The 72089-nt window shown below is 39.2% G+C and overlaps 1 protein-coding gene across 2 annotated transcripts; it reads left to right on the forward strand.

Annotated features, from left to right (window-relative positions):
- Positions 1-1167: 1167 nt before the first annotated feature.
- Positions 1168-43087, forward strand: st3gal5 (ST3 beta-galactoside alpha-2,3-sialyltransferase 5). Of its 2 annotated transcripts, none has more exons than XM_066649444.1 (7): positions 1168-1285; positions 11348-11421; positions 24651-24768; positions 28455-28792; positions 30274-30460; positions 38037-38195; positions 40032-43087. In XM_066649444.1, the coding sequence occupies exons 1-7, from the start codon at positions 1202-1204 to the stop codon at positions 40287-40289; spliced, it is 1218 nt and encodes a 405-aa protein (XP_066505541.1). In that variant the 5' UTR covers positions 1168-1201; the 3' UTR covers positions 40290-43087. The 2 variants fall into 2 exon arrangements, with proteins under 2 accessions (XP_066505541.1, XP_066505542.1); XM_066649445.1 differs by lacking the exon at positions 40032-43087 and adding an exon at positions 39822-39895.
- Positions 43088-72089: the final 29002 nt, after the last annotated feature.

Here is a 72089-nt window from a genome sequence, read left to right on the forward strand (position 1 = left end):
AGACAAAACCATAGTCAGAAAATGTGAATTAAATTGTTTTTGTCTTGTCCATGCATACTACTGTATATATGACACAAAAATATATTAAATTATAATATTTTATAATATTCTAATGAAAAATCTGAAACTTGGGTAAGTTATTTCTTCATTTTTCCTAAATTAAGATTGTAAATATTAGAAATCAGGAAATCGTAACAATGAATGAAATCGTATTTTTGTTATAAAAATAAAAATAGGAACAATGAAATAATACAATTTTACACATTTTTCAAACAGTCTGAAAAATGTACAGATAAACATAAAAAAAAAAATAAATAAATAAAATAAAATATGGATATAAGGGCGGCACGGTGGTGCAGCAGGTCAGTGTCGCAGTCACACAGCTCCAGGGACCTGGAGGTTGTGGGTTCGATTCCTGCTCCGGGTGACTGTCTGTGAAGAGTTGGTGTGTTCTCCCTGTGTCTGTGTGGGTTTCCTCCGGCTGCTCTGGTTTCCTCCCACAGTCCAAAAACACATGCTGGTAGGTGGATTGGCAACTCAAAAGTGTCCATAGGTGTGTGTGAGTGAATGTGTGTGTCTGTGTTGCCCTGTGAAGGACTGGCGCCCCCTCCAGGGTGTATTCCCGCCTTGCGCTTAATGATTCCAGGTAGGCTCTGGACCCACCGCGACCCTGAATTGGATAAGGGTTACAGACAATGAATGAATGAATATGGATATATCCACTACCTCTCTCTCACTCTCTCTATTTTTTATTATTTTTATTTATTTATTGCATACAAGGCACAAACACAGAAAAGCATATAATAATGAGGTCAGGGTTGTACAAATCTGAGGAACAAAATAACAACAAAGATAAATGTCCTTTTTTCCTGTGAATCCACTAATGAATAATACAGCATTACCAGTACCAACATTTTGAGTACTGATTTTTGAAAGCAAGAAATAAACAATTGTTCCCACTTAATTTCATTTATTGATGTGGTATTTAGCAAGTAAGAATATAAGATTTATTAGAAAACATCCCCCTTGTTTCTCCACACTCTACAGGCTCGATCTAACAGATGGCGTTATTCGCCTCCGCTTCAGTAGGTGACGGTAGTGGACCTTATTCTGTTTGGCAAACGCCTACGAAAGAAAGCAGACGACAACTACCACTATCAGACAGAAGCGACTTACACTGACTCAAATAACACCGTTCTGTATGAACGCTGGCCACAGCAGCTCTGGACAGCAGGGTAAAGCAAGAAAAAGAAGACATGGTCATTCTAGGGATAAAAACCTAAAGGTAAAAAAAACCCTTTCAGTCTAAGAATACGCCTCTGCATAATCGTCGAAATTAATACAATAGGTGTTTTATTTCACATTCCCAACTAACTGAAATAATAAATTACATGAGGCAGGTTTGTTACACGAGTATAGGACATGGTAGATGGGTCTCTAGTTATTCAGGGGCTTCTCTAACGAGGGACACGGTCAAATAAACAAAATAAACAGTGATTAAGTAAAGGAAGAAAGGAACGGTTTCGTACATGTATTTGCTTTTTTATGTGTTGTGAGGGTAAACAGTGTGTTACTTTCTGTATTTAGTGCTATTCATTTGTCCATGAAGCGTACAGAGCATGAATAATGTGCACATCGAATAGTCCCTTTTGTTCACCGAGGGTCACTGCGAATAATCTGCATCTGCGAATAAGGAGCTAATTTCAGTCTGCGGTTATTCAGAGAAAAAAGAGGTCCATTGATTCTTTACATGCCTTCTACCCTGTGGGGGTATATTTTGTGCAAAACACATGAGCACATGTGACAGGGAAGTCTAGTTTTGTAGCAGAAAATAGTCACATATTACTGTCAATAAATTTGAAGAAATTTGAAAACCTCTTTAGGTGTTGCAAACATGCAGATTTTTTTTCCTCTCCCACAAATACAACTTAACAGTTGTACACACACAAGTGCACAAACATCATACACTCACAGTTTTGCTACATATTGTGCATTTGGGAATATGGTGCAAAACACATTCACACACTCGTATAAAACATGCACAAATGTTGCACATTCGCAAACCAATATGTGTATTTTTGTTTTTTTGTTTTTTTTGAAGGAGATATGTCTTGCACAAACGAAAGTCAACGTCTTCTCCGCTCACACATGACAACTTCTGCATAATCTCACTTTTGCTCCAAATATCTCAGTCAGTGTAGTGCAAAGCTAATTTCTGCATCTGTAGAACCAGGGGCAGGCATTGTTCAGAGAGCAGCGAACCCTTCTGACCAATCAGAGGACTCGTTAGGCCTGTGTCGAATGCTATTGGCTGAGGTCTCCTGGTTCTGTGACTGAGCGCCTCCTATAAAAAGCATTCTCCAGAAAACAAACATGGAGGACCAAAGGTTCATGTAGAAAATGGAATGGAAAGTACTCATCAGATTTCTGATGAAGAAAGTGGCATTGTGATAAATCCGAGAGAATCTATTACGATGTAGTATGATTACGGGGAAGAAAAAGTGTTTTAGGAGTTTGAGGATATTATGGTTTGGATTTTTTTTTAATAAGAACACTTTCTTCCTCATATTACTGTGACATGGAGCAGATATGTGAAATATTCAATATCCAGAGTATGGGTCCAAACCCTCTTGACAAATAACATCTAAATGTATTTACTAATGAGGAATAAGCCCAAACACATAAAACTTTACATGGACGACGAACTAGACACAATTGGACCAATGGCTCATCGCTAGTCATTGCGCTGTGACCTAGTAAACATCCAGTTACTGTTTACAGCATAAATACACCTTCAATTGCAGTGTCTCTCTCCCTCAGCAACCCCCCCCCCCCCATCTTATGGTTTTTGTATTGTCTTGTATTATCGTGTTGTACTGTATGTATATTGTTTTGTATTTTTCTTAGCCATGTCTTTTGCCCTTTAATGTGTGTGCACTGTTTTATGTTTGCACAAGCTTTGCACTAGTTGCACTTTAATGTTGTGTATTGGTTTATGTAGCACCTTGGTCCTGGAGGAATGCTATTTAGTTTCACTGTGTACTGTAAACACTGTATACTGCTGAAATGACAATAAACTTCTTGAACTTGACCTAGTGAAACCACGGCTCAGTGGCTCTTGTGTCTGAACCGTATTGTTATTACCGACACAGTGGAGACAGATATATTTCATAAAAACAAGATACGTACCTCATAATTACAAAATATTATCTCATAATTTCGAGATAATTATCACATAATTATGAGATATTAAGTCGTTTTAACGTTTCCATAAAGTATGCTTAGCCACAGCTAATACACTGTTATAAACAATTTATGAATTATGTATTTGGAAAGAGAGACTGGCCCTTAAGAATATGATCCAGATCGGTCCCCTTTGAAAAATATTTGGACACCGCTGCTGTAGACCGTGAACAAGGACAGTGATTTTCAATACAATGAAATCCAGATCTATGAAGGTCTTTGATAAAAAGAGTTCCATTTGTGAAACCATTCACAATCTTTGAAGAATTTATATGTTATACATATCTCTTTTTTTAAAATGTAATACTTCAAAACGTAAAGGCACATGTAGAACATTCATATAGCTCTGATGACTGATCATGTATGAACATAAAATCAGACAAACAATTCTTTAATTCACAAAACATTTAGGCCAGGGGTGTCAAACTCATTTTCACAGAGGGCCACATCAGCATAATGGTTGCCCTCAAAGGGCCAGATTTAACTATAAGACCATATAAATGTAACTAAATGTAACCAAATTTAATGTAGAATAAATGTAAGTACTCATTAATGTTAAATAACTCTGAATTTATTACTTATTCAACTTATAAATATTTGCATAGATATAAAAATGTTTGCTTGTTGCTCTGTTAACAACATAAATCCTGTTTGTTTGTCAGATTTAGAAACTCATATTACTCCATCAATCAATGATCAAACTATCCAAGTGAATAAAGAAAAATATCATTAAACACAAGTTATGACCTTCAGTATACACTGCTTCAAAAAATGCACCCTCTGAAAAAGACACGCGAGCGATTTCTTCAGCTACAATAAAGCTAGCTTTCACAGGTGCCTCATTTTGGGCCGTAGCTCTTGTGAACATATTCTGCTGCAATCGCAGTTTGCCTCTTAATTCTTGTACATGTATTTGTTGCTTTTCTTGAAGGCTAACTTTGGCATACTTTGCTCTGTGTTTGGTATCCAAGTGCAGATGTAAATTGTACTCTGTGACAACTGCCACCGTCTCATAACACAAAAGACATACCGGTTTTTCTTCTTGAAGCAAAAACATGTATCGCCTTTCCATCTCTCATGAAACTGTCTTCCATTGCCATTAATTTTTCTTTTCCTGGACATTTTGGGATCAATATTTGTAGCTATTTTTTAATTCCACTTGTTGAAAAAATCACATTGAAGAGGATACACTGAAATCTAGGTGTTGGAATGCCGTCACTTGGCGGGCAACATAATCGGCATGCATTGTGGGAAATGTAGTTTAAGGTCAATGCACGCTTTAGAATTAGTGGCAGAATAATTAATAATTAAGTCTAAAAGCGTGCATTGACCATAAACTCCATTTTCCACAATTCATGCCGATTATGTTACCCGTGAAGCGACGGCATTAAGCCACTAGATTGTAGTCAATCAGATCTTTTAAGCTCTTGCGGGCCACATCAAATGACACGGCGGGCCATATTTGTCCTGCGGTCCTTGAGTTTGACACATGTGATTTAGGCCTATCTTCCCTTTAGTAATATTTTTGGCACTAAAAGGTGAATTGAAATTTCCCTTATTTTAGGCATTGTTTTATTTGTGAAAATATCAACTTTTTTTTACAATCATATAATTGTATTCACCTGTTCATTTGTAATAATACAGTAGTTAAAGTTTTGCAGCAAACTACATTATTTCGTATACCTCTGATAACTGACCACGTATAGAAATAAAAGCAAAAACAAAACAAAATTTCCTGATTTTTGAAATATTGCACAAATATATTTTTGTCTAACTGCCCTTTATTAATTATTAATAACAGAATTGAAATTTCACTTGTTTTAGGCATCTGATTTTTGAAAACATTCACAAAATATATTTAGTTTACTGTTTGTTTTCTTGTTATTGTTACTGTTTGTGTTCCATTGTGTTTTGTATTCTTTGTTCTTCTTTTATGTTGTATGAATTTTGTGTGGCACTTTGGTTGATACTGATATATGAAATGTGCTCTATATATATAATAATATAGAAGATAGTTAGATATAGAAAATCATTATCCAAAAATGTATATTCCGAATCAGAATATTTTTTTGCACAGGCATGGTATGTCAAGTTAAATGTTTGGTCTGAGAGGAGAGCAGTACTGGTCATTTTTGAGGAGAGATTTATCTTATTTTTGTTAAGGAGCAATCTGTAAGATATTTACTGTACTTAGTCCAATGTCCAGGGTGTGTGATCATAGATTAAGGAAACTGTCAAAGCTAAAATCCTGCTGCCTCTCATCTCATTTCTGAAACAGTATATTCTCTTTGAGAAGTGCCCAGTGATCCCGTCCTCTGTCCAGTTATTTTACAGTCCAAACCTACTGCTGCCAGTTCTAAAAACCTTGTGTCTTGCAGCCATAAAATGACCAAGTGAACAGATCATTGGATCATCAATTTTTTAATTAAAATTAAAATTTAACTTTTCAGTTAATATATTTTACTGGACCCAATAAGCCCCATTGCCCTTCTAAAAATCTCCATGACCAGAGTTGGAGTAAAATGAGAGAAAATAAGGGGCCTTGTGTTTGAAAGGTGGATGCAGTTTAGAAGCAGCAACACTACATAACAGAGCCAGAACTGGTTAATTTCCCCCTAAACAGGTAACAGCAAATCATTTCTGAAAAATATATAGAAGCACAGGCGTCTATGTATAGATTAAAAGGAGTAAACACCATAGGTTGTGTTTTTCATATAAAGAATGTGAGGCATAGCTATTTGAAAAGTGTCAGGACTGTGGTTTGGTGTTTTATATGAAGAAGGTGAATAGCAACATGATTAAAAGGTGGAAATACCTTTGTTTGTTTGTTTTAAAGAAATTGAGGCAGATTTATGTCTTTCTCCTTGGTGTGTTGTGTTTCAAAGCAAATTAAGGAGTGAGAATAGTGTTTGAAAAGCCTCGCATATTCACCTATTTAAGGTGGAACTGAGAAATCAAGCTTGTAGTACACATTTCACTAGTAGGTAGATGTGAAAATGAGAAATAAGTGTTTCAAAATGAGTTTTGTTGATAAAATTTGCAAAGCTGTTTAATGTGGAAATGAGTATTCAATAAGCTGGAGAATAACGCAAATAAGACTCAAACGGACCAATTTAAGGTGGAACTAAATACTTGAATACATAAATTATGAATAAGCAGCAAGGATCTGTCTTCTAAAATGACATTAATGGTTGAAGGGAAGATGACACCAGCCTTGTCTAGTGTAAAGACTTTTAAGATGGTTTAGACAGTAAATTCTTGTAAATGCAGGGAAAATGGCAGGGGCTCTTTGTCTTTTTGCCTTTCACTTAGGTAAATGTTTAGTGACATTACATACCGTTAACCGGAGAAAAGACGAATATTTGAAAGAACAAAGAAACGTCCCTTTATTCCTCTCCTTTCTCCCACCACAACAAAAAAAAAAAACCTCCACAATAAAAGTCCTCGTTTTGTACTACAGTTTAAGTGTTGAAAGTTCAGAAGTACCTTCTTGGACTTAAGTTTGCATACTATTCTGTTGGCTTCATGGAGTGTTTGGACAGTTGCTATTTTGAAGCTTGCATCAAACATAACATCTGGTCTGCTCTGTCTTGCAATCCAGAGAATCTGGCCTATCTTCGATCTAAGCAGGTCTTTTTCCTCCTCAAAGAGTGGTGAATCATTTTGCACAGCTCGTGAGGGGTTTATATGTATGGGTTGCATGTGTTGAATGTAGTTTTCCTGGTGTACTTGTACCTTTTCGTCAACAGTAACAAGGTCTATACCTACATAACAAAAGTTATCATGGGCTTCGAAAATAGATCTGAAATGTGGAATCACAGTTGGAGCGAAACTTTGTACTTCCCCAAATAAAGTCATCCACATTACAGGCAAGTACCCCAGTTACGGTGTAGTCGTGAACTAGAAATATATATCAATAGAAAACAGCTGGATCAACCTTAGACAATTTTCCTCCTGTTCCCAGCACTATGTCCTTAACTCTGTTGTACCAGTACAATGAGGCATCTGCCAGACCATACACACACTTTTTGAGCTTCCATATTCTTTCACAATCAACTTCAGGGGGAGGCTTGATATAAATGTCACGTGACAGCACTGTTCCCTGTAGAAATGCAGCTTTTATATCCATAGAATTAGGTGTACACCTTTTTTGACAAATAACTGCCAAAAGTAGCCAAAGTGACTCTGACGCACATGTGGGTGAATCCTTTTGCAGCTCTGACACTTCTAACTCCTCAAAACCTCTGGCTACTAATCGTGCTTTTGGAACTAATCCATTTTGTGTCTCTCTGAGGGTACACACCCATCATGTAGAGATGCACTTTTGCCCTTCATCCCCAATCTCCTCAAACACATTATCTCTCCAGTTCTTTATTTCTGCAATTTTCTGCAAAATCATGCTACATTCTGCATCTTTATAGCCTGATCTAATTAGAAGCCTCTGCAGTCTGTCAGCAGAAGCATGACCAAACTGTCTATGAAGCTTCACCAGGACTTTGTGTTTTTCTGCTGAGTTCATTTTTTCTAAGATTGTCAATATTTCTTCATTGCACTTACTTTCTAGTTCATTCTTTTGTTCCTTTGAAGGGATATTTTCAGCCGTTATCAGTACATGGTCTTCACTCTGAATATATTTTTCTTCATTGTCCATAAGTTTCACACAGTAATGGCCAGAGCTTGTAGAGTCATGCTTTACAGGTTGATTCAACATTATTGCATTGTCATTTTCCATATCCAGCACTGTGCCAGCCTTTTTCATGGACGTTTTACTCAAAAGTAGTAGAATCTTTACTGGGACAACTTCAGTTTCTATATGACACTTTGTCTGTCCAATTCTTGCAGGAAGTTTTAACATTCTGTTGGAGTACACCACTTTTCCATCCCCAAATCTAAAGGGTCTATGACTGAGTGTTTCGGTCTTCCTCAGATTCCTTCATTTTGGCTTAGTTCAGTGATGTAGCTATCTAGCCATTCCTGTCCACAAATAGTTCTTGTGCATGCCGTGTCTATTATTGCAAAACTAAAGCATTCTGTCATAAATATTTCTGCTTCTGTGGGCATCAGTTTTGTATATAGAGCAATGTTGCACTCCTCTACATCATTACTTTTGTAATCTTCAGTCAGTTTGCCTTGCTCACCTCACCTTGTGTGTACAGTTCTTAGCCCAATGGAATGTGCTTTGACAAATGGCACATTTTGATCTGCGACCATACCTTTCCAGGGGATTAGTGCCAGGCAATGGTGTCTTCTGCTGATCATTTTGGGAACATGGTTTACTTCTCTGTCGCCTTTGTTCTGTTACACATGCAGATTCCTGCTTAATTCCCATTGTTGAAGCTGAAGATTTTCCTCCAAATATCCTCTTGAGATTTCATTGATGCTTAAGTCAAATCTGAACATGCTGTCAAAGCTGTCGGTCGTTCATATACAAGCCGACTGTGTCTAGCAGCTTGAATGCTATTACTGCACTCGAATAAGCTTTGTATATTCTGTCTTTTTCTTCTTTGAGAAATCAATCACCAAGCTTTGCTCTTCCTGACAGTGCAAAAGCCACGGCAAGCGCTTGTTTATTTTTTGTCAAGTTCCATAACTCTGGTCCAAATAGCAACTTCATTTTTCCAACTTTCATACGGTTTTCCTTCTTCAAATGATGGCGGAACTCTGTAGTTGCTAATCATCCTCTGCTATCAATGTTAACACGAGAAAAGACGAACTTTTGAAAGACTAAAAAAACTTCCCTTTATCCCTTTCCTTTCTCCCGCCACAACAAAAAATCCCCTCCACAATAAATGTCCTCCTTTTGTACTGCAGTTTAAGTATATACACAGTATTAACTAATTATATAACTAAACACATATGAACATTATCACATACAATTGGTTTGTGTGATTTATACTGATAAACTAGAAGAACTAGAACAGTTGCTTCAAAATTTGACTATGAACTTTGACTATGAAAATTGTGAATAAGAAACAAAGATCTGCCTCCTAAATGACATTTATCGATAAGTAACATTAGCTTTGTCTAGTCTAAATATTTGAAGTATGTTTGTACAGTAAAGGCTTATAAATACAGGGGAATGGCGGCTGCTTGTTCACATTTTTGTCTTTTTCTTTCATAGGTAGGTGTTTTAGTGAAATTATGTTTAATTCTGTATAAATATGTTGATTATGGCACATTCACATAGCTATTATGGTCCATAGTTCTTAAACTTGTCTCTTGCTTGTTCGTTCAATTTTCCTCAAACTGGCATCCTGCTCGAGCTTCTCTGGGGAGGAGGCAGACAACTCGGATTTTAAACACTTGGTGTCAATATTACAGATAGCTCCTTTAAGCTTATAATCATGATAGCAAATATTGAAACTCCTGCCTTCACCCACTGGAATCACTGTTGCTGTTCTGAAGTTCAATATGAAAGGCCTTCAGTAATCATTTGTTCATCTTCTCTGCCTTTTACTCAGTATTATGTCATAAAAATCTAGTTAAAAACCCAGGTTTTAATGTATTTTTCCCCCACTCTTTTTTGAATATGAATATTAAATAAGAAATCAAAAATCACTTACTTCTAGTGTAAAATTACCTGTTAGTGTCATATCAGATGCACTTTAGTCCTTTTTTATTGTACAGAAGTGTTTTTTTAATAACAAAATATTCAGAGATTTTTGGATTTTAATATCAGGTGCTGTTTTAAACAGCTGTGTTAAAGGTATTGTGCATTTTAAACATATAAAAGCAAATCTCACACCTCATATAAATGCATTGTCCAATTTTAAATTCTTTAGAGGTTTTTGCATGGTATATTTTCTAGAACATTTCTACAGAAAAATGTTTATAATTTGTTCTTTTTTAAAAATTACAATTAACTTGTATTTAAAAGAGGGTGGCATGGTGCCGCAGCAGATAGTGTTGCAGTCACAGCTCCAGGTGTCAGGACTGAGTGGACTGACGGAGGCGGATGCACTCGCTATAACACAGTGACTTTATTTACACCAAAAGATACTAAACAAAGACAGAATACTTAGACCAAGAAAGACCTAGACTGAGAGACTTGGACAGATCGGCTTAGACAGAGAGAGGGAACTGGATTGACAAACCTAGACAGATAGAACTAAACATAGATCTAAACAGAGAGAGCTTACACAGACTAAACCTAGACAGAGGGAACTAAACAGACAGAGACCTAAACAGAGAAATATTAGACAGAGCTAAATAGACACATGGACAGGGAGAACTAAACAGACAAATAAGGCTAAACAGACTAAACTTGAACATGGACAGCTAAAAAGACTGAACTAAAACACAAAGCTAAACAGACTAAACTTGGACACAGACAGACATGAGACAAGAGATAGAAAGACTGACTTGGAGGGCATGAGAGACAGACGCGAGACAGACAAGAGAGCACCAAACGAAGGTGTAATGTCCAACAAAGAAGGAGTCACACAAAGGAACTTAAATATACAACACATACAAGGTACACCTCAAACAGATAATGAGGGGGCAGGATTACAAATGAGACACGGACGAGGAGGCGGAACAAAGGCAGGACATGGGCGGAGACATGGACAATAACAAACAGAGCCATGTGCTAAGTGAGCACATGGTGGGGAAAACAGACACAACAGGACACCTGGGACCTTTAGGTTGTGGGTTCAAGTCCTGCTCCAGGTGACTGTCTGTGAGGAGTCCTTGCCGTTTTCCTCCCACAGAACAAAAAAAAAAACACGTTGGTAGATGGATTGGCGACTCAAAGTGTGAGTGAATGTACGAGTGATTCTTTAAAATTGGCAAAGCTTGAAGATGGAGAAAATATGTTGTTTCTTACGTAATGTACTTCTGAAGTCATTTGTAAGCAGAATGTTCTTTTAACTGTTTCAACAATTTCATAGATTAAAGATTTATTAAACATTGCTTGTAGTATTTCATTAACATTTTTAAGCATCGCCAGTTCATACAAGTGTTCTCGTTTCCTTTCTTTCCAAACCAGAAGCTTTTACCAATCTTAAAACTTCAAAAAAAAAAAGAATTCTTAGTTAAAAATCTCTTTGTGTAATATATTTTACTATCTATAATTGACTTACCTTCATTTAATCTTTTTTCATAGGCATCGACACATGAGAAAATAGGTACTGACAGGATGAGGATGACAATCCGAATATTCCATTTACCACTAATCAGGTAAGGGATAGACATGCCTACTATTTTCAGATTCTTTTTTGCATGCAGACAGTGCAACTATCACATATTTTTGGAATCCAGTATTCTGTCAATTTTTTCATTGATTAATCGGATAAATCATACTTTTGATAACAACTATATCAATAGTGTGTTATGCAACATAGGGTAGCCTATTTGTCATTAGTTTTTTCTTAATAAAAAAAAGGAAAAATGGTGCGCCCACTGCAATATCCCATCTAAGAATAAAGAATAAATAACAAAATGTATGAAGGTACAAAATAACAAAGAGATGTAACCTGTGTGTGCGTGCCGCACGCGGGAGGGAGAGATGAGGAGGGATAAATTACATGAGTGAGATCTTGTCTGCATTGTCTGCCTTAGGCAGAGTAAAATGGTCCCACACTTTTTGGCCTTTTACTCACACTGGTATCTTCATTTTCCACCATTGCCATAGAGAACAAAATAAATTGTGCCGCATTAAATCTTTGAGCAAAGGATTTGCCTCGAACATTTTAGTAATCAAATTATTTGAGTTACTCCAATAATCATTTCAGCCCTACAGTGTAATAATGTAAGCTCACAGTGAGGCTAATATGGGACACTAAAACAACCAAAGTGTGTAATAATGCACAGTTCATAATGTTATACACAACATTTATTTTTCTTGGAATTAATTATTTTAAGTGCAGAAGTTAAAAAAAATTACCCCTGCCTCCCATTTTCTGGGCCCAGAGAAAGTCACTCACAGACAAAAAGTCAGTGTAGATCTCCATTTATTTTTTGTACGCACACAGTATACTTTGCAGTCCATCTTACATACACATTTGTGTTCATGCAAACTTTAATGGTTCACATGTTACTGGGCATATTACATTTTCAAATAAGTAATCAAAATTGTTTCAGACATGATCCAAGGTTTTCTGCCAGACAGAAAGAGGAAAAGAAACCACTGAGATACTTTTCTGGGAACTTGCCCCTTCACACACACACACACACACACACACACACACACACACACACACACACACACCTCTTTATAAAAGCATAACAGTATATTACTTCAATCATTTTAATTTATCATTGCACATCTTAGGGTTGCTTAAATTTCTGAACAAATACAGAAATCTGATTCATAAAAATAAGAATAGGATTGCTTTACAGACATGTAAATGACAGCTAAGTGACAACGTAAACAGTATTTGCATTTTTATTGGCATGCTGGTGGTTAGCAATAAATAAATATTGTTGTGTTGGCATATGTGCACAGGTACACTTAAGAAAAAAGGTGCTACAAAGGGTTCTTTGAACAATGCCACAAAATAACCATATTTGGTTACATAAAGAAACATCTTGGAATATGGAATATGTAACCCCTGGCAAAAATTATGGAATCACCAGTCTCTGAGGATGTTCCTTCAGTTATTTAATTTTGAAGAAAAAAAGTAGATCACAGACATGACAATAAACTAAAGGCATTTCAAATGGCAACTTTCTGGCTTTAAGAAACACTAAAAGAAATCAAGAAAAATAAATTTGGTAGCCAGTAACAGTTAGATTTTTAGAACAAGCACAGGGAATAAATTATGGAATCACTCAATTCTGAGGAAAAAAATATGGAATCATGACAAGCTAAATAACACTCCAACACATCACTAGTACTTTGTTGCACCACCTCTTGCTTTTATAACTGCTTGCAGTCTCTGAGGCATTGACTTAATGAGTGACAAACAGTACTCTTCATCAATCTGGCTCCAGCATTCTCTGATTGCTGTTGCCAGGTCAGCTTTGCAGGTTGGAGCCTTGTCATGGACCATTTTCTTTAACTTCCACCACAGATTTTCAATTGGATTCAGATCCAGACTGTTTGCAGGCCATGATATTGACCTTATGTGTCTGTGGCAAGATGCATTATCATCTTGAAAAATGATTTCCTCATCCCCAAACATATTCGATAGATATAAGAAAGTGTCCAAAATGTCAATGTAAACCTGTGCATTTATTGAAGATGTAATGACAGCCATCTCCCCAGTGCAGTGACATGCAGCCCCATATCATCAACGACTGTGGAAATTTGCATGTTTTCTTCAGACAGTCATCTGCATAAATCTCATTGGAACGGCACCAAACAAAAGTTCCAGCATCATCACCTTGGCCAATGCACACTCGAGATTCATCACTGAATATGACTTTCATCCAATCAACCACAGTCCACGACCTTTTCTTAGCCCATTGTAACCTTGTTTTTTCTGTTTAGTTGTTAGTGATGGCTTTCTTTTAGCTTTTCTGTAAATCCCATTTCCTTTAGGTGGTTTCTTACTGTTCGGGCACAGACGTTGACTCCAGTTTGTTTTGTTGTACATTTTCTGTGTTCAAGGCATATTGCTTTAAGTTTTCTGTTTTGACACTTTGATGTCTTCATTGGTCTACAGTATGCTTGCCTTTAACCACCTTCCCGTATTGTTTGTACTTGGTCCAGATTTTAGACACAGCTGACTGTGAACAACCAACATCTTGTGCAACACTGTGTGATGATTTACCCTCTTTATCTGACATATCTGGTGTTGGATCCATGATTCATGTCCGTCCACTTGTTGCAACAGCTCTCCAAGGAGTGATCACTCCTTTTACCTGCATGCTAATGAGCAGCTTTAATCTGATGCAGGTGTTAGTGTTTATAATGAAAATTTGCTGCTACTGCTACTGGCTACCACAATTGTTTTTCTTGATTTATTTTAGTGTTTCTTAAAGCCAGAAAGTTGCCATTTGAAATGCTTTTAGTTTTTTGTCATATCTGTGATTTACTTTTTTCTACAAAATTAAACAACTGAAGGAACATCCTCAGAGACTGGTGATTCCATAATTTTTGCCAGGGGTTGCATATTCCATATTCCAAGATGTTTTGTACATTTTTGATAGTATAATTTGTGACCTGAGAAACTCTTCAAGAATAGAAATTATTTTGGGGATGTTAATGGGTCTGTGACAAACAGTACAAGATTGCCTGCTTATAGAGACAGTCAATATTCACAACCTTTCCTTAAAAAGAGCATGAAATCAGAATATATTCTTAGGGCTATGAACAGGGGCTCCATTCGGCCTTTGTCAGTGACGTAATTTTCGCCCGCGACGTCACCAGTGCACCATTACAACAGTATAGTCACAATGAAAACTGTGAAGAACACGCATTATTTTAATTCTTGGGCAGCAGTGACGGATTAAACTAGAGACGTTTGAGCAAAGTGAGAGGATTCCACACGAAGACCAATTTAAAAAGGATACTAGGGACTGTTACTTGGACACATTTTCATCTTTATTTATTTTTATAACAATATTGCTCCATTTGACCAGATCAGTGCTGAACTTGCATTGCTGCCTCCAACCGCGTACTTGAATATTACCAACCATTTTGTTTAGGGTATAAGTCTGTTTACCTTTGAAATGTTCTCCAACTATAAATCCCCTGAATGCCACATGCCACCTGAAGGAGTTTGACCACCAAGGTAAGCAGACTGTAATTGAGAGTCATTCTCTCATTAAAATTTCTCTCGTTAAAGTAGGGGTGTCCAAACTTATATGCGAAGAGCCGGTGTGGCTGCAGGTTTTCACTACAGCAAGAGATCAGTTGTTTAATTTGCTCTCCTTGTTTGGAGTGAAAAATGCACTCACACAGTCCCTCTGCAGATAAGGTTGGACACCTCTACATTAACGCAAAACCTTATGAATACATTACAAATTTAGGCTATGGTGATGCCGATGATGAAATCATGTTATAGTGTATATTATTAGAGCTTGACATAGTCTTAACCAGAGTCACAGTTCTATCAAAATATATATAATAAAAAACAATATTGTCCAGCACATGAGTACCCAAACCACCCACTGCATCACTAGCTCTTCACAGATGTCATCAGGTAGGCACCTCCCCTCATCTGTGTTTCGCTGAATTAAGCCCACGACACCTCCAGAAGGCTCAACAATGAAGTCTGCCGTCCCAGACCCACCCCCTCCAAGCCAGCTTTACAGTCTTACCTTACCCTTTACCATCAACAACCTTAGGTTGTACCGAGCCCCACTGGCACCGTTAATACATACTCAGTGCCACCACTTCCATGTGAAGTTCCATAGTGCATTTCCCCAAGTAATCTGTGCTCTTCTTATCCACAAACAATGACTAGATCTTTCAGCTGTTTCTGATAACTCCTTCACAGATGCCCTTTGTTTCCAGCCCCTGATGAAGAACTGCACAAGCAGGGATGTGGCAGACTTGGCTACCTATCCCCTAACACCTATCCACCAGTCTTACTTGTGCCTGCCACCCGCATCCTCGCATCTCAGCCACCAAGTCTGCATACTTCAGCTTCTTCCTTTTGAATGCTTCATTTACTGAATCCTCAAATGGAACTGTTAACTCTATGAAATAAAGTATATGTTTACTTTCACCGTAGATCGCCATTTCTGGCCTCAGTGTTGTTAACACAATGCACTCTGGGACCTGCAGGTTTTTAACTGCCAGGAAATCTTCTGTTTTGCTAAATTCTCCCATCAAAGCCACTGGCCTTGTTTTGCCTAAGACACTGCTGTTGCACACTGTGCCTCGTCTTCTTGTTCACGAATAAGACTAGTCATCATTTGCTTTCTGTCTGGTGATGTGGCCTTACTAAAAGCTTTCCACAAATCACCTGACCCAAAGCCTGTATTTGTACTTTTACTTGGCCAATCACATGCCTTTGATCTAATGAGCTCATGGCTACTTGCGCGGCCATTTTTTTTATTTCACTCCCTTCCTGCTTTTGTGACTGGCGCTGCTGCTTTTACCACTGCATCCTTCGACCCTGACAAAATCATCTCGCAACTCACCTTTGCACATTTAAATTCCTGAAGTAAACTTGTGAGTGGTAACTCCAGTACCCCTCTCCCATACCATGCCACGCTACTTAAACACTGCCGCACCCCTAGCCACTTCCTTATGGCCTTTTTCATAATCTTTTCCATCCTCTCTACTTCTGTGATTGAAACATCACAAACTGGCCACCTAACGAGGCATAAGCCAAATTGCAGACACCACAACTTTAACTTCCCTGGCAAACATGATATAAACATGATATATTGCATCACAATTTTTTCCCATGCAAGTTTGCCCTTGACAGTTGACAGACTTCTAGGTTTGCTTGGTTTAACTTTCAGCCTAGCCAACCTTAGATTATCATTTAATTTCTCCAACAACCGCCCTGCGCAAGGTACAGTAGTCGTTGGTGTTGTCATGTCATCCATGTAAGTCTTAATTGGGGGGAGCTGAGTACCTTCATGCAACCTCTCCCCACCTACGACCCACTTAAGGGCCTTATTGCTATTGTAAATGCTAATGGTGGAATCATACATCCAGCCATTATACCTAATTCTAATCACACTGGGGAAATTGTTCTATACTCACAGCATCTTTCTACTTCACAAAAACTTCAGGACATCAGGTGCATACTTGTACACCCAATATGGCACACCATTAGGCCCTGGAGCAGAACTTGCCTTTGCATGATGCACCACATCTTGAACCTCACTCCATTTTGGTGGGCCAACCTCCATTTGCCACTCAATTTCACTTAGTGGTGGAATGTCCCATGGCATCTCTAGCTGCTTTGCCTTATGTTTGTCTGTATACACACCATTGAAATGCTCCTCTAATTCCCTCTTTCCAACTTTTAAAGTCCCAGATGTATCTTTACCAATTAAGGTCTTCACAAAATTAAAAAGGATTCATAAAGAAGGCTACCCTAGCATGTTCCTTCTTTTTTCTCCTTTTCCTCATGTTCTCTGCTCTTCATAATACTGCCAGCCTACCCTTAAGCTCTTTCTGTAGTACCTTAATAACATTTATTTCCTCTTCCCCTACTTAGCTCCACTGCATTCAAAGAGCCTTTAACTCCCTAATTTGCCATCTGGATTTCACTCTGTCTTGTTCATTTTGCAGTATAAGATACGAGATATGAATTGTCATATCCTGGAGAAAATGCCGGCTTTCTCAAGAACAGAGGAGATAAAGGAGGCGCTTAGTGATTAAATGTATAGTTTAAGTAAAAGCTCAGTGGCTGAACGACGCACCATGCTCATATTCACAAAATGACCTGTAGGTATGTTTTGTACACACTAGTAGCCTCCGTACGTGTTATGAATGTGTGCTGTTACCATTAAACTGTTCATAATATAGGTTATGTGTGAAGGATTAGTAAAGTTTTTTGCCGCCTTTTGGTGTGAGGGCTGATCTCAGAACAGTTGTGACAGTCTAAAAACTCCAGTAGCTCTGCTGTGTCAGCAGTGCGTGAATCAAGTAGCATCTCCCATCTCTGTTATATTCACAGTGATTTCTTATCCAGTGTGAATCCACTATAAATATTACTGATGTCTTGGGGGGGAAATTACATTACTCCAGTTCCCTATATAAAACTAATCCTGTCTGAATAAGGCTTAAAGTTTCAGAAAATGAGTTTAAGATAATAAGTAATAAAGTGTTTTTTAGCTGTGGGGCTAACATAGTTTTGGTTAGCTTTTGTTCCTTGTTGATCACCTCCTGACCTTTATATCTCTGTTGGCATTGTTTGATATGTTGTAGGCAAATAACTTCAGAAGTGAGGCTAACATGAAATGAAATGGCGGCGCATGCACATGCAGCGGCTTCTCTCTCTCCCGAGTATACAATTTACAGCGTTTAAAATGTTTGTCTTGTAAGTTGCAGTGTTTTTGTATGTCTCCGTTGTGCGTTCAGGTCCCGAAACACTCATACAGCCATGAATCCCTGCTTGATGTCGGCAGAAGCTCACGTTTGAAACTTAACCCCGAACTCTGTGAGGAGCTTCGAATCCGCGACTTGCTCAGGATACCGGCACCATAACCGACCCCCAACGCTGCGCCTCGCCCACAATGGAAGCGCCACAAGCGGAGCGAGAGGCTACAGAAGAGGGGGAAACGCGGAGGTATCAGAGTGAGGCTAGCGGCTAACCCACACAAACCAGCCATCCCCACGCTGATACTGGCCAATGTACGTTCGTGGATAATAAACTGGACTATATCCGCTTACTTCAGTCAACTCAGAAGACTGTGAGAGACTGTTTACGTGTTCACAGAAACTCAACGACAGCATCCCGGACCACGCCGTTCAGCTTGAGTGTCTAACTTGCTACCAAGCAGACCGAGTTCTCACTGTAGGTAAAACACGTGGCGGCGGGCTCTGTGTTTACATTAGCGATGCTTGCTGTCATAACGCTGTTGTGGTCTGCAAATACCGCTCACCGGTAGTGGAACTGATTGTTATTAAGTGCAGACCGTTCTATCTACTGAGGTATTTCTCAGCTGTGCTGCTAGCTGCTGTCTATCTTCCCCCAAGCTCCACCAACATCAGGAATGAGGCGCTAAATGAACTGTATTAGCACATCAGTGAGCAGCAGACAGCCCACCCTGATGCTTTTCTCGTCCTGGCTGGGGATTTCAACCATGCAGACCCAAGGGCTGTGTTTTCTGGACTCTGTAAACACATAGATTTTCCAACATGGGGCAACAACACTCTGGACCACATGGAGAGGAGCTTACAAAGCCCTGCCCCTCCCCCATCTTGGTGCCTCTGATCACCTCACTATTATGTTAATGCCAGCTTTCAGACCACTGGTTAAATTTAGTTCACTGGTTAAACCAGTTCTAAAGCAGGTATGGGTGTGGCCGAATGGCTCATCAGAGGCACTTCAGGACTGTTTCAGCGCCACAAACTGGAATGTGTTTAAAGTGGCTGCTACTTACAACAACTCCACAGATATTCAGGAATACACAGAAACTGTCTCTGCTTACATCACCAAGTGCGTTGATGATGTAACTGTCCTCAAGACCATCACCATTCTTGCCAATCAGAAGTCATGGCTAACAGGTGAGGTCCAAAAGCTGCTGAAGGTTAGAAATGCTGCCTTCAAAGCTGGAGACCAGGCAGGCCTGAAGACAGCTAGGGCCAACCTGTCCCATGGCACCAGAAAGGCTAAAAGGCAGCACTCCAAGAGGATAGCCCAATGCTTTAGCGACAGCAGAGACATTCAGAGACTGTGGCAGGGAATTCAGTCCATTACGGATTACAAACTCCCGCCACAGACCTGTGACAGCACCTCCTCTCTGCTGAACGATCTGAATGGGTTCTTCGCTCGGTTTGAGGCACTAAACCACACTCCGGCACATAAATCCACCTCCCTCATGGAGACCAGGTGCTCACACTGTCCTCAGACAAGGTGAGGAGTGTATTCAGCAGGATCAACGCTCAGAAAGCTCCTGGACCTGACAACATATCTGGTCGTGTGCTGAAGGACTGCATTGACGAACTTGCAGAGGTGTATTCTGACATCTTCAACACCTCACTGAGTCAGGCTGTGGTCCCTGTATGCTTCAAAGCCACCACTATAATCCCTGTCCCAAAGAAGTCATCACCCTCCTGTTTCAACCACCCGGTTGCCCACTTTTGCCCCCCGCGCACACTACTCAGCAACCTCATCAATTACCACCAATACCCAACTGTGACTTTGAAAATCAGGCATACACTCAACCTGTACATCCAGTATCCTACCCCCTTCTATTATGATTATATTTCACTATTGTTTACACTGCCTTGTACATCCAGTGTCCTACCTCGTTCTATTACAATTTTTGCACTATTGTTTACACTGCCTTGTACATCCATTATCCTAACTCCAAATCAGGTTATTGTCTTCAGTCAGTGTCCCATTAATTCAGTCAGTAGTGATCAACTGAATCAAAGGCAACATACCAGAAGGTCAACATACCAGAAGTGCTACAAGTTACAAACCAGTTTCTGCAGTATTTCAAAAAGACAGCTGCTGTTTTTCTTCTCAAATATACCATTACACCATAAAAGACTTTTAAGCTTCTGAATGTAAACAAACCAGAGATAACGTTGCTGCTGCTGTTAAGTGATTTTAAGCATTATTTTCTTGACTTTAATAAGATATAATGACCTGAATATTTATGTACACAGTTGATTATTTGTCAAGCTACTTTTACTTCATTGAAAATAAACATTAAAATCACATATAGGCAAACAGTAGAAAAGCTGTTCAAAAGCATAATCTTCCCAAACACTATTGATGGTTGCTTTGGAGAACACAGATGGTTATGTGTGGAATGGTGTGGAAATAACATAACCTGACTTGTTCAGCAGGCATTGAGGGCTCAGGGTGTGTACAATCTGTCTCTGCATTTTTTACAAGAAAACCTGTAGGATACTGCGAAAAGAGTTGCGCTCAGAAGAATTTGTTTTGCTTTAATATTTGGATATAGCTATGCAAAGCAAAGACAGAAAAAAACTTAAGGAATTCTTAATAGAGTTTTTCTACAGACATTTTATTAGCAGAATATTTCATACGTGTCTTTTGTTTTTTTTTTATGATACGGTTGTGATTGTTAGTTCAAAAATTCAAACGTATGAGATCCATACATTTGGTAGAGAATACATTATTGTCACTAAAGGTACAACAGTGTAAATGTACCTTTAAATGTGCAACAGTGGTTTTAAAGTCCAGTTGTGTTTCCTAAAAGTACTTCTCCACAAGGAGATGTAAATATTAGGAAGTTTTTATTATAGAATTGTGTAGAAAATAACAACATATTATAAGTCCAAATTAAACATCTACAATTATGATAGAATATGGTACAATTTTGTTCCTTAATTAAAGGTACAGAATATGTAGTCTTGAAGCTACCACCACAGTGACAACAAAAGTTACTACCACAGTGAAAGTTTTTCTGACAGTGTAAGTGCCTTATCTAATGTACCCTTTGTTTGTTTGGGGGAGGTCTAGAGTTTTCAAAATTTCAACGCTGTATTTAGCAGTTCTCTCTACTTCCCCATTCTTATTATCCGTCAAGTCATCAATTACCAGCAGAATTGGTTTGTTTAGTGGAAACAGAACATTCCACAGAGATTTAGGAATTCTGTGAATGTATGTATATATTCTTCATCATCATATATGAATGTAACATTCAACACAAGATTTTACTATGTTTTATCAGTGGCAATACCCTCTTTTACCTCTTTTTGCCATCAAAATCAGCTATAGCAGAAAGTTTAAGGGTGGTCAAATAAACATTTAGGTACATTCCTAACAATTACGAAATCACTGTCAGTAAAATATATTATTAATACCCTCTTCATAGCATTGTTGTACTGTGAATATTTAGCTATGGGATTTTGCCCTTTGGTACTTCATAAAAAATCTCTGACACACTCCTCAAATTTAGACTTCCCTCAACGTTGGCATAATATAAATTAAGTGGCTGCCATTAGGTTGCATTCATACAAAATCAGGAGCTGCAATATAAGTTCTTGATCCACAACATCACCGAAATTGAAAGTTGGGCTTTGTTGTTGTCCAACAGTGAAATGAAATTTGACCTTTGCCTTTAACTCATCTGTGACATTGAACAATGTCACATTCACACTTACAAGTGATTAAGACAGTGAACACACACAAATGGAGCATGTGTGTTGTCTGCCTTTCTCAAGGGCACCTCAGCTGTGGACTAAAGGAGGAGACAGAGTTGTTCCTTCAGTTCCATTGCTCCAATTTTCCTGCCAGTCAAGGGGATTGAAACAGCAAACTTCAGACCACGACAGCGCCATCATGTACCATTTGTTGGTTTTGCTTACAATGGGGTACTAGACAAGGAGTGCACTTTACATGCACTTAATAGTAGGGAGGCACCAATTTTGAATTTTTTGAAAAAGCAGGTTAAAGAATTAGCAGTATGACAACTACTTATGGAGGGAATGGGGAACAGAGGAAAAAGACTGGCAGATTTTATTAACCTTCTCCTCAAAGGAAGAGAAAACTCTGAAGAATTGCGTGCATCAGATGCTGATGCTTCCAGTCTCCCTCAACATAAAGACGACTTCGCAGAAGTAACTTCATTAGAGAACCTGGATAAGAAAGATTGGTAGGAATGAATATCCAAGTCAAGGCTTTCTTAGTTCTCTTCAATTGCAGCAGAGAACATCTTTCAACCAAGGAGCATGTTGTGAGGATCTTGGAGGCCTGGAAGATAGAGGACATAAAAGGTTAATTGCAGATTAGAGTGAGGAAAGGAAAGTATCTGTGGCTTTAACCACTAGAGAGAAGAGAAAGAGTCGGTGTGGAGAAGGGGTGTCAAGATAGCTGAGGCGAGAGATGGAGTGCAGGTTACGTCAAGTGGAGGAGGAGCAAGGAGGGGAGACATGGATGGGGGAGCAAAGAGGAAAAGTGTGAAAGACAGAAAGTGATGATTTGAGCAGTGAAGTGCGAGTTACTGTGATGTCCAGCACAGGGGTAGGTCTGCTGAAGATCAGGTCCAGGGTGTTGCCTGCTCTATGAGTTGGAGGAGCCTGGTTGAGAATGATGCCAAAGAATGATACCAGTAGTTCAAGGCAGAATGACTTCAAATTTTCTGTTGGAAGGTTGAAGTCACAGAGGAAAATGAGAAGTTTTCCACTGAATAGGAAGAATAGGAAGGTAACAGCATGTTATTCTAAAGATGAAATAGAAAGATGAGGAAAAGAGAGTGAAGTGAAGGCCCACTTCCTAGACACATGCAAAAATGTGCCACTACCCCTGCCAGTCTGTCTCGGTGAGTGGGAGAAGTTAAAGGCAGAGGATAGGGCTGCTGGAGCAGCTGAGTTCTCAGGGTTGATCCTGGTCTCAGTCAATGTCAAGAAGCGCAGGGAATGTTGCGATACCAGGGCTGAGATGAAGCCTGCCTTTTGGACTGCTCATTGGCAGCGTTATAGACTGCAGACAGACTGTCAAGTGGCTAGATAGACCACCACCAGCAATTCACACCTTGAGCTAACCTGAAACCACAGCTGAAACTAGTAATTACAATTAACTTTGGTGAGACAGGACAACAGTACAGCCTGGTAACTAACAAGGTCTAAGCCAAAGTAAATAAACACTCTAAGCAGAAAGACAATTCCTTGTCAGAATCCATAAGCCGACTCCACGACAGACATAAGATGTATCAAGAACATAATTTAAATTCTAAACCCCATAATATTGATTTTCATGTTGCAGTAGGAAATTGTATTGTCATAGGCCTGTCTGTGTGTCAGTATCTATCCCTGTTCTCTTGTTTTGGACCCATTTTCTCCTTGTTCTCTTTTGTGTTTTAATTAGGTTTCATACTCCTCCTGTGTCTTTAGCCACGCACCTCAGGTCTGAGCCCTCAGTGTGATTGCTCACAGGTGTCGCCCTTTACTTGTTCCCTTTATAAGCTCTGTCTTTGTGTTTTTATGTCGGTGTTCATTGTATTGTTTTGTAGTATATTGCATTTCTTCTGCTGTGTTTTTCTAAGTTTCGTCTGCTTATTTAATAAAAGTGTTTTATCAAGTCATCACCTACGCACTTGCTTTCTCTATCCGGTCCCATGCTCCTTGTGACTCTGTGTTTTGAAATTAGGAAGAGCTAGTTTTTTTGGTCATCTCAGTATAAAACTGAAATGTAGCAAATAATGGTAAGTAAATAAATAAACAAAGGAACGAGAGATTTGGTATGTAAATACTATTTTCTTTACAGTTCACTCTTAAATAATTTTACTGTTGGTGGATTGCTTTCAATACTGAGAAAATAACAAGGATACACTATATTTCACAAGCCTTAACTCACATAATAAAACAACTTGTAAGATTGTTTGAATCAATTTTGAACAAATGTGCCAAGGATACAAAAACATACAGGTCTATGACCTAAATGCTTTACAAAAATAAATGTATCAATAAGCTTTTGAATCAAATTTTGACCAAAATTATTTTAGCGAAAGAACAGTTTTAGAGTGTTATTTATACTAATTTCATCAACCCACCTACCTAACCCTCCCATCTACTCCAAGCATTTTGAATGGTTAACCAGAGCTATGAATCAGAAATTTAATCCTCATCAGTATTGACATATACATCAGCAAATACATAACAAGCGTGTGACCTACACTTTCCCTTTTGAGTTAAGGTGTTTTTTTGTGTGGCTGTTTCAAATTTTGTGTGCATGTCTTGCACTTGCCGACTGCTTTACAAACACCAAAACTTCATAGTAAAAAGGTTTTCAAGCAAGAATGGTGAAATGTTTTAGTTCTAAATGCACATCAGATAAATCAAATAATCAAAAAAAGAGGTTGGCGCAGAAACAGGTGATACAAATGTTGAAATGTTCCCTTCATTTCTGCAGGAGATTCCTTTTTCCGCTTATGGTTCTGGGATTGCTCTCAGTAGGATTTCTATGGCTGTCTCTGTTCAACACTAATCCAAAACCTGTCTTGGTACAGGTAGATCCTACTCATCGAGAGGTAAGGTTTAATTTTTTCTATGAGACTAAATTATATTTAAATTTAATATCAATGTATAATGCAGTGGTATTTTCTCATTGTTTAGCTTTTCATTATTGAAGTTTATTGCTAAGTATGTATTATGTAAAACTACATTTTATTCTATAAATTAATTTAAATTTCCCCCTCAGCCCTATACATACATACCCTGCAAACTCATGTCATTTCAGTGTCCAAATTCTTTTCAATTATCTCACGCAATGGACCTTGACTCGCGACATAAGCTTGATCTTCCACATTTGGGTTTGTTTCTGCTGATCCTCTGTTTGAATCTGCGTTTGGCCATTGTTGAGCCCATGTCCCCCGCCACTCTAAATGCAGCAGTTTATTAAAGGCAATTCATTCATGTACTTGCTCTCAAGTTAACTTTACACACGTTCCGAAGCTGCCCTGAATTCTTGCCCAAAAATATGAGTTTGTCTCCCCATTTCAACCTTCATGAGCGCGGTCCATACTAACAAACAGACATTTTAAACACCATCACATTTTCACAGGCAGAAATGTAATTTGACAGTTGACTGATAAGCAGCAGATCCAGTGCTGGGTTGTGACATGAATATGTTTTAAAAATGTTACTCAACCTGTTATGTATTTGAATATAATGTCCATCATTGCACTGATCAAACTAGTTTTAATTTAATATTTTCACTTTCATCCTGACAGGTTGAGGATCAGGTAAAAGAATATACCCTGTTCGTTCATATCTTGCCAGCATTGTTGTTTTTTTTTTTGGTCCTTGCCCTGGCCTCATGTTTCCTACTGTAATTTAACCCTTTTAAAGTCACTAGGCTAAAATTTAAATTAAGATTGGCATTTTCCCTTATTATTTCACAACAAAGTAAGGAGATAAAGGATAAGGATTTATAAAGGATAAGGAAAAATAAGGATTTTTTCATTGGAACTCTCAATATGCAGACAAAAACGGCATATTAGTGGGTTATCAGTGGGGCCATCCTTGGGTTAAATAAACACATCAAAATCAGCAATAGCAGAAAGTTTAAGGGTGGTCAAATAAACATTTAGGTACATTCCTAACAATTACGAAATCACTGTCAGATTACTGCACTGTAATACCAAAAGCCCTTACCACAGAAGACAACTAATTGCAGAATTATTTCCTTGATTAAGAAAAAAACATGGATTAATTAAACTTACAAACAACTGTCTTCATTCAAAATTGTGTTTGAATTTTAGAAAAGCCGATCTGGTTCTGGATTAAGACTAAGAAAGCTGAAACTAAGATGAACTTGTACCAGAATGATAGGAGAACATTTTGATGAAGGAATAGGGCTTTTGATACAAAAAATACAACATAATCTGTCAAATGACAAATATGTGATGCTATATTATGGTATGGGTATATTCAGTGACAAGGGTCACTTGTGAATTCTGATAGAAGCTGCAAACACACAGAGCCGAGTTAATTCACACATTTAATAAACATTTAACACTTTGTTGCTCAGTCTTTCCAAGGAAAATCATGTCCTGCTCTCACATCAGGTTTGTTCATCTGAGACCTGCTACCCATACAATGCAATATCTCTTTGTCAACTCTGTGACTTGAGTTCAGTTTTATCATAAAGAAAGCATTCACTATTTAAATGTGTTTTTACATTGGGTATTATAAACACCACCACAATGTCTACCTGACAACTTGGTCTGTACCGAACCTATGAGCTCCTTTAGGCAAAAAAATATTCTTAAGTGGTGGACTCTGTGACCTCATGAGTCTGTGAGCATGCTTGTAACTTACATACAAGCAACAACTAAAGGAGGCAGCACTAAAGACCTGGCAAATCATCTCAAAGCATTTGCTGATTTCCATGGTTTGCAAAGTTCAGGAAGTCATTTACTGCAAAGGGTTTGCGTTCGAATAATACAGTAATTAGTAATGTCTTTATCGGATCTCAGAGATTGGTATCAAGGCATCAATTTCCTTTGTTATTTTGTATTAAAAAAAACAAAATGATTAAATCTTTAAGCAGCAGCTTGGATGCAGGCAGTTTTATCATAATGTGTTGCAGTGATATTCAGCTGTGAAGTGTATACCCAGGATTGATTTTAATAACTAATGTACTTGTAATAATCTAGAAAAATACTTATCCTATATCTAGAAAAATAAGTACCAAATCAGTACTCTGTATTGGCAGATACCTGGATCAGGATTGGGTTAAAAAAAAACATTTAATTGGCACATCCCTACAAATAATGCTAATTTTTAATTATTATTATTCATTTTAAGACTGTGAAACTGGAGCAAATATGTAAAATAAATGGCTATCTGCCAAATACGATCACACACTAGTATACTAAACTGTAGTAAACTAAACTTACGGTATAATTGTGTTGTGTAATTATAGAAATATATTTGATTAATAATAGATCCACCCCCACCCCCAACACACACACACACAGACACAGACACATTTAATTCTAGCAAAATCAGGACAGATGACAGACTAACCTGGTTTAATGAATCTTTTGACCAACATTTGACTAGTGTGCCACACCTATGTTTAATTGTCAAAAATGTCATTCACATTTACAGTTAATTTGTTTTGTTTTATCTGAACATTCTAAATATTAAAATGTTCATGTTTATTCATATTTGCCATAATGGTCTACCCTGGCCTTGAAAGATGTACTGACTAATCACCCATATGCTATGATGAGGGTTGTTTGGAGTAATCTCAACAGTGCAATAAGATTCAGTACTGCTGGGCAATTAATGTATTTATGTAATTAATGTATGAAAATGTATCAAAATTGAATTCTGATATTTTAATTGTTCAAGGTTCAATTAATCGTGATATTGATTTGTGGTCATGTCGCCCAGCAATAAGTTGAGGTCATGATGATGATAATAATAATAATAATAATAATAATAATAATAATAATAATAATAATATATTTATATAGTGCTTTTCAAGAACTCATACATGCTTACAGTAGTAAATACATAGTAAACATTGATATACATACAAAACAGGGCAGATTCAGTATACCTGACATTAACAAACAGTAGAGAATGAGTATTAATAATTTACATTTAAGGAATATTATAAGCACAGTACAAAATATAATTTTTAAGATCTTAGCTGTGAAGGCAGGATGGAGGGACAATAAGCAGCCTTGCTGAGGCAGACCTGAGGCTGCGAATGGATTTGTAAGGATGGAGAAGATTAGACAGGTGTGAAGGAGGAAGGTTATTTATAGATTTGTAGGTGAGAAGGAGTGTTTTGAATTGAATCCTTATAGGAAGCCAGTGAAGATGTCAGAGAACAGGTGTAATGTGATGGTGAGAATGAGTGAGAAGATGGGTAGCAAAGTTCTGAACCGTCTGAAGTCTGTGGACAGAGGCAGATCTGATGCCACAAAGAGAAGAGATTACAAATCAGTTGTGAAGGAGATGCAATCGTATCATCATCACTAGAGAGAGAGAAAAAATAAACTTTTTGAGAACTGATTTAGATCCGATTGACATGCGTTCAGTCTCAACCTGGTTGAACAACAATGAGATTTTAGAACATTATCAAAGGCCAATTAATGGAGTATGGTTGTGTTGTTCTACTGCTGTCTTTAGCTGTTATTTTTTTCTGTTCATTCGCTCTGGTACAGCTAACATCGGTTTTTATTTTTTCTTACAGCGTGTCCATTCCTATGTTAAAAGTGTGTTATCCACAGAATGCAGACCTTCTTTCACAAGGAAGAAGTTAGAGACCATGTATCCTACCTCTGCAACTGTAGCTGAGCCCTTCTTAAAAAAGAACAGCAACTTAACAGAACTAATGTTCAAATATCCTCCACCATTTGGATTTCTGGACATGCAGCACAAGATAAAGGAAGTTTTGAATCTTTTACCTATGCCCTCATCAGAGAAGATTGGAGGACATGGATGCCGCCGTTGTGTTGTAATTGGCAATGGTGGCATACTTAGAGGACTGGAGCTGGGAACTCTCCTCAACAATTTTAATATTGTCTTAAGGTAAGGCAAAGCCAATTTATTCTAATTTACAAATAAATGTGTGTTAGAACTGTATTGATAGTTATGTCCATGATATTATTGAATGAGATATAGGTTTATAGTGCGTACTGGGGCAACTCTGGGAAAGCTGGTATAGGTGGTGGTTGGTTAGGTTTATAGGGTTGTTGCCAAAGTTTTCCTAGGCCTATGCTATATATAAATGCTACTATAACCTGAACAATCACTGTATTAGTAATACCTACCTTGTATCTACACTCACTTTATCAGCTCCACTTACTATACAGGAGCACTTTGTAGATCCACAATTACAGATTGTAGTCCACCTGTTCCTCTGGATACTTTCTTAACCCCCATTTCACCCTACTCTTCAAAGGACAAGACCACCACAGAGTAGGTTTTATTTAAGTGGTGGATTGTCCTCAGTGCAGGGGTAATTTTCTCTTTTATTGGACATCCTCTGTAATTTTATATCCTTCAACCATGTCTGTGTTTTTCCCTGACGTCCTTTCAGAAAATTATAGGCTGAATTACCTGCCGTTTTTCACTGAATTCAGCAGTCGTCTGATCATTTTAATCCTGTCTGGGTTTTAACAGGCAGATCTCACCTTGTGTGGGATAAAATTCTGCCCTGCTATACACCATATTTAGCATGTGAGCATGTGTTTTTATAGATATTACCAGAAAAGGAATTCAATTGAGAAAGAATTATCAGAAGAAGAATAAAAATTTAATCAATGAGAAAAGGGAGATAAAAGGGCTGATAAAAGGACATGTGTCAATGTGATATAATTCCAGAACTAGAAAGTCTTTTGCCCTCTGGTTTTTCATTGCTGTCCAGAGAATTATCACACAGGAGGTATGTCAATTTTTTATTACAGACATCCCCCTGAAAAACTAATCCAATCCAAATGGGGCTGCTTGGGGCTTTAAAAATTCTAGCAGCCCTGCAGTATCTGATCCACCAGCGCAACACATTAACATTTCACCACCACATCCATGTAACTGCAGCACGGAGAATGATCCAACACTCAAATCATACCTGTTCTGGTGGTCCTGACCATTGAAGGGCAGGTTGAAATGGGGATGAGAATGTATACAGAGAAACTGGTGGATTACACTCTGACAAACTACATATGACAGTATGACTGGACAGATGTAGAGCACATACAAAAAAATCTTGAAAAGACAAAAAAATAGAAAAATTATACAAGACTAGTTAGGAGAGTTTAAATGAGTAAGATCTGTGGTGATGCCAGCAAATAAATGATGATATTGTTCAAGGTTAAATTATATTGCGTTTGTTTGTATGAGTACCTATATACAGCAATCAGTCCCAACATCAAAAACCACACCCACCACCATAGAAATATATGTAATGTACAGATTAAATTATTAGATTCTTACAGTTTTAATATAAAGCTTTATGGGAATGCTTGGATTTGGTGTCGGATGATGTAACGCCTTATTTCGCCATTTGACAGACTAAACAGTGGTCCTGTGAAAGACTTCAGTAGAGATGTGGGGAACCGTACTACTTTCAGGATGAGTTATCCTGAAGGCAGCCCAAAGCTTTGGGAAGATGTGGATCCTGAGCTTCAGTTTGTGGCTGTCGTATACAAATCTGTGGACTTCAGCTGGCTTCATGCCATGATCACAGGAACGAGAATAGTGAGTCTATGATATCTTTAATCAGACATGGATTCCTTAGACCACCCCCCCTCTAGGATCTCCAAGAAGGTTGGGTATTCCGAGCTGCTCTTCGGTGCATAAGCACCAGGCCCATGCACAGATAGACCCCTAGTGGTGCTCAAGCACCTTCCCTTTTGCCCTGGATGAGAAAAGTGCCTTTTCTGCTGGAGCCCAATATTTTCTCCATTCATCTATATTTAAAAATTAAAATGTCATCAATTCCCCCCAATTCCTCCTGGGGGGCACTCACAAGCTCCTGCCCTGCTTTTTAAATATGCTTTATTGAAAATTGTGGTGAATACATATTATAAATAACACCCAATAACATTCCCTCCCTCGTCCTCCGATGCACTTATGCAGTGGTGAACGCTGGGCCAAACCATGTTTGTACAATCCCCGACATTGTTTGGTGCAAAATTAACCACAACCCTTAACATTATAGCGCAGCTGAAAATAGTATGAGGCTACTGGCCCGACATTTCCTTTAAAAAAAAAAACGGGTGCATTTAGGCATCACACCCACTGAAAACTCTTGCCTTTTCATACATAGAGCATCCATGCATAACATATAGCCTACACGTTTTGTACTTTTGAGACATGAAATATGTGACTCCAAAGCTGTGACTTGTCCAGCTGTTTACTGACGTTTGCCATGTTTAATGGAGGTGGACAAATTGCAGCAGACAGACAAAGAATTCACAAACAGTTTTACTGTTTTACAAATTAGACAAATTCATTAGTTTTGTTTAATTTAAAATCTTACTTATTTTTATGTGAAAGACTGAAGAAAAAAAAGCATGCCCACAAACAGTTTGTAGGGGAATGTCAAGTAGACTATTTGATTTTATTGGCATAATAATATGCCCATTGTTAACATTAATTACTCAAAGTAGATTTCTGATTTGAACTCACAAGTATGTATTACATTCAGCTACATGACAGTCTGGTGACGTAAATTGCTACTAGTGTAATGCTTCAACAGAAAGCAGTAAAATTATGTATACTTCATGGAGATTCAGTAAGTCACTCTTGATTATTATGCACAACTTCAGTTTATATCATTCACAAATTTTTCAGCATAATGCCAAGAAATGAAAGGTTATAAAAGCGGAAAGAAAAGGAACTACCGCAAGCAGATCAGGGTAGCAGCTCTCTTTTATCCTGGATTAGGCCATTTACCAGTAAAGCAAATGAGGGAGATGTATCTTTATCAGTACCTGATCCGGAGGAGCCCATCACAGTTGAGGATGGGCTGAGTGTAGGAGTATAGGACTGCGTCATGTTCAGGGGCAGAAACAGCTTAGCCAGAGGAGATTAGTGACGAAGAGGGTGAGGTGACAGCACCTCCCTTAACATTACAAGAAGGCTATGTGGAGGAAAAAGCTGTTGATGAAAGTGAGGATGCAATTGCAAAAATAGCAGCCATGCCATATCCAACAGATCTATCCCATGTTAAAGCATATGAAAGGAGGTGCAATGAGAGATACATTGCTATGTGCTGTCAACCAGATATGAATTTTCCCAAAAATGCTGAGTGGAGGTCATTCCAAAAATATTAGTTTTATGGAAATGTGTGGCTGGAGTATTCCCTACAGTGCTGCTTCAAAGCATTGTTTCAGTTGTCTGCCTTTTTTTTTTACCTGAAGATAGATATAAAAGCAGAAAGGAATTGAGAAATGGGATCAGAAATTGGAATACTGCTTTTGAAAAATCAAGCAGCATTCTGTCACAGAGGTCCACATGACAAACATGGTGAGGTGGACCAATTACCAAATAAAGGCACGCCAGACTTATAGACTGATATACAGCGCCCTCCATAATTATTGGCACCCCTAGTTAAAATGTGTTAAAACCTTAAAAATATATTTTTTTTATTGCAGAAGCATAATCTCACTGAAAGTGAAAAAAATAAAGAAAAACTCCTGACTAAGAAATAATTATTTCCCATAAAATGATCTGTCCCGCAATTATTGGCACCCTTAACAATTTCTTGGAAATAAATGTATTTGAACCATTAATGTCATTTCTACTGTAATGGAAAGTGGATCAAATTATCTATGAACCTTTAATTAGTAATTCATCACTTCCTGTTTCCCTGGGGTATAAATATGGCGTTACACAGAGGCCTATTTCTCTTACTCACTCTTAAACATAGGAAAGACAAGAGAACACACTATTCAAGGAAGGCAGATATGTGTCGACCTTCATAAATCAGGCAATGGCTACAGGAAAATAGCCACTCGCCTGCAAATGCCCTTATCTACAGTCAGAGCAATCATCAAAAAGTTCAAAACATCTGGAAGTGTGACAAACAAGCCTGGAAGAGGACACAAGTGTATCTTGCCACAATGCACAGTGAGAAGGACGGTAATAGAAGTAAAAGGTTCTCCAAAGCTCACTGTAAGAGAATTTAATCAAATAGTAGCATCTTGGGGCTACGGGGTCTCCCAAACAACCATCAGGCTATGTACATGCAAACAAGCTGTATCATTATTTCTTAATGCCTTTTCTAAGTTATACTCATAAGTGTAGAGTTTGCCAAGCGATACTGGGATTTTAACTGGAACCATCTGCAAGAGGTTTTAGGTAACAAACACTCTAAGTGGGTCTGGCGTAACACCAAGGATGAGTTTGCTGATTAACACCTCATGCCCACTGTTAAGTATGGGGGAGGATCGGTGATGCTGTGGGCCTGTTTCTCCTCCAAAGGACCTGGGAACCTTGTAAGGCCACATGGGATCATGAACTCTCTGGCCTCTGCCCGAAAGCTGAAGATGGGTCGTCACTGGGTCTTTCAGCAAGAAAATGACCCTAAACTACCTACTACTACTAGAGCTAAATCTACTCAAAAATGGTTCACAAGGCACAAAATCAAGCTCCTCTCATGGCCATCTCAGTCCCCAAACCTCAACCCAATATAAAACCTGTGGGGTGAGCTGAAGAGGAGACGGCATAAGAGAAGACCCAGGACTCTGGATGATTTAGGACCTCTGGAGAGGTTGTGCAGGAAGAGGAATGTTCGAAGATCCCTCTTTCTGTATTCTACCATTTTGTGAAGAGTTATAGGAGAAGATTAAGTGCTGTCTTGTTGGCAAAAGGAGGTTGTACAAAGTACTAACACCAGGGCTGCCAATAATTTTGGCACACATGATTTCGTTCAAAAGATTTATTTCTTAATGTGTGATTTTTTTTCCCCCACCAAATAAAGGCACTTGAATTAAAGCTTAGATTTTTCTCTTTTTTGCATTGTTGTCCTATATTATTTAAAAAAAGAAGCCAAAGAACACTTCTTAAACAGGGGTGCCAATAATTATGGAGGGCGCTGTATCAGATGTAAAGGGAGTGGAAGCCAAAGAGCCAGAGAGGCAGACAAACAAAGATACTGACCAGGTTAATAGAGCTCACGGGGTGTCTCGCAAGGCAGGGCCTAGCATTCCGAGGTCATGATGAGAGTAACTCAAGTAACAACCATGGTAACTTTCTGGAACTTCAGAACAGTGTTCTGAAGATGCATACAGAAAATATTGGAAGAATGAAAGTCACTAAGAAAAGGCCACATGTATCACTGTTGTCAAAAAAAGCCAAAATGACATGATCACAGCACTGGGTACGTACATCAGGAAGGAGATCCAAAAAGAAATCCAAGAAGTTGAAATGTATTTTCTTGGATGAGACCACCAATGTTTCCCACAAAGAACAGGTGTCATTTGTAGTGTGATATCTACATCAAAAGCATATAAAGGACAGATTTATTGAAGTTTGCATCATTGATGCAACAACAGACCAGGAGCTGGAGAATACTGTAGCTGAAAAATATGTGTGGCCAGGACTACGATGAAGCAGCCAACATGAGTGGCATGTACAAAGGTCTTCAAGCCAGAATATGCACACTCAATGAGAAGGCCCTCTATGTGCACTGCATTGGTTCTGGTGGAATCCTCAAAGTAGAATAAGCACTTTGTAACCTTCTTCAACCTTGTGAAGAAGCTGCATGAGTTTTGCAGCAGCTCCCCATGTGCCATGCGAATTTAGAAAGATTGCAACAGTTACTCAATGTAGAAGGACACATTGTGAAACTTAAAAGGCTGTCAGATACCCATTGGGCTTGCAGGGAACAAGCATTGAAGCATCGGACTTGGTGTGAAGATTCCACAATGTTTAAAAACTCATTTACTTTTTTAAAAAAAAATTTACTCTGTGTGAAAAGGCTTTAAGGGCTTCACGGTGGTGCAGCAGGTAGTGTCGCAGTCACGCAGCTCTAGGGACCCGGAGGTTGTAGGTTGGAGTCTCGCTCCGGGTGACTGTCTGTGAGGAGTTTGGTGTGTTCTCCCCGTGTCCGTGTAGGTTTCCTCTGGGTGCTCTGGTTTTCTCCCACAGGTGGATTGGCGACTCAAAAGGTGTAGGTGTGAGTGTGTGTGACTGTGTGTGTGTTGCCCTGTGAAGGACTGGTGCCCCCTCCAGGGTGTATTCCTGTCTTGCGCCCAATGATTCCAGGTAGGCTCTGGACCCACTGTGGCCATGAACTGGATAAGGGTTACAGATAATGAATGATTAAATGAAAAGGCCTTTACAATGCTATATGCGACACAAAAATATACTTAAAACAATATACATGTAATTTCATGGACACAGATTATTTATTTATTTATTTTATATTTAAGCATCTTTGGGTCCTTGAAGAGGTCCATACAACAACAACATAGTAACTGACACTGACAAAGGCAAAGTATAGCAATATAAACAAGCTCACAGCATGAAGTTAGCTTATTTTAAGCTTTGTTTCCTATCAGCCATGGATTTTAGCATACAGGCAAGATTTAAATCCCATCGTTGGATAAATTCTGTTGTCAAGCAAGAATGCAGAATATTTGTGTTGAGTATATTGGCAGATGATTTTTATTTATTTATTTATTATTGAAAATGTACACTTTCATCTGTGTGAAAGCAGGCTTTACACGCCTACCTTACCCTTTTGCATCAACAACCGTAAATCTACATTGGCCTCCCTGGTGACTAAGGCTGTACCTAGCCCCACTGGCACCATTAACGCATGCTCAGTGCCACCAGTTCCATGTGAACTTTACATGCTACGTCACCAACAATCCCAATAGCACCTCTGCAGAGCATTTCCTCAAGTAATCTGTGCTCTCCTTATCCACGACCACTGACTAGACCTTTCTGCTGTTTCTGAAAACTCCTTTACAGCTGCTCTTAGTTTTCGGCCCCTGATGCCGAACTGCACAAGCAGGGATGTTGCCAATTTGGCTACAAATCCTCTAACACCTATCTCCACCGGTCTTACGTGTGCCTGCCACCCATATTCCCTCACCTCAGCCGCCAAGTCTGCATACTTCAGCTTCTTACTTTCGAATGCTTTATCTACCGCATCCTCAAATGGAACCATTAACTCTATGAAATAAACTATCCGTTTACTTTCAGAGTAGAGCACCATGTCTGGCCTCAGTGTAGTTCACAGAATGTACTCTGGGACCTGCAGCTTTTTTCCTACATCCACCAGCAATCACCAATCTCGTGCTTCAACCCATATACCAATATTTGTAGCCTGTGCACTTTCTCAAAAACATTCCCTCTCACACACAAAGTTAACTATTTTATTACTGCAGCTACTCATCAGTGCATTAACCTCTAGCCGTTTTCTGTCCAAAAAACACGCTAAAACCTTTAGCACCTGATTATGTCTCCATGTATACCGACCCTGTGACAAACTAACTTTACAAACTTATAGAATATGCTTTCAGCGTGCCAACCCCTGTACATAATCAACAACTAGAGTCTTCACCTACCCATTGTCCAAGATTCTGCAGTGTTAGAAGGATGTCATAAGTTGCTCCCAGCAAAACTTTAATACAACTTGCCTCCATCGCCCACAACTTTTGCCAGGAAATCTTCTGCTTCTCTAGATTCTCTCATCAAAGCTACTGGCTTTGTTTTGCCTGTGATGCTACTGTTGCACACCGTGCCTCTTCCTCCTTCTTCTCGTGAATAAAACTAGTCATCATTTGCCTTCTCTATGGTGGTGTGGCCTTACTAAAAGCTTTCCACGAATCACCTGAATCAAGACCTGCTCTTCTACATTGCACTTGGCCAATCACATCCCTTAGCTCTAATGAGCTCATGGCTACCTGCACTGCCATTTGTGGATTCCATTTTCGTCCTACTTTTGTGACTGGTGCTGCTGCTTTGAATCCTTCAATCCTGACAAACTAATCTCGCGGCTCATTTTTGCACATTTAAACTCCTCAACTAGTAAGTGGTAGCTCCAGTTCCCCATACCACATTACTTAAACACTGTGGCACCTCTAGCTACTTCCTTCTAACCGTGTTCAAAACCCATTCCATCCTTCCAACGTTTGTGATCAAAACGTCATAAATTCTCCACTGCCATCTAATACGAGGCATTAAGCCAAACTGCAGACACCACAATATCAACTTCCCTGGCAAACATCTATCAATGCTATTAATAGCCTTCACTAATTCAGCCTTTAATCCCTCACCTTGGTCGTCACACAGCTTGGTCGCTGCACTATACCATCTACATAAACTGGTCTCTCCAATACCCTAGGAATCATTTCTCCTTCCATCAAAGGATTTTCCTGTACAAGTTTTCACTTCTAGATTTGCTTGTTTAACTTTCAGCCTAGCTAATCTTAGATTATAATTTAACTTCTTCAGCAACCGCCATGTGCAAGGCCCATCATAAACGCTAATGGTGATATCGTACATCCAGCCATTTTACCTATTTCTAACTGCTGCCATGATGTAACAAATTCCCCTGTACTAAAGCAAAACTGAATATCCTAAAAATATGCTTTAACAAGCTTAGTATCCTTACCTGGCACCTAGAAAAATTCAAACAATTTCCACATAAGTTTATGTGCCACTGAGTCAAATGTATTCACTAAATCTAGGAAAATGACTATCCTCTTTCTTAGCAGTCTGAATCTGATGCTGCTATGTTCCAAACACCCTGCAAAGCCAGAAATCCCTGCCTATTGCACCAATGTATCAATTATTTTGTTTGCTTTCAAAAAAGTCATCGCACTATCACACTAAAGAAATTATTAATGCATACATGTACACCTAAAATGGAACACCATTAGGCCCTGGAGCAGAACCTGCCTTTGCATGATGCACCACATCTTGAACCTCACTCCATTTGGTGGCCTAATCTGCAGCTGGCCATTTTAATTTTCTTCTCTGCCCAATTCCTTTCTCTCTCACCCCTTGTTTCTCCCTGTTCTGCTTTCCACCATTCCTCTGGTTAATATCAGATTCACCCTCTTATACACTTGTGCTGTTGTTGAATTTATACAATATTACACATATGCACAGTAATTTGTTTGCTGAATTTGTGTCATCACCAAATCACTATATATATTTATCTATCATGGACAATCATCAAACATTTTTAGAATTTGTTAAAGAATAAATGTTTCAGGTATTATGTGTAATCTTAGTTTTTAAAATGTTGTGCTTTCGTAATGTTTAACATTTTACATTGCTAATATGTTTAATAAAATCTATGTTCTTACAGTCACTCTGGGACAAGGTGTTTTTCTGGCAGAAAGTTCCAGACAAAATTCCTGTTGAATCTTCCAAGTTTCTTATACTGAATCCAGAGATCATCAGACAGATAGCCTTGGACATGCTTGACTACCCCAAACCTAAGCAGCGGCTTTGGGGCTGGGATCAGGTACAGGTTATTTTCTTACCAATGTAAACTCCCTTGCAATAAACTGGCCAAACATTAAGCTTTTAATGATATTAACATCAAATCATTGGTAGTGAATAAGAATTATTCAAATACACCCATAAAAGCTTGTCTGTATATATTTTCAGGTAATTTGCTTCAGTTAATTGCTCAGGAAAATCAGTAGACCTGGGTATTAACTTGTATAGTCTCATTGCAAAAGTAGTATCCAGTGTTTTTGTGGAGCAAATATGGGCACAGGATTTCTAGTTTGTCAAAAAAAAATGCTTGACAAAATTGATGGTTCTACACGGGTTCTTTATTAAAGGAAATTGTTCTATATAGAACCCTGAACACTTGAAGGGTCATTAAAGGGTTCTTTGCATCATGAAGGGTTCTTCACATTGATGGAGAATGTGCTATAGATGATTATATATAGCACCTTTTAGAAGAGGGTTCTAAATGGCACCAAAAAGGTTCTTCTATTGTAACAAAATTGACATTGTAACAATAGAAGAACCCTTTGGTTGTATATATAACCCTTCTCGAAATGGAACTGTTCCAGGGATGTCCATGCAAAAGGTTCTTTTGAAATGTTTGCAAATGGTCAGCATTCTTGCGAAGTCTGGGCCCTTACTGGATGCTACTTTTATATTTAATTAAAACAGAATTACCCTACTATAAAATGACCAATAAACATAACCCAAGGTTATATCAATCACATCCTAATTTGTGAGTGAATATTCTGTCATATCACCGGGTAAAGGATATTTTTGCAGATTTTCTCAAGAAAAGGAGGTCTTGGAGGAGGCGTTTAGTGATAAAATATATGGTTCAAGTACAAGTACAAGTACAAGTTCAGCTGCTTATGAACACACCATGTTCAAATACACAAACCGACCAGTGGAGAGAAATGTATTCTAGTGGTGCATAGTTTTTGAGCACAATAACAGCCTACATATGTGGTATGAGTCTGTGTCCTGCTCAGTAAGTTACCATTAAACAGCTTATAATATCAGTTATAATAATAGTTATTGCAAAATATTCTCACCCATTACCTATACTAAAGGACTAGATGATACGGTCATTGTGGGATGTACTTTTTTGCTGGGAGGACTGTTCTCAGAACCGTAGAGACAGTCTAAATACTCCAGTAGCTCTGCAACTGTGTATGATACACTGTGTGAGAGTAATGCATGAATCAAGTAGATTTCACTAAGATTTCTTATCTAGTACAAATCCACCAAGAGCATTACAGGCATCCCTTGGTAGAATTACATTATACCCCAGCTCCCCACGTAAAAATAATCCTATCTGAGTAGGGCTGTAAACAGTAATCTAAGAGTGACATTTCCACATTCATAGAATATTAATTGATTGGAAAACTCAGCCAATACCTTGGCAGATCTTTATCTGTAATACCAGAAATGTAAAAGTAATGCACATTTCCTGCATTATAGCTTGCAGAATCTAATATCGCTTTTTCACTTTCACTTGTATCAAACCAGCTCTACAGGTTTATATTGCTAGCACTGTTGACCAAAAAACTGGGACTGCTTAATGTAAGATTGCTTATTTCTAAAGCTGTCATTGTAAATTAAATTATTACTGATGTATTATGTCTCACAGAAACATAGAGCAGCCTGGATTAATACATAGCTCTAAATGAGGATAAACCAAAAGGCAATATTTGAAAAAGCCCTTTATTAAGGCAGCTTTTAGGTCAGTTTTTTCCTCTCTCTCTCTTTTCCATGTGTGTGTGTGTGTGTGTGTTCATGATTTTGGAATGATGTTGTTACAGTGTTCTCATTTCTATTATGTCTGTGATATTCTCTTTAGAATATTCCAACCTTAGGAGTCTCTGCCCTGAATTTGGCATCCTACTTGTGTGATGAAGTCAGCTTAGCCGGCTTTGGCTACAACCTCAGCCAGAAGGATACACCCCTACATTACTATGACAGTCAACCCATGAACACCATGTTGAAGCAGTCCATGCACAATGTGGACCGTGAGAAGGTTTTTCTGCAGAGATTGATAGCTGAAGGCAGCATTTCAGACCTGACAGGTGGAATACACTGCAGTTTCTGCTCAAGCTAAAGGCACCTTGCACTGTGAAGTGAACTCTTACTAAGGGGTACACAAATTCTGTGCCAAAATCCATCATGAATATCACATCACCATTAAATTAGAATATTTTCATTATTATGTAGCAAAAGATTGAAAATTCATAAGAAATAACTGCATTATATAACAGTGGGAACCTAAAGGAATTTTTTTTCTTCCTCAAAAACCCATGCGAAATATGCCAATATTTGCCATTGCTTTATTACAGGGGAATTTGGTACATCATGGAAGCGGTTAGAAATATGTCAAATGACTGGATATACGATTTCACCATCAGCATTTACATTAGCAATGGAGGTAGTAATTAGGGCCTCTAAGTGGCTTTTAAGCAGGGAGAGGTTGCATAATGGTACTCAGCTTCCCCAATTAGGGCTTACATAGATAAAGACTACCATGCTTTGCACATGGCAGTTGCAGGGGAAGTTAAATAATAATCTAAGGTTGGCTAGGCTGAAAGTTAAACCAAGCAAGTCTAGAAGTCTTTTGATTGTCAAAGGAAAACTTGTACAGGAAAATTGTTTAAGGAAGGACCACTGATGCCCACGGTACTGGAGAGACCATTGAAGAGTTTAGGTAAATTATATCATGCAGAGCTAAATGATACCAAGCAAGGTTACCATGCAAGGGTGTAGAATTAGCATAGATGGAGGTGACATGTCTCCACCAATATCCTGCGATTATTGAATTGTCCCCACCAATAGTGATCCCCTCAAAAAAAAAGCCCTGATCTGTTAAGGTCTCATTAACCTATAGGTGCAGAAAGGGTTAAATCACGTTCTCTATTTGAGTCCTACCTCCCTGTAACATGACCAGTTGTAATAATATGACCATAATATGTGACCAAAATATGACCAGTGTGATTGGCTTTGCCTTTTCCTTGCTATCACGTGAGTCTCTGTAGTTTGGTTGTGAACAGCGTCAAAGCAAAAGTACGTGTAAGTCACTTAAAATTGACTATACAACAAACTGCAAATTGTCAGTTCTCTTACATTGTCATGTTGTCACAGAGCAAAGGAAAAAGAAACAGGCAATGGGAGGTTGGTGGGGTGGTGGGTGATGGATTCATATGTCACCACCAATGTCAAGAGCAAATCTACACCATTGCTTTGCTGCTATATTAATGTTTACAATATATGACAGCTCACATGTAAACTTGGCTAAACTCCTCTTATAGCACCCAATGTAGTATTTTACAAACATGAATACAATGAATGAATGCATGGATGAATGTTCCACTACTTGATCTTCATTCCCAGCCTTTGCAACCTATTAACCTTTTTTTTCTGGACTGATTGCAAAATTGTTAATATTTATTCTCAGTGTTATATATTTATACATTTTTTTCAGTGTCATACAGGTGCATCTCTGTAAATTAGAATATCACCAAAAAGATAATTTATTTCAGTAATTCAAAAAGTGAAACTCATATTTTATATAGATTTGTTACAAACAGAGTGACCTATTTCAAGTGTTTATTTCTATTAATGTTGATGATTATGGTTACAGCCAATGAAAACCCAGTGAAAAAAGTCATTATCTCCGAAATTTTGAAAAATTCATACAAAATATCTGCAAAGGTTTTCTAGGCATTTAAAATGATCCCTTAGTCGGGTTCAGTAGGCTACACAATCATGGGGAAGACTGCTGACTTGACAGATGTCTATAAGGCAGTCATTGACACCCTCCTGCTTTATCAAAGCATATTAATGAAAAGTTGAGTGGAAGGAAAAAGTGTGGCAGAAAAAGGTGCACAAGCAACCGGGATAACTCCAGCCTTGAAATTATAGTCAAGAAAAGGCCATTCAAAAAATTTGGGGGAAATTCATGAGTGGACTGCTGCTGGAGTCAGTGCTTCAAGAGCCACCACACACACGTATCCAGGACATGGGCTACAACTGTTGTATTCTTTGTGTCAAGCCACTCATGTTCTAGGGACAATGCCAGAAGCGTCTTACCTGGGCCAAGGAGGAAAAGGACTGGACTGTTGCTCAGTGGTCCAAAGTCTTGTTTTCAGATGAAAGTAAATGTTGCATTTCATTTGGAAATCAAGGTCCCAGGGTCTGGAGGAAGAGTGTAGAGGTACACAATCCAAGCTGCTTGAGTCTAGTGTGAAGTTTCCTCAATCAGTAATGGTTTGGGAAGCCTTGTCATCTGCTGGTGTTGGTCCACTGCGTTTTATCAAGTCAGCGCAGCCATCTATAAGGAAATGTTAGAGCACTTTAGTCTTCCCTCTGCTGACAAGTCTTATGAAGTTGCGGATTTCATTTTCGGGTTCTAGATTTCGCACCTGTCCACACTGCCAAAGGTACCAATACCTGGTTTAATAACCAGAGTATCACTGTGCTGGATTGGCCAGCAAACTCGCCTGACCAAAAAACCCATAGAGAATCTATGAGCTATTGTCAAGAGGAAGAGTAGAGACACCAGACCCAACAAAGCAGACGAGCTGAAGGCCTCTATCAAAGCATCTTGAGCTTCCGTAAAATCTCAGCAGTGCCACAGGCTGATCACTCCATGCCATGCCGCACTGATTCATGAAAAAGGAGCCCAAACCAAGTGTTGTGTCCATATACTGTACATATTCCCCAGTAGGCCAAAAATTTCTGTATTAAAAAATAATTTTTTAAATTGGTCTTATATAATATTTTAATTTTCTGAGATAATGACTTAAAGCCAGTTTTCACTGGCTGTAAGCTATAATCATCAAAAAAACACTTGAAATAGATCATTTTATTTGTAATGAATCTGTATGAATTTCACTTTTTGAATTGATTTACTGAATTAAATTTACTCTTTCATTATATTCAAATTTTTTGAGATGCACCTTTATATTTTTGTTTCTGCTCCCTTATTTCCTATTTATTCAGACTGTAAATCTGTTACCTTTTAATGAGTATTACCACTGTTTTTTATTTATTTTTAGCCTTTAATTTTTCTGTATGTAAATGTATTTTTGAAATTGTCTTTATTTAATTCCGTAGTTGCTGTTAATTAAATTAACAATTGTTGTCAAAAATGTATGTACTGAATCTTTTTTTTCTGTGGCTTCCTATCCTCATCATTTGGATTGTTTGTAAGCAGTAAGCACAATTTAACTTGATTGCTGGTTACTTTTTTAAAACCTAAAAGAATCCCCATATTGTCACTCAGCTGCTGGAATGCATGTCAGTCTCTACAATCAAGCTAGTTTTGCACCCCTAAAGCTGAGAGGCTTGCAAAAACTTAAAAAATGTCCTTCCTCAGATTCCATATCGAGCAGCATGGTGGGCACAGCAGGTAGTGGCGCAGTCACACAGCTCCCGGGTCATGGAGGTTGGGGGTTCAAATCTTGCTCTGGGTGACTGTGTGTTCTCCCCGTGTCCACATGGGTTTCCTCTATACACCTTTGTGTTTTTTCTGATGAAATTCTTGACAGACTCAGATTTCTTCCAAATTCACGTTGGTGATTAAGGAGGCCCTGGCTTACACTGGGGTGTAATTTATGTCAGCCTATCTCATCCCAAAGCTGAGATATGAGAACAGACGTGACTGGGATTTTCTTTCAATAGGTTTATTTTTTTTGAATGTATTGCAATGGTGAGGCTTCCTCTGACATCCCTATGTCTCACCTATTATATCTTCTTTAATTTATTAGAACTGAGACCCCCTGGCCAAATACAAATTCAATGTAGGATACATTGGACTAAGCAGGCTTTTCTGATCATACCCCTCTACTCATGTGTTTAGCTAGCTTCACTGGAAATAGGAATCCCCTCTTGATATATGCAGTTATACATGTAATGGACTAGAAGAGGTCCCCATATCTCAGCTTTGTCAAGTGGTAGAGCAAAAATAACCACACCACTGTCTTTAACAGGACCTGCCTTACACACTGTGTGGGTTTGAAGAAGATCTGAAGAGGTCATATGTTTCACCCAAAAAAATACTAAGGGGTACCCCTTTGTGTTTTTTCAGACGAAATTTTTGACCGACTCAGATTTCTTCCAAATTCACGTTGTTGATTAAGGAGGCCCTGGCTTACACAGAGGTGTGATTATTTTCAGCCTATCTCATCCCAAAGCTGAGATATGATAATTATACAGTTATACATTTTATGGACTAGATGGGGTCCCCATATCTCAGCTTTGGAAAGTGGTGGAGCGAAAATAACCACACCACTGTTTTTATCATGACCTCCAAGACACACTGTGTGAGTTTGATGAAGATCTGAGTGGGTCACATATTTCACCCAAAAAAATACTAAGGGGTACCCCTTTGTGTTTTTTCAGACTAACTTTTTGACCAACTCATATTTCCTCCAAATTCATGTTGTTGATTAAGGAGGCCCTGGCTTACACAGGGGTGTAATTATTTTCAGCCTATCTCATCCGAAAGCAGAGATATGATAATTATACAGTTATACATTTTATGGACTAGATGGGGTCCCCATATCTCAGCTTTGGAAAGTGGTGGAGCGAACATAACTACACCACTGTTTTTGTCATGACCTCCAAGACACACTGTGTGAGTTTGATGAAGGTCTGAGTGGGTCACATATTTCACCCAAAAAAATACTAAGGGGTACCCCTTTGTGTTTTTTCAGACTAACTTTTTGACCAACTCATATTTCCTCCAAATTCATGTTGTTGATTAAGGAGGCCCTGGCTTACACAGTGGTGTAATTATTTTCAGCCTATCTCATCCGAAAGCAGAGATATGATAATTATACAGTTATACATTTTATGGACTAGATGGGGTCCCCATATCTCAGCTTTGGAAAGTGGTGGAGCGAACATAACCACACCACTGTTTTTGTCATGACCTCCAAGACACACTGTGTGAGTTTGATGAAGGTCTGAGTGGGTCACATTTTTCACCCAAAAAGTACTAAGGGGTACCCCTTTGTGTTTTTTCAGATGAAATTCTTGACCGACTCAGATTTCTTCCAAATTCACGTTGTTGATTAAGGAGGCACTGGCTTACATTGGGGTGTAATTTATGTCAGACTATCTCATCCCAAAGCTGAGATATGAGAAGAGACGTGACTGGGATTTTCTTTCAATAGGTTTATTTTTGTTGAATGTATTGCAATGGTGAGGCTTCCTCTGACATCCCTATGTCTCACCTATTATATCTTCTTTAATTTATTAGAACTGAGACCCCCTGGCCAAATACAAATTCAGTGTAGGATACATTGGACTAAGCAGGCTTTTCTGATCATACCCCTCTACTCATGTGTTTAGCTAGCTTCACTGGAAATAGGAATCCCATCTTGATATATGCAGTTATACATGTAATGGACTAGAAGAGGTCCCCATATCTCAGCTTTGTCAAGTGGTAGAGCAAAAATAACCACACCACTGTCTTTAACAGGACCTGCCTTACACACTGTGTGGGTTTGAAGAAGATCTGAAGAGGTCATATGTTTCACCCAAAAAAATACTAAGGGGTACCCCTTTGTGTTTTTTCAGACGAAATTCTTGACCGACTCAGATTTCTTCCAAATTCACGTTGTTGATTAAGGAGGCCCTGGCTTACACAGGGGTGTGATTATTTTCAGCCTATCTCATCCCAAAGCTGAGATATGATAATTATACAGTTATACATTTTATGGACTAGAAGAGGTCCCCATATCTCAGCTTTGGAAAGTGGTGGAGCGAAAATAACCACACCACTGTTTTTGTCATGACCTCCAAGACACACTGTGTGAGTTTGATGACGATCTGAGTGGGTCACATGTTTCACCCAAAAAAGTACTAAGCGGTACCCCTTTGTGTTTTTTCTGATGAAATTCTTGACCGACTCAGATATCTTCCAAATTCACGTTGCTGATTAAGGAGGCCCTGGCTTACACTGGGGTGTGATTTATGTCAGCCTATCTCATCCCAAAGCTGAGATATGATAATTATACAGTTATACATTTTATGGACTAGATGGGGTCCCCATATCTCAGCTTTGGAAAGTGGTGGAGCGAAAATAACCACACAACTGTTTTTGTCATGACCTCCAAGACACACTGTGTGAGTTTGATGAAGATCTGAGTGGGTCACATGTTTCAACCAAAAAAATACTAAGGGGTACCCCTTTGTGTTTTTTCAGACGAAATTTTCGACCGACTCAGATTTCTTCCAAATTCACGTTGGTGATTAAGGAGGCCCTGGCTTACATTGGGGTGTAATTTATGTCAGCCTATCTCATCCCAAAGCTGAGATATGATAATTATACAGTTATACATTTTATGGACTGGATGGGGTCCCCATATCTCAGCTCTGGAAAGGGGTGGAGCGAAAATAACCACACCACTGTTTCTGTCATGACCTCCAAGACACACTGTGTGAGTTTGATGAAGGTCTGAGTGGGTCACATTTTTCACCCAAAAAGTACTAAGGGGTACCCCTTTGTGTTTTTTCAGATGAAATTCTTGACTGACTCAGATTTCTTCCAAATTCACGTTGTTGATTAAGGAGGCACTGGCTTACACAGGGGTGTGATTTATGTCAGCCTATCTCATCCCAAAGCTGAGATATGATAATTATACAGTAATACATGTAATGGACTAGAAGAGGTCCCCATATCTCAGTTTGGCAAGTGGTGGAGCGAAAATAACCACACCACTGTCTTTAACAGGACATGCCTTACACACTGTGTGAGTTTGAAGAAGATCTGAAGAGGTCACATATTTCACCCAAACAAGTACCCTTTGTGTTTTTTCTGATGAAATTCTTGACCGACTCAGATTTCTTCCAAATTAACGTTGGTGATTAAGGATGCCCTGGCTTGCACAGGGTTATGATTATTTTCAGCCTGTCTCATCCCAAAGCTGATATATGATAATTATACAGTTATACATTTTATGGACTAGATAAGGTCCCCATATCTCAGCTTTGGAAAGTGGTGGAGCGAAAATAACCACACCACTGTTTTTGTCATGACCTCCAAGACACACTGTGTGAGTTTGATGACGATCTGAGTGGGTCACATGTTTCACCCAAAAAAGTACTAAGGGGTACCCCTTTGTGTTTTTTCTGATGAAATTCTTGACCGACTCCGATTTCTTCCAAATTCACGTTGTTGATTAAGGAGGCCCTGGCTTACACAGGGGTGTGATTATTTTCAGCCTATCTCATCCCAAAGCTGATATATGAGTACAGACGTAAATGTGATTTTCTTTAAATAGGTTTATTTTTGTTGAATATATTGCAATGGTGAGGCTTCCTCTGACATCCCTATGTCTCACCTATTATATCTTCTTTAATTTATTAGAACTGAGACCCCCTGGCCAAATACAAATTCAATGTAGGATACATTGGACTGAGCAGGCTTTTGTGATCATACTCCTCTACTAATGTGTTTAGCTAGCTTCACTGGAAATAGGCATCCCATCTTGATATATGCAGTTATACATGTAATGGACTAGAAGAGGTCCCCATATCTCAGTTTGGCAAGTGGTAGAGCGAAAATAACCATACCACTGTATTTAACAGGACCTGCCTTACACACTGTGTGGGTTTGAAGAAGATCTGAAGAGGTCATATGTTTCACCCAAAAAATACTAAGGGGTACCCCTTTGTGTTTTTTCAGATGAAATTCTTGACCGACTCAGATTTCTTCCACATCCATGTTGTTGATTAAGGAGGCCCTGGCTTACACAGGGGTGTGATTATTTTCAGCCTATCTCATCCCAAAGCTGAGATATGATAATTATACAGTTATACATTTTATGGACTAGAAGAGGTCCCCATATCTCAGCTTTGGAAAGTGGTGGAGTGAAAATAACCACACCACTGTTTTTGTCAGGACCTCCAAGACACACTGTGTGAGTTTGATGAAGATCTGAGTGGGTCATATGTTTCACCCAAAGAAATACTAAGGGGTACCCCTTTGTGTTTTTTCAGAAGAAATTTTTGACCGACTCAGATTTCTTCCAAATTCACGTTGTTGATTAAGTAGGCCCTGGCTGACACAGGGGTGTGATTATTTTCAGCCTATCTCATCCGAAAGCTGAGATATGATAATTAAACTGTTATACATTTTATGGACTAGAAGAGGTCCCCATATCTCAGCTTTGGAAAGGGGTGGAGTGAAAATGACCACACCACTGTTTTTGTCATGACCTCCAAGACACACTGTGTGAGTTTGATGAAGATCTGAGTGGGTCATTTGTTTCACCCAAAGAAATACTAAGGGGTACCCCTTTGTGTTTTTTCAGATGAAATTCTTGATCGACTCAGATTTCTCCCAAATTCACGTTGTTGATTAAGGAGGCCCTGGCTTACACAGGGGTGTGATTATTTTCAGCCTATCTCATCCCAAAGCTGATATATGAGAACAGACGTGACTGGGATTTTCTTTCAATAGTTTTATTTTTGTTGAATATATTGCAATGGTGAGGCTTCCTCTGACATCCCTATGTCTCACCTATTATATCTTCTTTAATTTATTAGAACTGAGACCCCCTGGCCAAATACAAATTCAATGTAGGATACATTGGACTGAGCAGGCTTTTCTGATCATACTCCTCTACTAATGTGTTTAGCTAGCTTCACTGGAAATAGGAATATATTGCAATGGTGAGGCTTCCTCTGACATCCATATTTCTCACCTATTATATCCTCTTTAATTTATTAGAACTGAGACCCCCTGGCCAAATACAAATTCAATGTAGGATACATTGGACTGAGCAGGCTTTTCTGATCATACTCCTCTACTAATGTGTTTAGCTAGCTTCACTGGAAATAGGCATCCCATCTTGATATATGCAGTTATACATGTAATGGACTAGAAGAGGTCCCCATATCTCAGTTTGGCAAGTGGTAGAGCGAAAATAACCACACCACTGTCTTTAACAGGACCTGCCTTACACACTGTGTGGGTTTGAAGAAGATCTGAAGAGGTCATATGTTTCACCCAAATAAATACTAAGGGGTACCCCTTTGTGTTTTTTCAGACAAAATTTTTGACCGACTCAGATTTCTTCCAAATTCACGTTGTTGATTAAAAAGGCCCTGGCTTACACAGAGGTGTGATTATTTTCAGCCTATCTCATCCCAAAGCTGAGATATTATAATTATACAGTTATACATTTTATGGACTAGAAGAGGTCCCCATATCTCAGCTTTGGAAAGGGGTGGAGCAAAAATAACCACGCCACTGTTTTTGTCAGGACCTCCAAGACACACTGTGTGAGTTTGATGAAGATCTGAGTGGGTCACATGTTTCACTCAAAAAATACTAAGGGGTACCCCTTTCTGTTTTTTCAGATGAAATTCTTGACTGACTCAGATTTCTTCCACATCCATGTTGTTGATTAAGGAGGCCCTGGCTTACACAGGTGTGTGATTATTTTCAGCCTATCTCATCCCAAAGCTGAGAAATGATAATTATACAGTTATACATTTTATGGACTAGAAGAGGTCCCCATATCTCAGCTTTGGCAAGTGGTAGAGTGAAAATAACCACACCACTGTCTTTAACAGGACCTGCCTTACACACTGTGTGGGTTTGAAGAAGATCTGAAGAGGTCATATGTTTCACCCAAAAAAATACTAAGGGGTACCCCTTTGTGTTTTTTCAGATGTAATTCTTGACCGATTCAGATTTCTTCCAAATTCACGTTGTTGATTAAGGAGGCTCTGGCTTACACAGGGGTGTGATTATTTTCAGCCTATCTCATCCCAAAGCTGAGATATGATAATTATACAGTTATACATTTTATGGACTAAATGGGGTCCCCATATCTCAGCTTTGGAAATTGGTGGAGCGAAAATAACCACACCACTGTTTTTGTAATGACCTCCAAGACACACTGTGTGAGTTTGATGAAGGTCTGAGTGGGTCACACTTTTCACCCAAAAAATACTAAGGGGTACCCCTTTGTGTTTTTTCAGATGAAATTCTTGACCGACTCAGATTTCTTCCAAATTCATGTTGTTGATTAAGGAGGCTCACGCTTACACAGGGGTGTGATTATTTTCAGCCTATCTCATCCGAAAGCTGAGATATGATAATTATACTGTTATACATTTTATGGACTAGAAGAGGTCCCCATATCTCAGCTTTGGAAAGTGGTGGAGCGAAAATAACCACACCACTGTTTTTGTCAGGACCTCCAAGACACATTTTGTGAGTTTGATGAAGATCTGAGTGGGTCACATTTTTCACCCAAAAAATACTAAGGGGTATCCCTTTGTGTTTTTTCAGACGAAATTCTTGACCGACTCAGATTTCTTCCAAATTCACGTTGTTGATTAAGGAGGCCCTGGCTTACACAGGGGTGTGATTATTTTCAGCCTATCTCATCCCAAAGCTGAGATATGATATTTATACTGTTATACATTTTATTGACTAGATGGGGTCCCCATATCTCAGCTTTGGAAAGTGGTGGAGCAAAAATAACCACGCCACTGTCTTTGTCAGGACCTCCAAGACACACTGTGTGAGTTTGATGACGATCTGAGTGGGTCACATTTTTCACCCAAAAATACTAAGGGGTACCCCTTTGTGTTTTTTCAGACGAAATTCTTGACCGACTCAGATTTCTTCCAAATTCATGTTGTTGATTAAGGAGGCCCTGGCTTACACTGGGGTGTGATTTATGTCAGCCTATCTCATCCCAAAGCTGAGATATGATAATTATACAGTTATAAATTTTATGGACTAGAAGAGGTCCCCATATCTCAGTTTGGCAAGTGGTAGAGTGAAAATAACCACACCACTGTTTTAGTCAGGACCTCCAAGACACACTGTGTGAGTTTGATGACGATCTGAGTGGGTCACATTTTTCACCCAAAAAAATACTAAGGGGTACCCCTTTGTGTTTTTTCAGATGAAATTCTTGACCGATGCAGATTTCTTCCAAATTCACGTTGTTGATTAAGGAGGCCCTGGCTTACACAGGGGTGTGATAATTTTCAGCCTATCTCATCCCAAAGCTGAGATATGATAATTATACAGTTATAAATTTTATGGACTAGATGGGGTCCCCATATGTCAGCTTTGGAAAGTGGTGGAGCGAAAGTAACCACACCACTGTTTTTGTCATGACCCCCAAGACACACTGTGTGAGTTTGATGAAGGTCTGAGTGGGTCACACTTTTCACCCAAAAAATACTAAGGGGTACCCCTTTGTGTTTTTTCAGATGAAATTCTTGACCGACTCAGATTTCTTCCAAATTCATGTTGTTGATTAAGGAGGCTCTGGCTTACACAGGGGTGTGATTATTTTCAGCCTATCTCATCCGAAAGCTGAGATATGATAATTATACTGTTATACATTTTATGGACTAGAAGAGGTCCCCATATCTCCGCTTTGGAAAGTGGTGGAGCGAAAATAACCACACCACTGTTTTAGTCAGGACCTGCAAGACACACTGTGTGAGTTTGATGACGATCTGAGTGGGTCACATTTTACACCCACAAAAAAATACTAAGGGTGTTTTTTTTTTGTGTTTTTTCAGACGAAATTCTTGACCGACTCAGATTTCTTCCAAATTCACGTTGTTGATTAAGAAGGCCCTGGCTTACACAGGGGTGTGATTATTTTCAGCCTATCTCATCCCAAAGCTGAGATATGATAATTATACAGTTATACATTTTATGGACTAGAAGAGGTCCCCATATCTCAGCTTTGGAAAGTGGTGGAGCAAAAACAACCACGCCACTGTCTTTGTCAGGACCCCCAAGACACACTGTGTGAGTTTGATGAAGATCTGAGTGGGTCACATGTTTCACCCAAAAAATACTAAGGGGTACACCTTTGTGTTTTTTCAGATGAAATTCTTGACCGACTCAGATTTCTTCCAGATTCACGTTGTTGATTAAGGAGGCCATAGCTTACACAGGGGTGTGATTATTTTCAGCCTGTCTCATCCGAAAGCTGAGATATGATAATTATACTGTTATATATTTTATGGACTAGACGGGGTCCCCATATCTCAGCTTTGGAAAGTGGTGGAGCAAAAATAACCACGCCACTGTCTTTGTCAGGACCTCCAAGACACACTGTGTGAGTTTGATGAAGATCTGAGTGGGTCACATGTTTCACCCAAAAAATACTAAGGGGTACCCCTTTGTGTTTTTTCAGATGAAATTCTTGACCGACTCAGATTTCTTCCAAATTCACGTTGTTGATTAAGGAGGCCCTGGCTTACACAGGGGTGTGATTATTTTCAGCCTATCTCATCCCAAAGCTGATATATGAGAACAGACGTGACTGGGATTTTCTTTCAATAGGTTTATTTTTGTTGAATATATTGCAATGGTGAGGCTTCCTCTGACATCCCTATGTCTCACCTATTATATCTTCTTTAATTTATTAGAACTGAGACCCCCTGGCCAAATACAAATTCAATGTAGGATACATTGGACTGAGCAGGCTTTTGTGATCATACTCCTCTACTAATGTGTTTAGCTAGCTTCACTGGAAATAGGAATCCCATCTTGATATATGCAGTTATACATGTAATGGACTAGAAGAGGTCCCCGTATCTCAGTTTGGCAAGTGGTAGAGCGAAAATAACCACACCACTGTCTTTAACCGGACCTCCAAGACACACTGTGTGAGTTTGATGAAGATCTGAGTGGGTCACATGTTTCACCCAAAAAATACTAAGGGGTACCCCTTTGTGTTTTTTCAAATGAAATTCTTGACCGACTCAGATTTCTTCCAAATTCATGTTGTTGATTAAGGAGGCCCTGGCTTACACTGGGGTGTGATTTATGTCAGCCTATCTCATCCCAAAGCTGAGATATGATAATTATACAGTTATACATTTTATGGACTAGAAGAGGTCCCCATATCTCAGTTTGGCAAGTGGTAGAGTGAAAATAACCACACCACTGTTTTAGTCAGGACCTCCAAGACACACTGTGTGAGTTTGATGAAGGTCTGAGTGGGTCACATTTTTCACCCAAAAAAATACTAAGGGGTACCCCTTTGTGTTTTTTCAGATGAAATTCTTGACCGACTCAGATTTCTTCCAAATTCACGTTGTTGATTAAGGAGGCCCTGTCTTACACAGGGGTGTGATTATTTTCAGCCTATCTCATCCCAAAGCTGAGATATGATAATTATACAGTTATAAATTTTATGGACTAGATGGGGTCCCCATATCTCAGCTTTGGAAAGTGGTGGAGCGAAAATAACCACACCACTGTTTTTGTCATGACCTCCAAGACACACTGTGTGAGTTTGATGAAAGTCTGAGTGGGTCACACTTTTCACCCAAAAAATACTAAGGGGTACCCCTTTGTGTTTTTTCAGATTAAATTCTTGACCGACTCAGATTTCTTCCAAATTCAAGTTGTTGATTAAGGAGGCCCTGGCTTACACAGGGGTGTGATTATTTTCAGCCTATCTCATCCCTAAGCTGAGATATGATAATTATACAGTTATAAATTTTATGGACTAGATGGGGTCCAAATATCTCAGCTTTGGAAAGTGGTGGAGCGAAAATAACCACACCACTGTTTTTGTCATGACCTCCAAGACACACTGTGTGAGTTTGATGAAGGTCTGAGTGGATCACATTTTTCACCCAAAAAATACTTAGGGGTACCCCTTTGTGTTTTTTCAGATGAAATTCTTGACCGACTCAGATTTCTTCCAAATTCAAGTTGTTGTTTAAGGAGGCCCTGGCTTACACAGGGGTGTGATTATTTTCAGCCTATCTCATCCCAAAGCTGATATATGAGAACAGACGTGAATGGGATTTTCTTTCAATAGGTTTATTTTTGTTGAATATATTGCAATGGTGAGTCTTCCTCTGACATCCCTATGTCTCACCTATTATATCTTCTTTAATTTATTAGAACTGAGACCCCCTGGCCAAATACAAATTCAATGTAGGATATATTGGACTGAGCAGGCTTTTGTGATCATACTCCTCTACTAATGTGTTTAGCTAGCTTCACTGGAAATAGGAATCCCATCTTGATATATGCAGTTATACATGTAATGGACTAGAAGAGGTCCCCATATCTCAGTTTGGCAAGTGGTAGAGCAAAAATAACCACACCACTGTCTTTAACAGGACCTGCAAGACACACTGTGTGGGTTTGAAGAAGATCTGAAGAGGTCACATTTTTCACCCAAAAAAATACTAAGGGGTACCCCTTTGTGTTTTTTCAGACAAAATTTTTGACCGACTCAGATTTCTTCCAAATTCACGATGTTGATTAAGGAGGCCCTGGCTGACAGAGGGGTGTGATTATTTTCAGCCTATCTCATCCCAAAGCTGAGATATGATAATTATACAGTTATACATTTTATGGACTAGAAGAGGTCCCCATATCTCAGCTTTGGAAAGGGGTGGAGCAAAAATAACCACACCACTGTTTTAGTCAGGACCTCCAAGACACACTGTGTGAGTTTGATGACGATCTGAGTGGGTCACATTTTACACCAAAAAAATACTAAGGGGTACCCCTTTGTGTTTTTTCAGATGAAATTCTTGACCGACTCAGATTTCTTCCAAATTCACGTTGTTGATTAAGGAGGCCCTGTCTTACACAGGGGTGTGATTATTTTCAGCCTATCTCATCCCAAAGCTGAGATATGATAATTATACAGTTATAAATTTTATGGACTAGATGGGGTCCCCATATCTCAGCTTTGGAAAGTGGTGGAGCGAAAATAACCACACCACTGTTTTTGTCATGACCTCCAAGACACACTGTGTGAGTTTGATGAAAGTCTGAGTGGGTCACACTTTTCACCCAAAAAATACTAAGGGGTACCCCTTTGTGTTTTTTCAGATTAAATTCTTGACCGACTCAGATTTCTTCCAAATTCAAGTTGTTGATTAAGGAGGCCCTGGCTTACACAGGGGTGTGATTATTTTCAGCCTATCTCATCCCTAAGCTGAGATATGATAATTATACAGTTATAAATTTTATGGACTAGATGGGGTCCAAATATCTCAGCTTTGGAAAGTGGTGGAGCGAAAATAACCACACCACTGTTTTTGTCATGACCTCCAAGACACACTGTGTGAGTTTGATGAAGGTCTGAGTGGATCACATTTTTCACCCAAAAAATACTTAGGGGTACCCCTTTGTGTTTTTTCAGATGAAATTCTTGACCGACTCAGATTTCTTCCAAATTCAAGTTGTTGTTTAAGGAGGCCCTGGCTTACACAGGGGTGTGATTATTTTCAGCCTATCTCATCCCAAAGCTGATATATGAGAACAGACGTGAATGGGATTTTCTTTCAATAGGTTTATTTTTGTTGAATATATTGCAATGGTGAGTCTTCCTCTGACATCCCTATGTCTCACCTATTATATCTTCTTTAATTTATTAGAACTGAGACCCCCTGGCCAAATACAAATTCAATGTAGGATATATTGGACTGAGCAGGCTTTTGTGATCATACTCCTCTACTAATGTGTTTAGCTAGCTTCACTGGAAATAGGAATCCCATCTTGATATATGCAGTTATACATGTAATGGACTAGAAGAGGTCCCCATATCTCAGTTTGGCAAGTGGTAGAGCAAAAATAACCACACCACTGTCTTTAACAGGACCTGCAAGACACACTGTGTGGGTTTGAAGAAGATCTGAAGAGGTCACATTTTTCACCCAAAAAAATACTAAGGGGTACCCCTTTGTGTTTTTTCAGACAAAATTTTTGACCGACTCAGATTTCTTCCAAATTCACGATGTTGATTAAGGAGGCCCTGGCTGACAGAGGGGTGTGATTATTTTCAGCCTATCTCATCCCAAAGCTGAGATATGATAATTATACAGTTATACATTTTATGGACTAGAAGAGGTCCCCATATCTCAGCTTTGGAAAGGGGTGGAGCAAAAATAACCACACCACTGTTTTAGTCAGGACCTCCAAGACACACTGTGTGAGTTTGATGACGATCTGAGTGGGTCACATTTTACACCAAAAAAATACTAAGGGGTACCCCTTTGTGTTTTTTCAGATGAAATTCTTGACCGACTCAGATTTCTTCCAAATTCACGTTGTTGTTTAAGGAGGCCCTGGCTTACACAGGGGTGTGATTATTTTCAGCATATCTCATCCCAAAGCTGAGATATGATAATTATACAGTTATACATTTTATGGACTAGAAGAGGTCCCCATATCTCAGCTTTGGAAAGTGGTGGAGCGAAAATAACCACACCACTGTTTTAGTCAGGACCTCCAAGACACACTGTGTGAGTTTGATAAAGATCTGAGTGGGTCACATGTTTCACCCAAAAAAATACTAAGGGGTACCCCTTTGTGTTTTTTCAGACGAAATTCTTGACCGACTCAGATTTCTTCCAAATTCACGTTGTTGTTTAAGGAGGCCCTGTCTTACACAGGGGTGTGATTATTTTCAGCCTATCTCATCCCAAAGCTGAGATATGATAATTATACAGTTAAAAATTTTATGGACTAGATGGGGTCCAAATATCTCAGCTTTGGAAAATGGTGGAGCGAAAATAACCACACCACTGTTTTTGTCATGACCTCCAAGATACACTGTGTGAGTTTGATGAAGGTCTGAGTGGGTCACATTTTTCACCCAAAAAATACTAAGGGGTACCCCTTTGTGTTTTTTCAGACGAAATTCTTGACTGACTCAGATTTCTTCCAAATTCATGTTGTTGATTAAAGAGGCCCTGGCTTACACAGGGGTGTGATTATTTTCAGCCTATCTCATCCGCAAGCTGAGAAATGATAATTATACCGTTATACATTTTATGGACTAGAAGAGGTCCCCATATCTCAGCTTTGGAAAGGGGTGGAGCGAAAATAACCACACCACTGTTTTAGTCAGGACCTCCAAGACACACTGTGTGAGTTTGATAAAGATCTGAGTGGGTCACATGTTTCACCCAAAAAAATACTAAGGGGTACCCCTTTGTGTTTTTTCAGACGAAATTCTTGACCGACTCAGATCTCTTCCAAATTCACGTTGTTGATTAAGGAGGCCCTGGCTGACAGAGGGGTGTGATTATTTTCAGCCTATCTCATCCCAAAGCTGAGATATGATAATTATACAGTTATACATTTTATGGACTAGAAGAGGTCCCCATATCTCAGCTTTGGAAAGGGGTGGAGCAAAAATAACCACACCACTGTTTTAGTCAGGACCTCCAAGACACACTGTGTGAGTTTGATAAAGATCTGAGTGGGTCACATGTTTCACCCAAAAAAATACTAAGGGGTACCCCTTTGTGTTTTTTCAGACGAAATTCTTGACCGACTCAGATCTCTTCCAAATTCACGTTGTTGTTTAAGGAGGCACTGGCTTACACAGGGGTGTGATTATTTTCAGCCTATCTCATCCCAAAGCTGAGATATGATAATTATACAGTTATACATTTTATGGACTAGAAGAGGTCCCCATATCTCAGCTTTGGAAAGTGGTGGAGCGAAAATAACCACACCACTGTTTTTGTCATGACCTCCAAGACACACTGTGTGAGTTTGATGAAGGTCTGAGTGGATCACATTTTTCACCCAAAAAATACTTAGGGGTACCCCTTTGTGTTTTTTCAGATGAAATTCTTGACCGACTCAGATTTCTTCCAAATTCAAGTTGTTGTTTAAGGAGGCCCTGGCTTACACAGGGGTGTGATTATTTTCAGCCTATCTCATCCCAAAGCTGATATATGAGAACAGACGTGAATGGGATTTTCTTTCAATAGGTTTATTTTTGTTGAATATATTGCAATGGTGAGTCTTCCTCTGACATCCCTATGTCTCACCTATTATATCTTCTTTAATTTATTAGAACTGAGACCCCCTGGCCAAATACAAATTCAATGTAGGATATATTGGACTGAGCAGGCTTTTGTGATCATACTCCTCTACTAATGTGTTTAGCTAGCTTCACTGGAAATAGGAATCCCATCTTGATATATGCAGTTATACATGTAATGGACTAGAAGAGGTCCCCATATCTCAGTTTGGCAAGTGGTAGAGCAAAAATAACCACACCACTGTCTTTAACAGGACCTGCAAGACACACTGTGTGGGTTTGAAGAAGATCTGAAGAGGTCACATTTTTCACCCAAAAAAATACTAAGGGGTACCCCTTTGTGTTTTTTCAGACAAAATTTTTGACCGACTCAGATTTCTTCCAAATTCACGATGTTGATTAAGGAGGCCCTGGCTGACAGAGGGGTGTGATTATTTTCAGCCTATCTCATCCCAAAGCTGAGATATGATAATTATACAGTTATACATTTTATGGACTAGAAGAGGTCCCCATATCTCAGCTTTGGAAAGGGGTGGAGCAAAAATAACCACACCACTGTTTTAGTCAGGACCTCCAAGACACACTGTGTGAGTTTGATGACGATCTGAGTGGGTCACATTTTACACCAAAAAAATACTAAGGGGTACCCCTTTGTGTTTTTTCAGATGAAATTCTTGACCGACTCAGATTTCTTCCAAATTCACGTTGTTGTTTAAGGAGGCCCTGGCTTACACAGGGGTGTGATTATTTTCAGCATATCTCATCCCAAAGCTGAGATATGATAATTATACAGTTATACATTTTATGGACTAGAAGAGGTCCCCATATCTCAGCTTTGGAAAGTGGTGGAGCGAAAATAACCACACCACTGTTTTAGTCAGGACCTCCAAGACACACTGTGTGAGTTTGATAAAGATCTGAGTGGGTCACATGTTTCACCCAAAAAAATACTAAGGGGTACCCCTTTGTGTTTTTTCAGACGAAATTCTTGACCGACTCAGATTTCTTCCAAATTCACGTTGTTGTTTAAGGAGGCCCTGTCTTACACAGGGGTGTGATTATTTTCAGCCTATCTCATCCCAAAGCTGAGATATGATAATTATACAGTTAAAAATTTTATGGACTAGATGGGGTCCAAATATCTCAGCTTTGGAAAGTGGTGGAGCGAAAATAACCACACCACTGTTTTTGTCATGACCTCCAAGATACACTGTGTGAGTTTGATGAAGGTCTGAGTGGGTCACATTTTTCACCCAAAAAATACTAAGGGGTACCCCTTTGTGTTTTTTCAGACGAAATTCTTGACTGACTCAGATTTCTTCCAAATTCATGTTGTTGATTAAAGAGGCCCTGGCTTACACAGGGGTGTGATTATTTTCAGCCTATCTCATCCGCAAGCTGAGAAATGATAATTATACCGTTATACATTTTATGGACTAGAAGAGGTCCCCATATCTCAGCTTTGGAAAGGGGTGGAGCGAAAATAACCACACCACTGTTTTAGTCAGGACCTCCAAGACACACTGTGTGAGTTTGATAAAGATCTGAGTGGGTCACATGTTTCACCCAAAAAAATACTAAGGGGTACCCCTTTGTGTTTTTTCAGACGAAATTCTTGACCGACTCAGATCTCTTCCAAATTCACGTTGTTGATTAAGGAGGCCCTGGCTGACAGAGGGGTGTGATTATTTTCAGCCTATCTCATCCCAAAGCTGAGATATGATAATTATACAGTTATACATTTTATGGACTAGAAGAGGTCCCCATATCTCAGCTTTGGAAAGGGGTGGAGCAAAAATAACCACACCACTGTTTTAGTCAGGACCTCCAAGACACACTGTGTGAGTTTGATAAAGATCTGAGTGGGTCACATGTTTCACCCAAAAAAATACTTAGGGGTACCCCTTTGTGTTTTTTCAGACGAAATTCTTGACCGACTCAGATCTCTTCCAAATTCACGTTGTTGTTTAAGGAGGCACTGGCTTACACAGGGGTGTGATTATTTTCAGCCTATCTCATCCCAAAGCTGAGATATGATAATTATACAGTTATACATTTTTTGGACTAGATGGGGTCCAAATATCTCAGCTTTGGAAAGTGGTGGAGCGAAAAATAACCACACCACTGTTTTTGTCATGACCTCCAAGACACACTGTGTGAGTTTGATGAAGGTCTGAGTGGATCACATTTTTCATCCAAAAAATACTAAGGGGTACCCCTTTGTGTTTTTTCAGATGAAATTCTTGACCGACTCAGATTTCTTCCAAATTCACGTTGTTGTTTAAGGAGGCCCTGGCTTACACAGGGGTGTGATTATTTTCAGCCTATCTCATCCCAAAGCTGAGATATGATAATTATACAGTTATACATTTTATGGACTAGATGGGGTCCCCATATCTCAGCTTTGGAAAGTGGTGGAGCGAAAATAACCATACCACTCTTTTTGTCTGGACCTCCAAGACACATTGTGTGAGTTTGATGAAGATCTGAGTGGGTCATATTTTACACCCAAAAAAAACTAAGGGGTACCCCTTTGTGTTTTTTCAGATGAAATTTTTGACCACCTCAGATTTCTTCCAAATTCACGTTGTTGATTAAGGAGGCCCTGGCTTACACAGGGGTGTGATTATTTTCAGCCTATCTCATCCGAAAGCTGAGATATGATAATTATACTGTTATACATTTTATGGACTAGAAGAGGTCCCCATATCTCAGCTTTGGAAAGTGGTGGAGCGAAAATAAACAAACCACTGTTTTAGTCAGGACCTCCAAGACACACTGTGTGAGTTTGATGAAGGTCTGAGTGGGTCACATTTTTCACCCAAAAATACTAAGGGGTACCCCTTTGTGTTTTTTCAGACGAAATTCTTGACCGACTCAGATTTCTTCCAAATTCACGTTGTTGATCAAGGAGGCCCTGGCTTACACCGGAGTGTGATTATTTTCAGCCTATCTCATCCCAAAGCTGAGATATTATAGTTTTACAGTTATACATTTTATGGACTAGAAGAGGTCCCCATATCTCAGCTTTGGAAAGTGGTGGAGCGAAAATAACCACACCACTGTTTTTGTCAGGACCTCCAAGACACATTGTGTGAGTTTGATGAAGATCTGTGTGGGTCATATTTTACACCCAAAAAATACTAATGGGCACCCCTTTGTGTTTTTTCAGATGAAATTTTTGACCACCTCAGATTTCTTCAAAATTCACGTTGTTGATTAAGGAGGCCCTGGCTTACACAGGGGTGTGATAATTTTCAGCCTATCTCATCCCAAAGCTGATATATGATAATTATACAGTTATAAATTTTATGGACTAGATGGGGTCCCCATATCTCAGCTTTGGAAAGTGGTGGAGCGAAAATAACCACACCACTGTTTTTGTCAGGACCTCCACGACACATTGTGTGAGTTTGATGAAGATCTAATTGGGTCATATTTTACACCCAAAAAAAACTAAGGGGTACCCCTTTGTGTTTTTTCAGACGAAATTCTTGACCGACTCAGAATTCTTCCAAATTCACGTTGTTGTTTAAGGAGGCCCTGGCTTACACAGGGGTGTGATTATTTTCAGCCTATCTCATCCCAAAGCTGAGATATGATAATTATACAGTTATAAATTTTATGGACTAGAAGAGGTCCCCATATCTCAGCTTTGGAAAGGGGTGGAGCGAAAATAACCACACCACTGTTTTAGTCAGGACCTCCAAGACACACTGTGTGAGTTTGATAAAGATCTGAGTGGGTCACATGTTTCACCCAAAAAAATACTAAGGGGTACCCCTTTGTGTTTTTTCAGACGAAATTCTTGACCGACTCAGAATTCTTCCAAATTCACGTTGTTGTTTAAGGAGGCCCTGGCTTACACAGGGGTGTGATTATTTTCAGCCTATCTCATCCCAAAGCTGAGATATGATAATTATACAGTTATAAATTTTATGGACTAGATGGGGTCCAAATATCTCAGCTTTGGAAAGTGGTGGAGCGAAAATAACCACACCACTGTTTTTGTCATGACCTCCAAGACACACTGTGTGAGTTTGATGAAGGTCTGAGTGGATCACATTTTTCACCCAAAAAATACTTAGGGGTACCCCTTTGTGTTTTTTCAGATGAAATTCTTGACCGACTCAGATTTCTTCCAAATTCAAGTTGTTGTTTAAGGAGGCCCTGGCTTACACAGGGGTGTGATTATTTTCAGGCTATCTCATCCCAAAGCTGATATATGAGAACAGACGTGAATGGGATTTTCTTTCAATAGGTTTATTTTTGTTGAATATATTGCAATGGTGAGTCTTCCTCTGACATCCCTATGTCTCACCTATTATATCTTCTTTAATTTATTAGAACTGAGACCCCCTGGCCAAATACAAATTCAATGTAGGATATATTGGACTGAGCAGGCTTTTGTGATCATACTCCTCTACTAATGTGTTTAGCTAGCTTCACTGGAAATAGGAATCCCATCTTGATATATGCAGTTATACATGTAATGGACTAGAAGAGGTCCCCATATCTCAGTTTGGCAAGTGGTAGAGCAAAAATAACCACACCACTGTCTTTAACAGGACCTGCAAGACACACTGTGTGGGTTTGAAGAAGATCTGAAGAGGTCACATTTTTCACCCAAAAAAATACTAAGGGGTACCCCTTTGTGTTTTTTCAGACAAAATTTTTGACCGACTCAGATTTCTTCCAAATTCACGATGTTGATTAAGGAGGCCCTGGCTGACAGAGGGGTGTGATTATTTTCAGCCTATCTCATCCCAAAGCTGAGATATGATAATTATACAGTTATACATTTTATGGACTAGAAGAGGTCCCCATATCTCAGCTTTGGAAAGGGGTGGAGCAAAAATAACCACACCACTGTTTTAGTCAGGACCTCCAAGACACACTGTGTGAGTTTGATAAAGATCTGAGTGGGTCACATGTTTCACCCAAAAAAATACTAAGGGGTACCCCTTTGTGTTTTTTCAGACGAAATTCTTGACCGACTCAGATTTCTTCCAAATTCACGTTGTTGTTTAAGGAGGCCCTGTCTTACACAGGGGTGTGATTATTTTCAGCCTATCTCATCCCAAAGCTGAGATATGATAATTATACAGTTAAAAATTTTATGGACTAGATGGGGTCCAAATATCTCAGCTTTGGAAAGTGGTGGAGCGAAAATAACCACACCACTGTTTTTGTCATGACCTCCAAGATACACTGTGTGAGTTTGATGAAGGTCTGAGTGGGTCACATTTTTCACCCAAAAAATACTAAGGGGTACCCCTTTGTGTTTTTTCAGACGAAATTCTTGACTGACTCAGATTTCTTCCAAATTCATGTTGTTGATTAAAGAGGCCCTGGCTTACACAGGGGTGTGATTATTTTCAGCCTATCTCATCCGCAAGCTGAGAAATGATAATTATACCGTTATACATTTTATGGACTAGAAGAGGTCCCCATATCTCAGCTTTGGAAAGGGGTGGAGCGAAAATAACCACACCACTGTTTTAGTCATGACCTCCAAGACACACTGTGTGAGTTTGATGAAGGTCTGAGTGGATCACATTTTTCATCCAAAAAATACTAAGGGGTACCCCTTTGTGTTTTTTCAGATGAAATTCTTGACCGACTCAGATTTCTTCCAAATTCAAGTTGTTGTTTAAGGAGGCCCTGGCTTACACAGGGGTGTGATTATTTTCAGCCTATCTCATCCCAAAGCTGATATATGAGAACAGACGTGAATGGGATTTTCTTTCAATAGGTTTATTTTTGTTGAATATATTGCAATGGTGAGTCTTCCTCTGACATCCCTATGTCTCACCTATTATATCTTCTTTAATTTATTAGAACTGAGACCCCCTGGCCAAATACAAATTCAATGTAGGATATATTGGACTGAGCAGGCTTTTGTGATCATACTCCTCTACTAATGTGTTTAGCTAGCTTCACTGGAAATAGGAATCCCATCTTGATATATGCAGTTATACATGTAATGGACTAGAAGAGGTCCCCATATCTCAGTTTGGCAAGTGGTAGAGCAAAAATAACCACACCACTGTCTTTAACAGGACCTGCAAGACACACTGTGTGGGTTTGAAGAAGATCTGAAGAGGTCACATTTTTCACCCAAAAAAATACTAAGGGGTACCCCTTTGTGTTTTTTCAGACAAAATTTTTGACCGACTCAGATTTCTTCCAAATTCACGATGTTGATTAAGGAGGCCCTGGCTGACAGAGGGGTGTGATTATTTTCAGCCTATCTCATCCCAAAGCTGAGATATGATAATTATACAGTTATACATTTTATGGACTAGAAGAGGTCCCCATATCTCAGCTTTGGAAAGGGGTGGAGCAAAAATAACCACACCACTGTTTTAGTCAGGACCTCCAAGACACACTGTGTGAGTTTGATGACGATCTGAGTGGGTCACATTTTACACCAAAAAAATACTAAGGGGTACCCCTTTGTGTTTTTTCAGATGAAATTCTTGACCGACTCAGATTTCTTCCAAATTCACGTTGTTGTTTAAGGAGGCCCTGGCTTACACAGGGGTGTGATTATTTTCAGCATATCTCATCCCAAAGCTGAGATATGATAATTATACAGTTATACATTTTATGGACTAGAAGAGGTCCCCATATCTCAGCTTTGGAAAGTGGTGGAGCGAAAATAACCACACCACTGTTTTAGTCAGGACCTCCAAGACACACTGTGTGAGTTTGATAAAGATCTGAGTGGGTCACATGTTTCACCCAAAAAAATACTAAGGGGTACCCCTTTGTGTTTTTTCAGACGAAATTCTTGACCGACTCAGATCTCTTCCAAATTCACGTTGTTGATTAAGGAGGCCCTGGCTGACAGAGGGGTGTGATTATTTTCAGCCTATCTCATCCCAAAGCTGAGATATGATAATTATACAGTTATACATTTTATGGACTAGAAGAGGTCCCCATATCTCAGCTTTGGAAAGGGGTGGAGCAAAAATAACCACACCACTGTTTTAGTCAGGACCTCCAAGACACACTGTGTGAGTTTGATAAAGATCTGAGTGGGTCACATGTTTCACCCAAAAAAATACTAAGGGGTACCCCTTTGTGTTTTTTCAGACGAAATTCTTGACCGACTCAGATCTCTTCCAAATTCACGTTGTTGTTTAAGGAGGCACTGGCTTACACAGGGGTGTGATTATTTTCAGCCTATCTCATCCCAAAGCTGAGATATGATAATTATACAGTTATACATTTTTTGGACTAGATGGGGTCCAAATATCTCAGCTTTGGAAAGTGGTGGAGCGAAAAATAACCACACCACTGTTTTTGTCATGACCTCCAAGACACACTGTGTGAGTTTGATGAAGGTCTGAGTGGATCACATTTTTCATCCAAAAAATACTAAGGGGTACCCCTTTGTGTTTTTTCAGATGAAATTCTTGACCGACTCAGATTTCTTCCAAATTCACGTTGTTGTTTAAGGAGGCCCTGGCTTACACAGGGGTGTGATTATTTTCAGCATATCTCATCCCAAAGCTGAGATATGATAATTATACAGTTATACATTTTATGGACTAGAAGAGGTCCCCATATCTCAGCTTTGGAAAGTGGTGGAGCGAAAATAACCACACCACTGTTTTAGTCAGGACCTCCAAGACACACTGTGTGAGTTTGATAAAGATCTGAGTGGGTCACATGTTTCACCCAAAAAAATACTAAGGGGTACCCCTTTGTGTTTTTTCAGACGAAATTCTTGACCGACTCAGATTTCTTCCAAATTCACGTTGTTGTTTAAGGAGGCCCTGTCTTACACAGGGGTGTGATTATTTTCAGCCTATCTCATCCCAAAGCTGAGATATGATAATTATACAGTAAAAAATTTTATGGACTAGATGGGGTCCAAATATCTCAGCTTTGGAAAGTGGTGGAGCGAAAATAACCACACCACTGTTTTTGTCATGACCTCCAAGACACACTGTGTGAGTTTGATGAAGGTCTGAGTGGGTCACATTTTTCACCCAAAAAATACTAAGGGGTACCCCTTTGTGTTTTTTCAGACGAAATTCTTGACTGACTCAGATTTCTTCCAAATTCATGTTGTTGATTAAGGAGGCCCTGGCTTACACAGGGGTGTGATTATTTTCAGCCTATCTCATCCGAAAGCTGAGAAATGATAATTATACTGTTATACATTTTATGGACTAGAAGAGGTCCCCATATCTCAGCTTTGGAAAGGGGTGGAGTGAAAATAACCACACCACTGTTTTAGTCAGGACCTCCAAGACACACTGTGTGAGTTTGATAAAGATCTGAGTGGGTCACATGTTTCACCCAAAAAAATACTAAGGGGTACCCCTTTGTGTTTTTTCAGACGAAATTCTTGACCGACTCAGATCTCTTCCAAATTCACGTTGTTGATTAAGGAGGCCCTGGCTGACAGAGGGGTGTGATTATTTTCAGCCTATCTCATCCCAAAGCTGAGATATGATAATTATACAGTTATACATTTTATGGACTAGAAGAGGTCCCCATATCTCAGCTTTGGAAAGGGGTGGAGCAAAAAGAACCACACCACTGTTTTAGTCAGGACCTCCAAGACACACTGTGTGAGTTTGATGACGATCTGAGTGGGTCACATTTTACACCAAAAAAATACTAAGGGGTACCCCTTTGTGTTTTTTTAGATGAAATTCTTGACCGACTCAGATTTCTTCCAAGTTCACGTTGTTGTTTAAGGAGGCCCTGGCTTACACAGGGGTGTGATTATTTTCAGCCTATCTCATCCCAAAGCTGAGATATGATAATTATACAGTTATACATTTTATGGACTAGATGGGGTCCCCATATCTCAGCTTTGGAAAGTGGTGGAGCGAAAAATAACCACACCACTGTTTTTGTCATGACCTCCAAGACACACTGTGTGAGTTTGATGAAGGTCTGAGTGGATCACATTTTTCATCCAAAAAATACTAAGGGGTACCCCTTTGTGTTTTTTCAGATGAAATTCTTGACCGACTCAGATTTCTTCCAAATTCACGTTGTTGTTTAAGGAGGCCCTGGCTTACACAGGGGTGTGATTATTTTCAGCATATCTCATCCCAAAGCTGAGATATGATAATTATACAGTTATACATTTTATGGACTAGAAGAGGTCCCCATATCTCAGCTTTGGAAAGTGGTGGAGCGAAAATAACCACACCACTGTTTTAGTCAGGACCTCCAAGACACACTGTGTGAGTTTGATAAAGATCTGAGTGGGTCACATGTTTCACCCAAAAAAATACTAAGGGGTACCCCTTTGTGTTTTTTCAGACGAAATTCTTGACCGACTCAGATTTCTTCCAAATTCACGTTGTTGTTTAAGGAGGCCCTGTCTTACACAGGGGTGTGATTATTTTCAGCCTATCTCATCCCAAAGCTGAGATATGATAATTATACAGTTAAAAATTTTATGGACTAGATGGGGTCCAAATATCTCAGCTTTGGAAAGTGGTGGAGCGAAAATAACCACACCACTGTTTTTGTCATGACCTCCAAGACACACTGTGTGAGTTTGATGAAGGTCTGAGTGGGTCACATTTTTCACCCAAAAAATACTAAGGGGTACCCCTTTGTGTTTTTTCAGACGAAATTCTTGACTGACTCAGATTTCTTCCAAATTCATGTTGTTGATTAAGGAGGCCCTGGCTTACACAGGGGTGTGATTATTTTCAGCCTATCTCATCCGAAAGCTGAGAAATGATAATTATACTGTTATACATTTTATGGACTAGAAGAGGTCCCCATATCTCAGCTTTGGAAAGGGGTGGAGTGAAAATAACCACACCACTGTTTTAGTCAGGACCTCCAAGACACACTGTGTGAGTTTGATAAAGATCTGAGTGGGTCACATGTTTCACCCAAAAAAATACTAAGGGGTACCCCTTTGTGTTTTTTCAGACGAAATTCTTGACCGACTCAGATCTCTTCCAAATTCACGTTGTTGATTAAGGAGGCCCTGGCTGACAGAGGGGTGTGATTATTTTCAGCCTATCTCATCCCAAAGCTGAGATATGATAATTATACAGTTATACATTTTATGGACTAGAAGAGGTCCCCATATCTCAGCTTTGGAAAGGGGTGGAGCAAAAAGAACCACACCACTGTTTTAGTCAGGACCTCCAAGACACACTGTGTGAGTTTGATGACGATCTGAGTGGGTCACATTTTACACCAAAAAAATACTAAGGGGTACCCCTTTGTGTTTTTTTAGATGAAATTCTTGACCGACTCAGATTTCTTCCAAGTTCACGTTGTTGTTTAAGGAGGCCCTGGCTTACACAGGGGTGTGATTATTTTCAGCCTATCTCATCCCAAAGCTGAGATATGATAATTATACAGTTATACATTTTATGGAGTAGATGGGGTCCCCATATCTCAGCTTTGGAAAGTGGTGGAGCGAAAATAACCACACCACTGTTTTAGTCAGGACCTCCAAGACACACTGTGTGAGTTTGATAAAGATCTGAGTGGGTCACATGTTTCACCCAAAAAAATACTAAGGGGTACCCCTTTGTGTTTTTTCAGACGAAATTCTTGACCGACTCAGATCTCTTCCAAATTCACGTTGTTGATTAAGGAGGCCCTGGCTGACAGAGGGGTGTGATTATTTTCAGCCTATCTCATCCCAAAGCTGAGATATGATAATTATACAGTTATACATTTTATGGACTAGAAGAGGTCCCCATATCTCAGCTTTGGAAAGGGGTGGAGCAAAAAGAACCACACCACTGTTTTAGTCAGGACCTCCAAGACACACTGTGTGAGTTTGATGACGATCTGAGTGGGTCACATTTTACACCAAAAAAATACTAAGGGGTACCCCTTTGTGTTTTTTTAGATGAAATTCTTGACCGACTCAGATTTCTTCCAAGTTCACGTTGTTGTTTAAGGAGGCCCTGGCTTACACAGGGGTGTGATTATTTTCAGCCTATCTCATCCCAAAGCTGAGATATGATAATTATACAGTTATACATTTTATGGACTAGATGGGGTCCCCATATCTCAGCTTTGGAAAGTGGTGGAGCGAAAATAACCACACCACTGTTTTAGTCAGGACCTCCAAGACACACTGTGTGAGTTTGATAAAGATCTGAGTGGGTCACATGTTTCACCCAAAAAAATACTAAGGGGTACCCCTTTGTGTTTTTTCAGACGAAATTCTTGACCGACTCAGATCTCTTCCAAATTCACGTTGTTGTTTAAGGAGGCACTGGCTTACACAGGGGTGTGATTATTTTCAGCCTATCTCATCCCAAAGCTGAGATATGATAATTATACAGTTATACATTTTTTGGACTAGATGGGGTCCAAATATCTCAGCTTTGGAAAGTGGTGGAGCGAAAAATAACCACACCACTGTTTTTGTCATGACCTCCAAGACACACTGTGTGAGTTTGATGAAGGTCTGAGTGGATCACATTTTTCATCCAAAAAATACTAAGGGGTACCCCTTTGTGTTTTTTCAGATGAAATTCTTGACCGACTCAGATTTCTTCCAAATTCACGTTGTTGTTTAAGGAGGCCCTGGCTTACACAGGGGTGTGATTATTTTCAGCATATCTCATCCCAAAGCTGAGATATGATAATTATACAGTTATACATTTTATGGACTAGAAGAGGTCCCCATATCTCAGCTTTGGAAAGTGGTGGAGCGAAAATAACCACACCACTGTTTTAGTCAGGACCTCCAAGACACACTGTGTGAGTTTGATAAAGATCTGAGTGGGTCACATGTTTCACCCAAAAAAATACTAAGGGGTACCCCTTTGTGTTTTTTCAGACGAAATTCTTGACCGACTCAAATTTCTTCCAAATTCACGTTGTTGTTTAAGGAGGCCCTGTCTTACACAGGGGTGTGATTATTTTCAGCCTATCTCATCCCAAAGCTGAGATATGATAATTATACAGTTAAAAATTTTATGGACTAGATGGGGTCCAAATATCTCAGCTTTGGAAAGTGGTGGAGCGAAAATAACCACACCACTGTTTTTGTCATGACCTCCAAGACACACTGTGTGAGTTTGATGAAGGTCTGAGTGGGTCACATTTTTCACCCAAAAAATACTAAGGGGTACCCCTTTGTGTTTTTTCAGACGAAATTCTTGACTGACTCAGATTTCTTCCAAATTCATGTTGTTGATTAAGGAGGCCCTGGCTTACACAGGGGTGTGATTATTTTCAGCCTATCTCATCCGCAAGCTGAGAAATGATAATTATACCGTTATACATTTTATGGACTAGAAGAGGTCCCCATATCTCAGCTTTGGAAAGGGGTGGAGCGAAAATAACCACACCACTGTTTTAGTCAGGACCTCCAAGACACACTGTGTGAGTTTGATAAAGATCTGAGTGGGTCACATGTTTCACCCAAAAAAATACTAAGGGGTACCCCTTTGTGTTTTTTCAGACGAAATTCTTGACCGACTCAGATCTCTTCCAAATTCACGTTGTTGATTAAGGAGGCCCTGGCTGACAGAGGGGTGTGATTATTTTCAGCCTATCTCATCCCAAAGCTGAGATATGATAATTATACAGTTATACATTTTATGGACTAGAAGAGGTCCCCATATCTCAGCTTTGGAAAGGGGTGGAGCAAAAATAACCACACCACTGTTTTAGTCAGGACCTCCAAGACACACTGTGTGAGTTTGATAAAGATCTGAGTGGGTCACATGTTTCACCCAAAAAAATACTAAGGGGTACCCCTTTGTGTTTTTTCAGACGAAATTCTTGACCGACTCAGATCTCTTCCAAATTCACGTTGTTGTTTAAGGAGGCCCTGTCTTACACAGGGGTGTGATTATTTTCAGCCTATCTCATCCCAAAGCTGAGATATGATAATTATACAGTTAAAAATTTTATGGACTAGATGGGGTCCAAATATCTCAGCTTTGGAAAGTGGTGGAGCGAAAATAACCACACCACTGTTTTTGTCATGACCTCCAAGACACACTGTGTGAGTTTGATGAAGGTCTGAGTGGATCACATTTTTCATCCAAAAAATACTAAGGGGTACCCCTTTGTGTTTTTTCAGATGAAATTCTTGACCGACTCAGATTTCTTCCAAATTCACGTTGTTGTTTAAGGAGGCCCTGGCTTACACAGGGGTGTGATTATTTTCAGCATATCTCATCCCAAAGCTGAGATATGATAATTATACAGTTATACATTTTATGGACTAGAAGAGGTCCCCATATCTCAGCTTTGGAAAGTGGTGGAGCGAAAATAACCACACCACTGTTTTAGTCAGGACCTCCAAGACACACTGTGTGAGTTTGATAAAGATCTGAGTGGGTCACATGTTTCACCCAAAAAAATACTAAGGGGTACCCCTTTGTGTTTTTTCAGACGAAATTCTTGACCGACTCAAATTTCTTCCAAATTCACGTTGTTGTTTAAGGAGGCCCTGTCTTACACAGGGGTGTGATTATTTTCAGCCTATCTCATCCCAAAGCTGAGATATGATAATTATACAGTTAAAAATTTTATGGACTAGATGGGGTCCAAATATCTCAGCTTTGGAAAGTGGTGGAGCGAAAATAACCACACCACTGTTTTTGTCATGACCTCCAAGACACACTGTGTGAGTTTGATGAAGGTCTGAGTGGGTCACATTTTTCACCCAAAAAATACTAAGGGGTACCCCTTTGTGTTTTTTCAGACGAAATTCTTGACTGACTCAGATCTCTTCCAAATTCATGTTGTTGATTAAGGAGGCCCTGGCTTACACAGGGGTGTGATTATTTTCAGCCTATCTCATCCGCAAGCTGAGAAATGATAATTATACCGTTATACATTTTATGGACTAGAAGAGGTCCCCATATCTCAGCTTTGGAAAGGGGTGGAGCGAAAATAACCACACCACTGTTTTAGTCAGGACCTCCAAGACACACTGTGTGAGTTTGATAAAGATCTGAGTGGGTCACATGTTTCACCCAAAAAAATACTAAGGGGTACCCCTTTGTGTTTTTTCAGACGAAATTCTTGACCGACTCAGATCTCTTCCAAATTCACGTTGTTGATTAAGGAGGCCCTGGCTGACAGAGGGGTGTGATTATTTTCAG

The sequence above is a fragment of the Hoplias malabaricus genome, chromosome 17 (assembly GCF_029633855.1).
Source record: "Hoplias malabaricus isolate fHopMal1 chromosome 17, fHopMal1.hap1, whole genome shotgun sequence".
Classification (NCBI taxonomy): domain Eukaryota; kingdom Metazoa; phylum Chordata; class Actinopteri; order Characiformes; family Erythrinidae; genus Hoplias; species Hoplias malabaricus.

Coding starts and splice junctions, on each gene's coding strand:
- st3gal5 (XM_066649444.1), top strand. CDS start 1,202: ATGAACGCTGGCCACAGCAGCTCTGGACAGCAGGGTAAAGCAAGAAAA. Junction 11,422..24,650: donor TTCCATTTACCACTAATCAG/GTAAGGGATAGA, acceptor TCATTTCTGCAG/GAGATTCCTTTTTCCGCTTA. Junction 30,461..38,036: donor TGATCACAGGAACGAGAATA/GTGAGTCTATGA, acceptor ATGTTCTTACAG/TCACTCTGGGACAAGGTGTT.